This window comes from Girardinichthys multiradiatus, chromosome 12, assembly GCF_021462225.1.
Source record: "Girardinichthys multiradiatus isolate DD_20200921_A chromosome 12, DD_fGirMul_XY1, whole genome shotgun sequence".
NCBI lineage: Eukaryota > Metazoa > Chordata > Actinopteri > Cyprinodontiformes > Goodeidae > Girardinichthys > Girardinichthys multiradiatus.
The window spans coordinates 39,748,119-39,820,207 of NC_061805.1; the positions used below are offsets into that span (position 1 = coordinate 39,748,119).

Below are 72,089 nucleotides of genomic sequence, written 5' to 3' on the forward strand. Positions count from 1 at the left end.
AGTCTCCTGCACATTTCAACATACTGTTAATAAACTCCTTACCGTTAAAACTCTGTCTCCTGAATTGCTTTCTGCATGTGGGTCAAATCTGTTCAAAACATTATGACAGAATTATTGAATTGAATTGTTTCATATAAAGTGCCGAGTGAACATGTGAAAGAAGGTCAGATGAGACCAAAACTGAACCTTGTCAGCCTACATGCAAAATGCTAGGTGTGGTGAAATACTAGCTCTGCACATCACTCTGAACACCACGTTTCACCATCTCTATGGTGTAACATGGTAGCATTATGCACTAGGGATGGTTTCCCAAAAGCAGCAGGGAAGCTGGTCTAAAGTATTGGGAGAATGGATGAACAAAATACAGGACACTACTAAAAGAAAATCTGTTAGAGGCTGAAAAGCCTAGTCAACATGTAAACCTAAGTCCAATCAATAATCTTTAGATGGGCAGATACACGATTCCTGTACAAAGCAAATGATATACCAGAGAGATTCATTTCAAAACTTCTGAATAACGGCAAGAATAGCCTCAGCTGAAGCAAGAATTATTTTACCTAAATATAAAAAAAAAATGTAAAAAAGAATTTCAATCATAAACACAAAATAGAAAAAAACTAAGAAATTCATTTTGTGAACAGAAGGAATAAGATGCTGAATAAAGTTTCATCCATTTTGTATGCTGTTTGCATTGGTAATGCTGATTCCTTCGTCTTTCTTTTTACAAAATTAAGAAATGTAAGCCTTTCCCCTGTCTTATATTTCTAAATCAAAGGGGTGTTACAGTAGATCCAGACAGTTTCGGGAGTCAAATCATCCATAGTCAGCACAGCTGAACTTTATGTACTTATGAGTTTACCCAAGCATTTGCCACTTAACATGAAAGAATGATTGCATGCATAGTCTCTTCCAATCATGGGAGTGCTGGCAGAAATCAGATGGATTGCTCTACGAAAAGAATCACAGCTGTGCTACTACTATTTACAAAGAAATAACACAAGTCTTTTTTTAACACATCACTTTTTTATGTTTCTATGGAATGAAGAAAAACATTCCCAGCATCCATTATAAATAGGGAATGGGCTTTAGGAAGATGTGTAACTGATCATGAAGTGAGCAAATTCCAGGCTCTTAAAAAATTGGGTCATTTCCGGAGACCAAAATCCTACTGCTCACTAAAAACTGATCCAAACATTTTTCTCACACCAAGTTCTTAGTGTACCCTACGCATATAGCCATACATGGAAAATATTGGGACATTTTTAAAATGGTCTAGTTATTGACCACATATATTTAAAAAAAACAGCTGTGCAAAGTGAATGCAACATACTGAACCAAATGATTCCATTATGCAGAATTTAGAACTATTGTTACCATTGCAGGCCTGTCTGTGCAAGTGTGAGAAAACCATTGCACAGACTGAATTCACTACCAACAAATCTGTCTGTGCCAGCTGCCATGGTTGACTGAACGAGGACCAGGTCCAGATTCACTAATGGCATTGTTGGAATTATGAATCTGAGAATATTATTTAATATTTAATATTAATATTTTATCAAATAATATTTCGGTCTGTTAAGGGTTATCCTGTGAGTACCAGCCCAGTAAGGCGATGGTATTAGGACAAAATAGAAATGTGTGAGACGAGCTCTGACATTATTGAACAGCATAAACTCTGCACATATATGGAATTAATTCACACAATTTCTTAAAATATAAGAATTTATTAACAAAAATAAGTCAACTCAAAGTCAAACATATTTCAATCAACAAACTCTTTACTATGCTAAAACAATTCAACTAAACTACCAAGCAGAATGAAAGAATAAGGAAGACTAATAGACTATGTACAATATAAACAAGTTGATTAAAGATTATTAAAATCATGACCAAAAGAGTGAGGCAACATTACCATGCAATGTTTATGTTTGAGAACCAAGGATTATCTTGAAGGATCTGGAAATTAAGTTAAGTTAGTCTTGGAACTAACTTAGACAATAATTGGCATACCTTTAGACAACCATTCACAATGCAAGATCAGGTAAAATATTATTTTAATAAAATAATGTTTTAAATAATGATCTGCTGAATAAAACCAACCTTCTGGATGACCATTCCTCAGCGGTGTCTAATTAGCTGCCTTTATTTATTGAAATAATATTTGAAGAAATATTATTAAGGGAGTATTTTGGAAAAGAGCCAAATCGTTCTGGAGAAATGGGGCTTAATGATGTTTACTTAGTTATCGAATCTAGTAAATGATGTTTAGGGACTATTATTCACTAGCTTCAATAGCTTAGCACATCAACACATACCTTTAAAATACCAGGGTTAATAAAAGGGTTAAAATGCATAAGCGCGGACGGCGCGTTATGAGCAATCTTCTGTGTTTAAAATCACCCTTTAAATAAAGTTTGTCTTAACTTTAAAAACATACAAAGAACACAAACAGGGCACGTGTGCTGCAGATAGTCTGCTAGCACTAAGGTAGCCAAGTTTCACACAAACAAAACTTCATAAAATGAAAAACGTTTAGATCATTTCATCCTAACTGTTAATCTGCCCAAACCTAACCTCATGAACTGTGGTAAGGAATGTTGTCCAAAAGACGATGAAGTTTGAAGAAGGTATCCACAGTGAATAAAGGGTTAGCTCCGGAGCTGTAGCTGGGCGACCCGTCCTGTCTGCTGACCACACGGGTTAACACAATGAGGCGGTCTCTGCTGTCTTCCTTCCAGACTGGGAGACCACGTCTTTGCAGGGTTTCTCTCGAACACCGTTTGCTTCTACAGGGCTCGGAAGGAAAGTCAAGCAATGCTTGTACCTTAATTACCCCCGTTCATGAATGAAAATACCGGATACACAGACAGTATTTCATTCGTACTTATCTTTGCATATGATCGATGATCGTATGACACTCTTGGATCCAGTTTGAAGAGTTTATGTCTGTTTGCCAGCAAAAGACATTAGCGCACTTTGTCCCCTCCTATCCCGATGAACACCGATGTGGAAGAGGGTGGATGTAGCAACAGCTGTGCTTTTATTTGGGTAGTGGCGTCACAGGAAGTCCGCAGTTATCCCGTTTCCTGGCTGTGCCGGAAGAAGGTTAATGCACTTTATTTTGAAAAGTTCCAGAAGAGTTTGTACCGGAGTGTAATGTTGAAATCCATGGCTGTAGGTCCCAACAGCATCTTCTCACACAAAGACAAATAACCAGCTGTCGAGCTATCAGCTCCCCAGCCGTGACCTTCATCTGAAGAAATGTTCTCTAATGAGGCCCTTTGATCATCAAGCTTAGAAATGCATCAGTGTTTTACTTCTGCTCACTTGTCCCTTTTGTGCATGCATTTACATCTCCACAACTTCCTCTCTGATGATTGACAAAGTGACCCAGACAAAAGGAATGAAAACAAGCCGTTTAAACTTCAACGGAGATGAAGGGAGGGTGCAATATAGACGCGAAAAAGGCATACCTTCACAATTCAATATCTGGGTTCCTTCTCAGGTCTGCCTGGTTTTTAAAAATTACTATAATATAAGATTAGCCACTCAGTAAAACTCTAAAAGGACAGGTCTGACATTTTGCTAAATATGCTTGCTTGCTTGCCAAGAATTAGATAAGAAAACTGACACCCCTCGAATGTCACTATGTTACACAGGAAGCTGGTGCCAGCAGCCAGTTAGCTTAGCTTGGTGAGAGTGGAAACAAAGGAAACTGTTACTTTATACAAAATTTGCCATTTTTCATTACATATCTTGTTTATTCAATCTATGCAAAATCCAAAAAGTCACAAAAGACGTTAAAAGGATTTTTACATGCTTTACGCTGTATCTGACTTCCCCCTTTTTCTTTATTTTAGCAACACATTTTGTGCATGTTTTCCCCTTTTTCTCCAGATCCTCTATCAATATGGTAATTTTAGGGAGACTGATGTTTTATATTTTATTCGTCGCTGCATGTTCAAAGTGAAAAATATAAGGTATAGCAAACTCATTTATATGTCATAAATGACCTAGAAAAAAATTTAAGGTAATACAAAATATAAACTAAATCTAATATATTTTTATGCTGGGAAAAAAAGAAAAAAATTTTCATGTGCAATTCTTAAAAAAGCCATAGATTTATTAGGGTTATTCATAATAATCATGTTGTTTTTATTTTATTGAGCTAAACTGACATTATTCTTTTTTGCTCACTGACATTTGGATTAGATGATTATCCCTCCAGAAAAACACATCTTGAAAGTTGAACAAGTAAAACAGATCTGGTTGGGGTAACTGAAATAAAACTCAAAAGGTGAAAAACATATTTATATTTTACTTTTGTGTCAGACAGTTTCTCTGACCGGAACTACTTTATATGCTACTTTCTCAGTACGTATTTCAAACAGGGAGATCATTTGTGGTGTTTCTCACCTATCTGCATTTCCAATATAAATAATCACCCACTTATATGTACATAATTGCCCAAACTGCTATGATGTTTTGGAGTTTGGAGTTGCTTCAAGATGCTAAATTGTGCTTTGGCTCCTCTCAGACTAGTAAAGAATAAATATATATCATTTATTGTCCCACAGTGGCCACATTCTGGTGTACAAGCGAAGTGAAAGGCAAATGGAAGCATGGAGAGGCACACAAAGGTAAAAAATATAAAAACAAAAAAATAAGAATAAGAAACTGAACAGAAAGGGAAATTTTGCAGCATCGGTAAGAAATACTGCACAGTTATTAAAAATAACAGATTAAAAGAATGTGCAACTAAGTTGCGTGATTTTAAAAATCTACAATATCTGCATGCATGCTGGGGCATAAGATTTAAAAAAAAGTGTGCAAATATCAGCAGGGACTAGCTGTCAGATTCAAAGTCCAGGACCAACTATGCTGTATTTATACAAAATAAAGATACTATAATAGTTATCTATTGTAGATAAGAGAAAATAACCTTTAAACAGAGCTCACTTTTAAAATCCTGATGTATTCATTTAAAGTATCATCGAAACTACATGCAAAAATGTCCTTAAATGGTAAATGGCCTAAACTTGTATAGCGCTTTATCAAGTCCCCATAGAGCTTTACACTACAATCATGTATTCACCCATTCATGCACACATTCACACTGGTAAGCTACAATGTAGCCACATTGGGACGACTGGGACGGACAGAGCGGAGGTTCGAACCAACAACCCACCCGTTAAAGGACGAACTTGTTATTGATAGGAGGTAGATAAGTCTGTAAACATCAGGTAGAAGCTTTGTGACAGACAATAATACCCAGGCTCCAGAGACCTTCATAGTGTCCAGACAAAAAATTAATACAGCAATAATTTATCAGGTTAATTCAAGTTTTTTTTCTTTTGCTGCTTCTGCACATAAAATATGTCATCCTCCTACATTAAAATACTGGCAATAATACTGCATGGCTCTGTTTTTTCTAATGGCTTATAGGGCAACGGTAAAGTATAATGTTCTCAAATTTGACAAAAATGTAATGAGGACATTATGATCAGATATTATTAGCATGCACAAACAATCTAAAATTTGAGTATAAATTCCTAACATCTGAGTTAGTTTCGTCACACACACTGTTTTACTTCTCTTAAAGACTGACACATCATATTAATAAAACAACTGATAAAGACGTCTGGCACATTGGTTTTACCTTACATCTGATAAATGTTCTAAGCAAATGAATGAAAACAGCTTGGTAAATAAATCAGAGAAGGGATAATCTATTTGCTACAGTTTGGTAAAATAAAAAAATACATATCTATTATAGAAAATTGGTGTTCACATTTTAAACGTTTAATTAATTTTGCATTGTGATGGATCTGGGATGGGGCTGAGCCATGCCACTTGCTGTTGGCTTATTTTTGAATGTTTTTCTATACTGCTATAATAGTAAGTAGAACTATTAGCTCTTGCAACCTGCACTTGCTTTAACCTCAAGTTCTTTACCTTTTTTTGTCACAATGTTTTAATTTGGTTTACAGATGGGACAAAAATTGTACAAAAATGTATTTATAATCAGATTTTTAAACACGTGATCAATGCGTTTCATTAATCAAGATCTGGTGACCTTCTTAAGCAGATGGATTGTTAAAATCCTCAAGATCACATTTACAAACCAGCCTATTTTGGTACAGATTAGTCTAATCATTTGTGTCCAAAACAGTGAAGATCAGATGAATCAATACATAAAACCTGTGGACAAGGTTGGAGTTTAGGTATAACAATAATAAGCTTGACCCAAAGAAATATCTAGACAACTATTACAAGTCTGAAAAGCAAGAATGTGCATATTTTCTGGGTCTGAAACTGATCCAAGTGATTTATAATTAGGCTGCTGGAGATACCAAGTCCAACACTACAATAAAGTTAATATAAGCAATGCCAAGTCTGTTGTTGGCTGTATGTACAGACCACACGTCATCACTAAATCCCTCCCGCAAAGCAGAGTCACCTCTATAGAAGTCAGCTGATGTGGGCCTGTGACTACTGCGGTCCGCGAGTCAGGAGTGTAAAAGAGGTTGTGTCGCACTTAAGTCGCAAAAACAAAAGACTTCAGATTCGACTTAGACCTGTGTCCTAAAGACTTGAGACTTGACTTGCACTCCCAGTCTGACACTCCATTCATTCAGAAGTTTAATACTCCTTTACTTACTTACCTTTTCTCATTGATGTTGTTGGAATGTATTCCTTTAAATTTGCACATCTTGACTATTTAAAAGTGAGAACATAAAATAATTTCCCAATATTATAAAAAAATCTCCACCTCATACTGAGCAGAAGAAACCCCTCTATATCCATTTTAATTTGATAAGTAATAAATGGATAGACAATGTGAAGACATTTGTAAACGTAGGCAATACAAAGACAAAAAGCACTTTCTTTTATACATTTATAAATTCAACATTGACAGATTTTAATCTCTTTCTGTCATTTTTCCTAGAACATAAATGCCTATTTATATTCCTAACTGAGTAAATACATTGCATAAAATTTGAAAATAATATAAATCAGCCTTTAGCAGATTAGTGACTGGCAAATTTTATGTAAATTATTAAAAGATAAAAGTTAATAAGTATTGAAAGATTGAAATATATCATACAGTACAGACCAAAGGTTTGGAGACACCTTCTCATTCAAAGAGTTGTCTTTATTTTCATGACTATGAATATTGTAGCTTCACACTGAAGGCATCAAAACTATGAATTAACACATGTAGAATTATATACTGAACAAAAAAGTGTGAAACAACTGAAAATATGTCTTATATTCTAGGTTCTTCAAAGTAGCCACCTTTTGCTTTGATTAGTGCTCCGAACACTCTTGGCATTCTGTTGATGAGTTTCAAGAGGTAGTCACCTGAAATGGTTTTCCAACAGTCTTGAAGGAGTTCCCAGAGATACTTTTTTACTTGTTGGCCCTTTTGCCTTCACTCTGCGGTCCAGCTCACCCAGCAAAATGCTGTGGTAGCCATGCTGGTTCAGTAGGCCTTCAATTTTGAATAAATCCCCAACAGTGTCACCAGCAAAGCACCCCCACACCATCACACCTCCTCCTCCATGCTTCACGGTGAGAACCAGGCATGTAGAGTCCATCCGTTCACCTCTTCTGCGCCGCACAAAGACACGGTGGTTGGAAGCAAAGATCTCAAACTTGGACTCATCAGACCAAAGCACAGATTTCCACTGGTATAATGTCCATTCCTTGTGTTCTTTAGCCCAAACAAGTCTCTTCTGCTTGTTGCCTGTCCTCAGCAGTGGTTTCCTAGCAGCTATTTTACCATGAAGGCCTGATTCACACAGTCTCCTCTTAACAGTTGTTCTAGGGATGTGTCTGCTGCTAGAACTCTGTGTGGCATTGACCTGTTCTCTAATCTGAGCTGCTGTTAACCTGCGATTTCTGAGGCTGGTGACTCGGATGAACTTATCATCCGCAGCAGAGGTGACTCTTGGTCTTCCTTTTCTGGGGCAGTCCTCATGTGAGCCAGTTTCTTTGTAGCGCTTGATGGTTTTTGCGACGGCACTTGGGCACACTTTCAAAGTTTCCCCAATTGTTCGGACTCACTGACCTTCATTTCTTAAAGTAATGATGGCCACTCTTTTTTCTTTACTTAGCACATAATACAAATTCTAACAGTCTATTCAGTAGGACTATCAGCTGTGTACTGTATCCACCTCCTGCACAACACAACTGATGGTCCCAACCCCATTTATAAGGCTTGAAATCCCACTTATTAAACTTGACAGGGCACACCTGTGCAGTGAAAACCATTTCAGGTGACTACCTCTTGAATCTCATCAACAGAATGCCAAGAGTGTGCGGAGCAGTAATCAAAGCAAAAGGTGGCTACTTTGAATAACCTAGAATATAAGACATATTTTCAGTTGTTTCACACTTTTTTATTCAGTATATAATTCCACATGTGTTAATTCATAGTTTTGATGCCTTCAGTGTGAAGCTACAATATTCATAGACATGAAAATGAAGGCAATTCTTTGAATGAGAAGGTGTGTCCAAACCTTTGGTCTGTACTGTATGTCCATGTGGTACTTTAGGCCTGAGGACAACCAGGACAGGTTTAGATTTAGGGTTAGCAGTGCACTAGAAGTCATGGATTAGATGTGAAAATGTTTATATCAGTAGTTAGAGACTTGGGACTTCACTATTAATTGCAACAAAAGACTTGAGACTTGACTTGTCAACATCTCTGGTTTAAGCAAATTACACAAATCAGTTCAGATGACTTGGAGAATCACTGAGTCTTTTACCGTAAAGGATTAAAACAGATTATTGGGGAAAAGCCAGAATTGTTAGATGAAAGTGTGTAGGCCATCCACTTAATATTCATTAAACATTTTGAAATTATGTTGTACCTCAGCTGTTTCTTGTTTAACTGATTGCCAGCTGTGGAAATAAATAAGTGTTACGTTCTGAGTAGTGTAACTCCTGTATGGTTGGTGTGTGACCTCTTATGTAAGTGTCAGAGTTCCTCCTCTGGGGATCTATAAACTACTTAAACATTTCCGGTAGTGGAATATGAAAGTGTGGGGAGGCGTCGTTTGTGGGGTTTTGATATTTGGTAATTGGGATTTATGTTTCAAACAGTAGTGTACAGGAGTAAATTTAATCAGTTCTCTTAGGGTGTAAATGGGCTACTTTTTTTCAATCAAGACCCATTAAAAGCTAGACATGATCCACATGCCTTCATTTGCATTTTCTGGGTTAGCAAAACACCAAGTTGAACATTAAAATCTGTCACAGCTTTAGTCATACAGAGGCTGCTTCGCCGGATGGCTTCTCTTCAATGACAGGTTTTGTGAGGTGTTGTTAAGGTCTTCTTGTAAGGAAAAATTTTCACTTGCCTTTTCACTGGCGTGCTCAAGATGGGGGGCTTTCACTTAGTGTTTGACGCAACTTTTTAGATAATCTTGCCAGAAAGCTGTCACAGATTCAGATTTAAAATTGAAACTAAACGGTGTTTTAAGGAAATCTTTTCTTGTACATCCTTCACTTCAGTTGAAGACCACCCCATGGTCGCCATGACTGTTTGAACATCTCAAGGCAATCCGGAGTCTATCATGCTCTTAGTCCTCGCCAAAAATTGTACCCCTGCTCCTTTACCAGCCATCCTGCCACAGTGTTACAATACGTGTCCCATCTGCACTGTCAGGATAGCGCAGCACACAGGAAAACTTGCCATCCGGCATGATAACCTACTTGGCACAGCATCTTGTGAGCAACATTAGAAGGAATCGTGGAGACAGAATCCACAATCTGTGTGTTATCATCTGGTCATTGTTAGCTGACGTTGTATTTCATAACTCGTGCTGCAACTTTTGCAAAATGTTATTAATAGCTCTATCAGCCACTGCTCATGCGTATTCCTCACCAATTCCCCACGCCTTATCTTTATACACAACACTATGTTTACTTTTTGACATTATAACCAAAGCAGTATTAACATGTTTATTGACCTTGACGGTCAATGACCACTAGACATAACACCCAGGGAACACATATCAATTGTTTGCACATCACACACCAAACCCACACACCATAAATCAAACACTTAATCACAACCATTTATATTACAAGCCTGATAAGGTCATCAGCTCAGGTAAAATGTATTATGATAGGAAATTTACCAAACACTTGGAGTAATAAAGCCTAAAATTATTCAACTATGCACTTAAACATATGGGTCCTGGAAAAAGGGAAAGTATATCTCATGAAAATTCACTATGATTTTTGGATTTACTTAGTTTAATTTAGTTCTTACTTTGTCTTTTTTTTAATGAAATAATGATTGTGTGATCTGTTGTGTGATTTTTATGCTTGAGGTAAATTTTTAAAGAATATGAACCTTGATCAGAGCAGATAATTTCTATGTTAAAACCATAGGGTTGACAGAGAGTGTCCTACCATGACTCTATGGTCAATGAAAACAACCCAGACAACACAACACGTATTACTTATTTTATAGTGTAACAGAACGGTGAATTCTATCGTTATCATCCCAATCAGAGTTCAAATATGGCTTATAATCTTTATGAGCAAGACAGCTTCAGAGGAACAAAAACATATCAAATTAATTTATTTCAGTACATTACACTGCTGAAGCACAATTAGCTTAATAGATCTGACATTCAGAGGTTAACCTTAATTCTTTTCTTAACCTTATCTTTAGCTAGCTTGCTTTCCTCCACATAAACACAAAGCTACATTGTCACCAATGTTTTAAACAGAGAGGTTTTGTCAGGATGTGACATTTTGGATTTTGTGTTTTGTTTTGTTTACTGATTATCATATTTCTCCAGCCCATCTGGTTAGGTTGTGTTTACTTATTGTTTACATTTTGTTTGTTTACATCCTAGTCCTTGTGTTCTCTGCTTCCTTTCCTGTCAGTTCAGTCTGTGTGGTGTTAGGTTTAATTACTCTGTAATCTGGTTTGCTTTATGGGTTCCTTGTTCGTTCTTAGGTTTGATGTTTCTTATGTTCCCTTCAGTTTCTCAGTTTCCTTCAGTTCATGTTTATCCCTGATTCTTATGCTTTATTTTTATCTTTGTTTATAGTTTTGTTTTAGGTCTGCTCGGTGTCTTGTTAATTACTTGTATTAGGTTCACCTGTTCCCTCTGCCTTCCTGCCTCCTTGCCTCACCTGTCCTTAGTTCCTTTGATTACCTGCCTTTGTTTTCTCTCTGCATATTAGTTGGTTTGTTTCATTATGTTTTTGTGGGTTCCTTGCGTTACAACTCGACCCTTTATCCTCGTCCCTGCCTTGAGTCTCCATGTTCCTGCAGTGTCTGTAATGTAAGTGTTTGGATCTCGACCCTGTTCAGTACCTGCAGTGTTTTTGTTACGTTTTGACTTTTTTTTATTAAAGCTGAGAGACTGCTTTTTGAAATGCTGCTTCCAAGCTCTTGTCTGTGCTTCGGTCCACTCCAAAACCCCACCGTGACAGGTTTTTCAATTCTTTAGCGAATGTGATGCTGTCATTCAGCATTTAACTTTTTATCAGTACAGAGAAGCTTTTCTTATTGGCCAAACACAATTGGTAGTCACATCTCTTGTTAATTGGCTGAAAGAAAAACTGATCTTGAATCAGTGCAAATAATTCACCAACTCATTGTCCTCTGCCCACTGCCATGCTCATTCAATTCAAAGATACTTTATTGATCCCTGAGGGGAAATTAGAATTCCAGTACAACCCATCCAAACATACGTCATGACACAAGACAAGGGGGGGACGGGTCACCAAGGCTTTGCTGCCCACTCACAGGCGCTGCCCTTGCTAGATGAGAAAAGAGGCCACATTAGGAAAGTAGAGGGAAAAAATCATATTTCACACTTTATCCTTAGCAGGATACAGTTTGAGATTGCAAAAAACCTCAGCACAAAGAAGCAACAAGTTTACAAAACAACATCATGCCGGGAACGGTGAAGGTGGTGTGAGGGGTGCATATGTTTATCTTGAGCTTGTGTGTGTGTGCGAGTGAGTGTCATGCCCCAAGTGAGCTTTGGTTAATCAACTCAAGATTTTGATTGATTGCAGGTAAGCACTTCCCAAAAAACATCAAATGCCAGATATGTTTGTTCATAAATCCCAGTTGGAAAGAACTTTTATCAGATTTTAAATGGTCAAGTATTCTGACCTTAGATTACTCATTTGTTTCTCCATCACATAACTCCCTATTAAATGAAAAGTCTTGATGGTAGAGACCGGCTATGACAGACTTTGCATTTGAACTGCAACGTAAAAAGCGTCTTTCAGCCTCCCAGCAACCACCCAATGTGCAGTTTAGAGGTGCATGTGCTTCCCTCTAGATGGTACCCAATTGCATACTGATCTCTATGTGTAAATGCCCTGATCGTAAATATATATGACACCACCATGGTCCATTTCTTCAAATTCTAGTTAACACTGGTGCACATAGGCCAGGGGTCTCATTTATAAACATGGCCTGCGCACAAAACGGGGCCTGAAACTGGCATAGATCACTTTCCAAAGGTTGTGATGTACAGGTCCTTCTTAAAATATTAGCATATTGTGATAAAGTTCATTATTTTCCATTATGTCATGATGAAAATTTAACATTCATATATTTTAGATTCATTGCACACTAACTGAAATATTTCAGGTCTTTTATTGTCTTAATACGGATGATTTTGGCATACAGCTTATGAAAACCCAAAATTCCTATCTCACAAAATTAGCATATCATTAAAAGGGTCTCTAAACGAGCTATGAACCTAATAATCTGAATCAACGAGTTAACTCTAAACACCTGCAAAAGATTCCTGAGGCCTTTAAAACTCCCAGCCTGGTTCATCACTCAAAACCCCAATCATGGGTAAGACTGCCGACCTGACTGCTGTCCAGAAGGCCACTATTGACACCCTCAAGCAAGAGGGTAAGACACAGAAAGAAATTTCTGAATGAATAGGCTGTTCCCAGAGTGCTGTATCAAGGCACCTCAGTGGGAAGTCTGTGGGAAGGAAAAAGTGTGGCAGAAAACGCTGCACAACGAGAAGAGGTGACCGGACCCTGAGGAAGATTGTGGAGAAGGGCCGATTCCAGACCTTGGGGGACCTGCGGAAGCAGTGGACTGAGTCTGGAGTAGAAACATCCAGAGCCACCGTGCACAGGCGTGTGCAGGAAATGGGCTACAGGTGCCGCATTCCCCAGGTCAAGCCACTTTTGAACCAGAAACAGCGGCAGAAGCGCCTGACCTGGGCTACAGAGAAGCAGCACTGGACTGTTGCTCAGTGGTCCAAAGTACTTTTTTCGGATGAAAACAAATTCTGCATGTCATTCGGAAATCAAGGTGCCAGAGTCTGGAGGAAGACTGGGGAGAAGGAAATGCCAAAATGCCAGAAGTCCAGTGTCAAGTACCCACAGTCAGTGATGGTCTGGGGTGCTGTGTCAGCTGCTGGTGTTGGTCCACTGTGTTTTACCAAGGGCAGGGTCAATGCAGCTAGCTATCAGGAGATTTTGGAGCACTTCATGCTTCCATCTGCTGAAAAGCTTTATGGAGATGAAGATTTCATTTTTCAGCACGACCTGGCACCTGCTCACAGTGCCAAAACCACTGGTAAATGGTTTACTGACCATGGTATCACTGTGCTCAATTGGCCTGCCAACTCTCCTGACCTGAACCCCATAGAGAATCTGTGGGATATTGTGAAGAGAACATTGAGAGACTCAAGACCCAACACTCTGGATGAGCTAAAGGCCGCTATCGAAGCATCCTGGGCCTCCATAAGACCTCAGCAGTGCCACAGGCTGATTGCCTCCATGCCACGCCGCATTGAAGCAGTCATTTCTGCCAAAGGATTGCCGACCAAGTATTGAGTGCATAACTGTACATGATTATTTGAAGGTTGACGTTTTTTGTATAAAAAAACACTTTTCTTTTATTGGTTGGATGAAATATGCTAATTTTGTGAGATAGGAATTTTAGGTTTTCATGAGCTGTATGCCAAAATCATCCATATTAAGACAATAAAAGACCTGAAATATTTCAGTTAGTGTGCAATGAATCTAAAATATATGAATGTTAAATTGTCATCATGACATTATGGAAAATAATGAACTTTATCACAATATGCTAATATTTTGAGAAGGACCTTTATAAAAAACAAACTTGACGGTATAGTGTGCGCAATGTTTTATAAATAAGACCAAATATCATTTCAGTCAGCTGGCAGTACCACTGCCATGCTCCCCTATGCCACAATTAGAACCCAGAAATATTGCCACCATGATAATTATCCAGCCAAATGCTTGTCCATGCTTAAAACCGTAGGGGAGTTTGCACGGTCCATTACAAGTAATGGGGAGGGCACTTGCATATTTAATGCACCCTAGAAGACCTCCTCAAAACGTTTTGCATGGACCAGCCACATTGTATTAGACTGACCATCATTATTAGTAATGCTGGTCAGTCAAACAGAAGCATATTGTGAGGCATAAAAAAACAAGTTCTTTTTTCGTATTTGTTGAAAAATTTATAGAATAAATATGCTTTTACCATCATCATTCACCAAAATGTAATTTCTGGGGAGGATCTCAAGATCCCCCTATTCGTTAATTCACACCAAGTGGGGTCCTGAAGCAAACTTGTGTGACCACTGGTGCAATGTAAAGGATAAGTCGAAGCTTTTTGAAAGAAAACAAATATTTATAAGTGCTGCAGATATAAAACTCAACTTGGGAGTAGGCACTGAAGCTTTACAGCTGAAGACCTAGAGGTGCTCAGCCCATAGAAGGAACTGCGTAGTATCAGAACAGCTCAGTAGAAGAGCACAGTGTTAGTAATCTTAAGAGAATCGCATGTAAGGCATTTGCTGGATTGTTCTTCTTCAGCGCACTGGATTGTGCAACAGCAAGATAGCAATCTATTATTTTCTTTACAGCTGTGAGTCAAACAGAGGGCACTTATTTCCCTTTTTTTGCGGTTGGGTAACAAATGCCTTGTGGTCTGAAGTGCTGACCACAAACTGCATCTGCAACATTAATTTGGAGAATCCGAGATAAACAATTAAACCAACAAATAGGCAATTCACTTTTTTGATTAATAAATGCATAATGTTTTCTCCCAAGTGGCCTTTAAATAATTTCAAAGAGTTTTGGAAAGTGAGCAGAACATGGAGTGTAACTGTGATCTCTCAGCAGGACGATCTCTGTTCCTGTTTTGGCTGTGCAGGTTTGTGAGTCTGTTTTTCTGGAGCATGTGTGCACTTTCAGTGTAAACCTTCTCTTCCTGCATTTAAAGTAGATGCATCGTGTTTTATGCTGGCTTTAAAGTGACTGCAGAGTATTAATGTGCGAGAGAATGACTGTTTCTTTGCGACATACCGGCAGACTGACCAGGGTGTGCCATTCTTTAGACTGATGACAGCTTAGATAGGCTCCACTCTGTCTTCCCTGGAGCAGGATAAAGTAAAAATAAAAACCATGGGTCATTTTTTAAATTACCATTATAGTTGCAGAAAGTTCGCAAGATTTAGCAACTTTGAAGCTTGTTTTTCAGTCTTAAGAAAGAAAACTGACATATTTTTCAACAATGAATAAAGAGGGCGGGAGATTTTCAATCTTTTTGGTTTCTGAAGCCCCATAAAGAGTGTAAACACATTATATGACCAAGGGATTGCATTTACGACGAAGCGTTCACTCTCAGACTTTCACTCTTTTTTATTCCCATATGTAAATAAGTTGAGACATCGCTAAATATTTGACTTTTCTATTTTGATATTTTTGTAGAAATATTTTGAACACTATTTTTGTTTACCACATGGCTGACATAGTGAGGCGACAGACCAACATATTGTGTCATTACAAAAACATTCACCACAACATTCATCCTTCATTTATTTTCTTTACACTTTTGATTCTATGGGTTACAGGGATTCATCACACTATCAAATATGCAGCTGTTTTTATGAAAAAACAGCTGCTTTTCGTCATTTATGTAAAAATAAGTTTTTTGTGACATCGTTATGAAACCAGTAGTGGAAAATATTAAACTTTTGATATAGTTATGTCTATAAAACCTGATTTTACCAAACCTTAAGTTATTATAATGTTTCCATATATTTCTGAAGTATTTAATGTTAGGTTGTGACATTTTGGACTTTGTTTGTGGCTTTGTGTTTTGTTTTGCTAGATGTTTCTTGTTTGAGGGTTTGTATTCATGTTTATTGCGTTCTGCGTTCTGACAGTTCTGGTTTCCTTTTGCCTCCCAGTGTGTTCTCCTCTCGTCATTAATTTTCCCCTTTTAGTTGTTAATTACTCAGTTTTGTCCCCTTTACATACATTGTCCCTCTTAGCTCTGTTTCCTCTAATTTATCTTTATTCTCCAGTCCCTCCTTTTATAGGTTAGCTTTGGTTACTGTTTATTCTAGTCCTCATTTCCTTTGCTTCATTCTCAGTTTGTTCTATCAGTGTTTACTTTTGTAGTCAGGGTTTCTTTATGGTCTCCTTTTGCTTAGGCCTTAGATTCTTGTTATTCTTCTGTTCCTTCCAGTTCCTCTGTTTCCTTTACCTCTTGGTTATTCTAGATTTCTTATGTTTTGGTTATTTTATCTTGGTCTATTGTTCTGCTTAGGTCTATGTTTCTCTTTATTGGTTAATCAGTTCCACCTGTCCCTTCAGCCTCCCTGTCTCCTTGCCACACCTGTTCTGTGTCTTTTTGATTAACGGTCCTTTGTTCTCCTCTCACGTCTCCCTGTATATTAGTTGGTCTGTGCTATTTGGTTCCTCTGTTTGTTCACACTCTGTTCTGCCTGTTCATTCACGCTTGCAACCCTCGTCCTTGCCATGTTCCTGCAGTGTCAGTAAGTTGTTTGAATTCAGACTCTGGTCAGTACCTGCAGTGTGTTTTTGTTACGGTTTTGATATTTTGAATAAAGCTGAAGACTAATTGAAATGCTGCGCCCGAGCTCTTGTCTGTGCTTCGGTCCACCCCAAAACCCCACTGTGACATTTAAGTAGTCTTTTAAGACAACTGCCATATTTTTAAACAATAAATTAAGATGCTTTATAAAAGGAAGTGTATGAACTATTTTCAAGTTGTATTTTTTGCTTTTTCAGCAGACAGATGAAACAGGATTTTGACATACATCTTTTTTTAGACCAACTTTTTTTTCCTGTTTCGGGTCGTTTAGGGTTAACTAAATTATTTCTAAACGTCAGAATACTGAGAGAACGTTTTAGATAATCTTTTGGTTATTTCTTGTAAATTGCCTTGTAAACAATATGACTTATATGTATCATTCCACACGCGTCTAAAAATAGTTTGTTGGTATTTCACACAAATCCTTTTGATCAAAGGTAAACAGAAGCGTACAAAGCCACAATAGCCCCTTCTGGATTTCCCATTGATATTGTTCAAAGACATAATAATCTTAGAGTATGCAAACTTCAGATTTTGAGGACAGTAGTAAAAATAAATCTCTCACAATATTCTAGCACAGAGGAAAAATAATAACTTTTAGTATATAAAAGTATATATACTACCTGTATATTATTATTATAAAAATATATATACTTGCTGATCTGAAATAAGTAAAGTTTACTCTGATTTAATGTTGGAGAGTGCATAGTGTCAACTGTATATTAATCTAAGTTTCTGTGTGTGATTGCTGCACATATGCACAGCTCTCTCAGGGCTCTGATCCCTGTAATGCTTACACTCACGCCCATGCACACAGCTAGGCTCCTCCTCTCCGTCTTCAGCCAGGGTGTGATCACCACCAATACAATCTTATGGAACCTGAACAGAGTGAAAGAGAGAGAGAGACCAAAGAAAGAGGGGGCAGCCACTCTGGTGGTTCTTGGAAAGGCGTCAGTGTTTGTTTGATCTCCACACAGTTGCTTTGTGGCTAGAACGAGATTCTGCGAAAAACTACTCCCAGTGGACAGATTTAAATAGGCAAAACTAAGCATTTTGTACTCCAGAACTGTTTTTCTTTACACTTATACATTTTTCCAGAATTCACGAACTTTCTGCAACTTTTTTAGTTCTGTGGACAGTTTGGATTCATCACTTGGAAGAGCATGTCACTTGTTTTGGAAAGATGGAGAGCCATCATTCCCATTTGAGGGCTGCCAGAGCAGGACTCCGAAGATGCGACATATGAGCATTCTGTCCAAAGAAGATAAACTATTTGCAGTGGAAAACTTTACCAACTCTCAGTTTGGAGAGGGTTTACATGTGTGCTGACCAAATCTTTTGATGATTTTTGAAAACGTTCAACCTGCGGTGACTGAGTTGAGCCAATGAAAGATGGATTTTGAAAATAAAACATCCTACCATGAACCACCGGGAAGCTGGTTCTTTGTCATGGCAGTCAACATCATCCTGGTCACAGTGGTGGGAAACCTGCTGGTTATTATCGCTGTGGCACGCACTGCACAATTACAGACTTCAACAAACATCTTTATTATGTCCTTAGCATGTGCAGACCTTATCATGGGGGTCCTTGTGGTCCCGTTTGGGGCCAGTTATGTTCTGACAGGTGACTGGCTGCTTGGTAAAACCTTCTGTGACCTCTGGACTTCAATTGACATTCTGTGTGTGACGGCGAGCATTGAAACGCTTTGTGTCATCGCAGTTGATCGGTATGTAGCCATCACAAGGCCACTGCGATACACAGTTCTACTCTGTAAATTTCGTGCCAGAGTAATAGTTTGTTTAGTCTGGGTTGTGTCTACTTTAATTTCATTTGTACCAATTATGATGACAGATTGGTGGGTAAAAAACGAAACGGAGGCGAAAAGTTGTTATAACAATACTGAATGCTGTGACTTTGTGGTTAACAAAGAATATGCTATTTCATCCTCGTTAGTCTCTTTTTATATCCCGCTGGTGATAATGATAGCTGTGTACGCACAAGTCTTTGTAATTGCAGCACGGCAGGTCAAGCTCATTAAGAAAAATCGACCGCGTTTGCAGAACGAATGTCTTGCACAGATTCAAACTGGCTCCAACTTGAACAATCTCCTGCCGCAAACATGCGTGGCCTCCAACAGCTGCAACAACGGGGCGAGGAAAAAAAGTGCCAAGAGGAGGCCTTCACGACTGCTGATTGTTGAGCTCAAAGCTATCAAGACTTTGGGCATCATCATGGGGACCTTTACCATATGCTGGCTGCCATTCTTTGTTGCCAACATTATCAAAGCTTTTGACAAAGGCATCCTTGGAGAGCGCCAGTTTCTGTATTTGAACTGGCTGGGCTACATCAACTCTGGTCTCAATCCCATCATCTACTGCAGGAGTCCAGAGTTTCGAACTGCTTTCAAAAACCTAATGGGTTGCCCGTGGCTGTCCACGGTGTGGCTAAACTCTTTTTATAAGGAACTGCGGACTCGCTGCTCCTGCTTTCTGTGGCAAACTGAGTCAGGCACTGTGGGGTCTTTCCAAAAGTCTCGAGATGGTAAGACTGAGGGCAGTGGCAGCCTAGGCAGCAGAAGTGAGGAGATGTCCATTGGTCTTTCGCAGTCCAATGGCAGCACACAGTTCACCAACTGCTTGGAACCAGGATCCCAATTGTAAGTTTGTCTTTTCTTATGTTTACTTGTTTGTCATTCTTTTATTCATTCCATTCATACAGGTATCAGTCATTAGGATCCTCTAGGTTAGTTTATTAGTTAGTTTAATGTGCAACATTGTGCCTTTTAGACTTTTCCAATCGCCAGTGATTGAAATCTGTCAATTTTCCCTTGATCAGCTCGAATCACTGAACAGCAAGTTAAATACTGAAAACTTTGCATTTTTTATATTAAATAAACGCATCAAACCTTAGATCTCAGATCATTTCCAGTCTTTTAATACATCAACAAGAGCATGCATGCTGATGCACTTGAACTGAATTGAATTAATTAGCTTTTTTGTATAAGTGGGGATACATGTGATCCCTCACTTTTGGATTCAAATGTACGCACCTGTAAAACATGCAGCATAGTTTTGCTTTGTCACGTGGTATAATGCTTAGAAAAAATCAAACTCAGTCAAAATCAGAATCGGCAGGTCAGACCTCATAGAAAGATGGAAATTGATATCTGAGAGGAAGATCCTCATTAGTGCATCTCTTATTTCTATATCTAGCAGCACACCCCGACTACACTACAGCAGTAAAAAAAAATGGCACTGCATAAACAACCTTACTACAAAGTGGTAACAAGTGTTTTACTTTCTCTTGTTTTATTGTAAAAAACAAAAAAGTCAAATAAAGCATATTTTAAGAAAAATAAAGTGTTGCATTTTAAAGTGAGGCAATTAATATTTTTTTGCATCAACATAAACACTGAATGGCAGTGAGGTTATTCAAAATGCTTTATCAATATTTTTATACAGGAAAATGAAAATTGGAATATGTACATCACACAGTCAATGTCACTGGGAATCAGTAATATATTAAAGTTTTGGTTATATTGATTCAGAGACAGTAAAGATCTGCTTCTGGCATGTGATTCAGTTCCATACAGGGATGCTGGATCTATTTTTAAAATAAAAATCTACATAAAGATTTTACATCAGTTAGTGATCTGAAAATGTTCAACTTGAATAAACCTCTTTCTTACAAAAAGTCATGGTAAAATGTATTTAGTTTGATCATTTTAAAACATCACAATTAAATGTTTTATATATAACATATATCATATGTTTCCAGATTATAAAAATACTTTTTTGTTTTGCTCAGAAACTGATTTTACGCCTTGGTTCCATACTTATAGAACATAAAACATTCTTACAACGTTTTAATTTGATAGAAAAAATAAAAGGTAGCATACAAATATTTCTATATTTGAACATCCTCGATTTAATTGGTGTTGTCTACAGTCAAAGAGTGAAATATACTGAGCAACACATCAAAATAAATCCCTTTTCAAGAAGATCAAAGTCCATATTTGGATTTTTACTACTAAATCAACAAAACTCCTACCTTTGTTTAATTTGTGCATCACTTATTTCACTTACAGATGTAAAGATTGGGGTTAATGGAAAAGTATGAAGTTTTAGATGTTATATTGTTATTTTCAACCTAAGTTACTGGTGCCTGTGATAAATGTAAAAGTACATTTATTACTGTCTTAACAGCAGATCATTAAAACACTCTCGTACAAAGTTTATCCATGAACTCAGCTGTTAAAGGCTGATTCGGCCGATCACATGGTGCACAGGGGCTGACATTCAAATATTGTTGTGGCTTTCAGCCTGCCGGTGGGCCTCAGCGTGCCCTGCCCAACACTCTCTGCAGTAGATAAATCTTTATCACTAATGCACAAGACTTCCCCCTCATAACTGGACAGCCTGTTTACCAGACCGACAACCAATGAGATCATCCCTGTTTGGCTGAGGTAGCTCCGTATTTGATTCATGGCTGACCTAATGCGCAAGCTGTCAGCAGGTCTACTGTATCAATATAACAGTAATCATGTGTCATGGTATCTGTAAATAAATAAAAAAATAGTAAGGATGTAATAAATTACATAACTCGTAAAAATCGGAAAAATTTAAATTACACATTTGAAATTTTGTATTTATGTTTTTAGTTTGAAAAAACTAATTTTTGTAATCAAGGTTAAAACGTTTGCAAAGATACAAAATTCTGATTAGGTTATCTAAACATAATCAATCCTAAACCTTTTAATTAAAGATTTTTTAAATTCTATTTTATCCAACCAATGCCAACTCCTACTTAACAAGACCTCCTTTAGGTAATTTAGCTGAACAGGCAGGGCATGTGCCATAAAATCATCATTAAACATTTGCTTAACACACATGTCATTTACTGCCCTTCATGACAACCCCTCAGCCACAATTTAAAGACATTCACAGACACATTATATAAAGGACATTTAGGACCTTATAAAAGTCTTCCATAAAAGGAGCTTGGTGTGTTCTGTAGTAAATCAGCCCAAGGGAAGGCTCTGCAGACTCACCCTACTTTCCGAGCAGGATTACAAACGTAAGCAGGAGCAGTCGATCAAATATGAGGCTGGCGGGTGAATATCAACATGTGGGCTTTAATAAAGGCAATGATAACCTTTTCCAAATACACACTGATCTTCTAAAAAAAATATGCCTTGGAGAGGTAATACTGCCATTCCGAGCATTTTTCAAAGGAGCAGTCCACCTCAACAGTCCAACCCAGTCTACATCCAAAACAAAAGCACTTCTGGGCAGCATAGTTTCTGCAAAACTGTGACAACTTCAATAAAGATTAAAGCATGAGGTGGTGTATTACAGTGCAGATTGGAGACGGAGATACAACCTCCGAGATGACAAGCTACAGGGCAGGAATGGATGCTCTGCATTACAAAGTGGAGACATTTTCAATAGTTACTTTGTTTTCATAGAAGCACATGCTGGCACATCAGCACTGCCGTCATCAACATTAGAGCAAACCTTTGACTTGTGTCACGCACTCTACATGTTATATGACAACACAATTATCTATAGATTTGCTCTATAACTGTTCTCTGCAGCATTGTGCTGTGCATTGCTGGTTGTAAAACCTTTATAATAAGTACCACCTTAGTAAATATTAAGGGTTCTAAGTACAACTGTGGTGACAGGGTAAAAAAGTAATGCACTAGGGCACCTGAAGTTTCCTGTGTTTTTGCAATATGACAAAAATGTCTACTGACACTACATGTTCATTTGAAGGATGTGCTATAATTCTGTATTCAACTTTGATGCAAGATTTAGATTTAAATTTTCAGTTGGAAAATAAAAGGGAACAGCCATTAACATCTCATTTGCCAGAAACTTGGAGATGTGATGTCTTACCAACTATGATTTTAAAATCTAATATGGCTGCTATGCATTTAAAACAGAGTGATAGCTGATGAAATAAAATGTTTATTGCACATCTGACAGATACATAACAGCCACTGTTAATGAACATGTTTCTTTTATTGTGTGAATGTATAAAATTACAGGAACTAGACTGCTTTTAGCTGGTATTGCTTAGAGCAGTTGGCTTTTCACCAAGAGTTGCAGTTAGCATACCCCACTGGTTAGCTGACTTGAAGTTAAAATATACTTCTAATTTTTTATATAATGTCCAGATACACATTCTGACTACAGAGGTAGACAGGAGCCAGTAGAAATGGTAAATGGACTGAACTTATATAGTGCTTTTCCAGTCATACAGACCGCTCAAAGCGATTTACACTAGAGCCACATTCACCCAATCGCACTCACTAACGCTCACAAATTCATACACTGATACGCAGATCGGTAGGCAACTTGAGGTTAAGTGCCTTGCCTAGGGGCACATCGACGTATGGCAGGATTAAGCGGGAATCGAACCCACAACCTTCTGATTATTGCAAGACAACTGATCTTCCTACTGAGCCACAGTCACCATTTGGTTTGCTTGTCAACTTCAGTTTTTTCTTGGAGTTCTGCAAATATTCTCCACTGCAGCTTTCGTTTCAGTGGTTATGTTTAAAGTAAAGATTCTTTTTTGCGTGAACTCATGTTTTATCCATGGTTGAGAGAGCTTAAGATAACAGTAGGCAGAACATAAAATTTCATAGTAAAGCAACCAAGGTAGGTTGTGCAGTTAAACCAGAGGCTGAGAGTAGAGCAGGAATGACGGTTCCTGTCTAGATGTCAGATAAACTGGTTGAGAGACTAGTCAGAGCTGTTATCTTTGACAGAGAGACAGTGCTGCACTATCAAATGAATGTAGAGGAGCCATCCTAGAGCATAAAACAATTTATCCACTGCATACTTTACAGAAAAATGTTGTGAGAGATCGCACCTCTGATTTATTAAAGCTGAGGTTATATGGAAGTAGCTGAAAAACATTTTTAAAGACTGTATCAGTCTTAAAAGATAAAACGCAAGCATTTAGCAATGGTACGCAACCAAAGAAGAGATTTTTAATCTCAGTGAGGTTTTTTTCTGGTTAAATGTAGGCCAAATAAAAAAAAAAACACACAGTCAAAGTCATAAGGCAGACTGGAGAACCTAAAGAGTTACATGTGGCTTCAGAGCCCCTGGTGAAGATGTAACTTCAAATAAGTGTGATGGGTTAGTAAAATCAAAGCGCTGCTAGGAGCTGATTAATTTTAGTTGCAAGCCTGACAAAATAAACAAAAAAAGTAATATAAGCCACGTTGAAATTTATTAGCAGAGTTTGAAAACATTTAAGGTTGTTTTTGCACAAAGTGGCTAAAAAAGAAGCTAGACTTGTCAGAAATACTGAGAGATGAATGAAAATTACGTAAGAACAAAACAGACCGACTGCCTGTTATGAGGTCCACTACTCTGATCTTATAAATGTTTTCAGACATACAAGTTGACTGCTTATGAGAAGGAAGTTGGACATCCAGAAGTATAATAAGTCTGTGTTGCTGAAACAAATTATGTCATAAAGTCAGCTAAATTGGTAGAAATAATCAAGGTTTGAATTCATTGATGCTGTTTCCTCTCAAAGTGTTTCTTTTATTAATGAACACTTTATCATAGGATGTGGCAAGACTGATGGATGCACATTATGTTGCACAATGCTTATTGTAAGTCTTGTTTTGTAAGTAAACTGAAGATGCTGATGTGTGGCAGCTTCCAGCACCATGTGATATGAAACATAAGATAAGAGGGCATCTGCATTGAGCATTTAAAATCAGGCATGCTTTGAAGCTACGTTCCGTTTCGAATGTGTTATAGTAGGGGCCGTGCAGTCTCCTGAGCTATGAACTCTGTAATTTTCAAGCTTTTCTCTTCAGCGTGCTAATTGTGCTTCCTATCCAACTTCAGGAGGCACCTTGTCTGCTGAGCATTTAGTTAGCTTAGAGTGAGGTCAGACCCAAGAGAGCATGAAACAAGAAGCAGGATGAAGAAAAATATGGAGCTGTTGACCTATTGGAAGCCACGGTTCTGCCTTTGATGCATGGCGGATATACAGGGGTTGGACAATGAAACTGAAACACCTGTCATTTTAGTGTGGGAGGTTTCATGGCTAAATTGGACCAGCCTGGTAGCCAGTCTTCATTGATTGCACATTGCACCAGTAAGAGCAGAGTGTGAAGGTTCACTTAGCAGGGTAAGAGCACAGTTTTGCTCAAAAAATTGAAATGCACACAACATTATGGGTGACATACCAGAGTTCAAAAGAGGAAAAATTGTTGGTCCTTGTCTTGCTGGGGCATCTGTGACGAAGTCTTTGTGATGTATCAAGAGCCACGGTATCCAGGGTAATGTCAGCATACCACCAAGAAGGACGAACCACATCTAACAGGATTAACTGTGGACGCAAGAGGAAGCTGTCTGAAAGGCATTTTCGGGTGCTAAACCCGGATTGTATCCAAAAAACATAAAACTACAGCTGCCCAAATCACGCCAGAATTAAATGTGTACCTCAAATCTCCTGTTTCCACCAGAACTGTCCGTCGGGAGCTCCACAGGGTCAATATACACGGCCGGGCTGCTATAGCCAAACCTTTGGTCACTTATGCCAATGCCAAACGTCAGTTTCAATCGTGCAAGGAGCGCAAATCTTGGACTTAGGACAATGTGAAACATGTATTGTTCTATGATGAGTCCACCTTTACTGTTTTCCCCACATCCGGGAGAGTTACGGTGTGGAGAAGCCCCAAAGAAGTGTACCACCCAGACTGTTGCATGCCCAGAGTGAAGCATGGGCATGGATCAGTGAGGGTTTGGGCTGCCATATCATGGCATTCCCATGGCCCAATACTTGTGCTAGATGGGTGCGTCACTGCCAAGGACCACCGAACCATTCTTGAGGACCATGTGCATCCAATGGTTCAAACATTGTATCCTGAAGGCGGTGGCGTGTATCAGGATGACAATGCACCAATACACACAGCAAAACTGGTGAAAGATTGGTTTGATGAACATGAAAGTGAAGTTGAACATCTCCCATGGCCTGCACAGTCACCAGATTTAAATATTATTGAGCCACTTTGGGGTGTTTTGGAGGAGCGAGTCAGGAAACGTTTTCCTCCACCAGTATCACATAGTAACCTGGCCACTATCGTGCAAGAAGAATGGCTTAAAATCCCTCTGACCACTGTGCAGAACTTGTATATGTCATTCCCAAGACGCTGTATTGGCCGCAAAAGGTAGGCCCTACACCATACTAATAAATTATTGTGGTCTAAAACCAGGTGTTTCAGTTTCATTGTCCAACCCCTGTATGCACCAATCACATGGCTTCGGAGACTTTTAAGAGAAGCATACAAGAGTTTGGCAAATCCCCAAGAATGAAAAGACTTTGGGGTGTTTAAATGTGGTAAACTGTAAGGTGTCACAGCTTTGCATAACCATTACAACAGCAGCTAGAGTGAATGCCACATATTGAACAGTTAGTCAGTCATTTTCTACCGCTTCTTCTATAGTGGGTTGCAGGGATGCCGGTGCCTATCTTCAGCAATCCATTACAGGGCAACATGTGGAACAGTTTCAGGAAAAATATATAATCTTTTCCATATAATTGTGTATATTAATTTCTTTGTTGGCGTTTTGTGTGAGGTGGAGAAGATCAGTACAAATGTTCTCCTTGAGGTAGTATTATGGACAACTAATGAACAGACACTCCACCAGTTTAAACCTGCCAGTCAAGAAGGTTATACTGGGGCTGATGCGTTGGAAGCTGTCAATGTAGTGGTGGTAATGGGCCAAACCGAGCGGATTATATTAACTGTATGTATTATTTTTGGTTCTTTTATTGTAGTGATGGTTTTTTGCATTTGGTGCTATGCATGAACATGTTGGAGGTGTGATGAGCAAGATTTTATGGGAATAATGAGGTAGTTACAGTTAAAGATAGTGGCTTTTACAGCACATTTGCTTACCTGTGAAACTTCTCATCATCGATACAAAGTCGTCTGAATGGTCTGGATGTTGATATCCTGCCCAAGAACTCTGTCGTGGCCGGTGCATGAAAGTTAGGACATACCTGCTCAGTCTAGTGTTGTTTCCAGACTTGCTGCACTGTCTTTTGGCAGGAAGTGTTTGGAACAGATGACTTTACCCTCTTTCAGATCATAGTTTCACAATAAACCCGCAACCATGAGGCCCCTGTTATTGATCATCTGGTCCTTTCACATCACATAAGTCGATCCACATAGATCACAGGTGTGGTTTCAGAGCATGCAGCTGGGATAACAGAAGCCAATTGTGTTGCTTCTAACTTACTGTGCTCAGTTTACAAATAGTACGTTGTTACCTTTATTCATATTCCCATGTAAGCTGTACAAAAAAAAGTTACAAATATACTCTTTGGGTCATTTTGACCCAACAGTCATATTGCATTAAAACCACAATCACAGAGTCAATTGCACACCACAAAGATGTGAAAATGCTTTAGTTCTGTCTAAGATTTATCAGAACTGCACAAAAACATGACAAGACATGTGGTCTTCTCCAGCAGAATGTAATGCCTGAACACTGCCAGGATTTGGCAGCCAGGGGGTGGCACTATAGATGAGGGTGTCTAGAAATGCAGCAATATATCGAATCTCATGATTGAAATGTAACAATATTGCCACCTGGTCAGTATGTGTGCAGTTTCCCATCCTACAGGGGGGCAAAAAGAGCGGTAAAGCAGTGTGGGAAAGTACAGGTTCTCGTGATCAAAATGTAACAATATTGATAGTCTTTGAGGCTGCTCAGCGTCCATAAAGGTGCTGCAGATGATAGCACCCGAGTCCTCTGCAGCATATGACAAACAGCATGATGGCAGAACAAAATGTCATGAAGATGACCCTAGGACCCACCAGGTGTGCCATTTCCCATGTCCATGACATTGCCTCAACATTCTACTTGTTTATCACGCCAGCAATAGATAAAGTAATCCTGGAGATGACAAATCTAGGGTTTTAGAAATATGGAGACAGCTGGAAAAGGATGGATAAGACTGATCTGCATGCTGCCTACATAGGGCTGCTACTCTTAGCTGGTGTGTACAGGTCCTGAGGTGAGGCTTCAGCTAGTCTATGGGATGGAGAGATTGAAAGAGCAATTTTTTTGCTACAATGCCTCTCAACCTTTTTCACACTTACTCAAGACTGCTTCGATTTGTAAACCATGAGTCAAGACCTAGAAGACGTGTGACAGACAAATTAGCAGCCTTAAGAGAGGTCTGGGACAAATGGGTGAAGCAGCAAAAAACAAATTACTTGTTGGGATAAATAAAAATGTTTTAAAAACTACTTGTTGCACATTTCTGCTACTTAGTCCATAGAAATACTATACAAATATTGCTCACCCCATACAAAAAATAATACAATTAACAATGTCATAGAAACGAGTGGTATCTCCTGAATAAATGCAGTCTTTCTTTCAAGTGATAAGGGAAATTTCAGCCATTCACTCAATTTGTGGTGAACATCAAGTTGTTCCTTCAAGCAAAATAAAATGGTGTTTAAAATTCAATTAAGCTACTTTATATTAGGGGTTTAGTGACGCCGGGTCATTATGACCCGGAGGGCACAGTGTGTATACAGAATACGAGGACCGCAGTAGGGTTAAATATTGAACAACATAAAGGTTTTCAGCATTGTTTCATGCAGTTTTGATAAAGTGTTTGTGATACCTTTAAATGAATGACAAAATCAGAGAAAGCTGATTTTTCAAGGAGTCAAAGAGGTCAGGTTCTGTGAAAACAATACAAAAAAAAAAACTAATCTAAATCCAAAACGGCTGCAGTTCTGATGAAGTCACATTGTACACTGTTTCTCGTACGTTCCTTTCTCATACACATTTGGTCTTCTGTGAGGCCTAGAGTTTGAGTTAGTTTATATCTTCCTGTAAGGGCATGCACATGGTAGAGCTGATAGCATCAGACTGCGTGTTGTTGGGAAGCAGGAGGGCAGCAAACACAGAAGAAAGAATATGAGGGAATGTTCTGTAATTAACCAGAAAAATAAATAACAGGTAGGAGGGGCAATGCTGTTTTTTTAATAAGAAAACTAGAAGTAGTATCAGATGTATTTATCTGATACAAACTGAAAAACTGTACAGGGCTTGTCTTGGACAGGCTGACAAGACAAACATACTGAAACTAGGAATCTGACCAGTTTCAACATATTTTATTTATAGAGGCCTCTGTACATAGTTTTATAGAACTGTAATACATACATACAAGTAGTAGTAGTAAGTACATAATAGAATGTGATGAACACATATGTATACACATACTGTTGAGATACTAGTAGACATTATTTGCTCTGTATTTAAAAGATTACTCAGACATCTAACATAATACAGCGTTCATTTTTATCTCACCTACATATGTTTTTTTTTTTTTTTTTGGAACATTTCTTAGTCAGCTATGATAAAATCATGTTGACAAACCCTTGTTGTAGACATTCACAAAAATAAACATTTACAAAAGTACAGAAAACATCTGGCCCAGGGGTGTGTTGGTCCAAACACACCCTGTAAGACTTTCAAGATGAATACAGAACTGGCTTTGCTATTTCTCTTGAAAAAAACAATCTCTTGAAACCCAAAGGCATTTTATGGCCCCAAAAGCACAAATAATCACAAGCATAAAAAAACTTTTTAAACTTAAATTAAAAATTTTTACAACATAAATTTGTGTTTCATTTTGTTTTTACCTCTCCTGGAAATTCTTTTTTTTTCTTTTTTTTTTTATTTATGAAAGAACTATAGTTTAAATAAAGTAATATTGCATTATTGTTGTTTATTTGTAAAACTGTATTCCAGAGAAAAATGTGGAACCTTCAGAATAATGGCAAGTTTGAAGTGAGATAACAGCATATTTTATAATTTTTACTTTTTGTCCTTTTTGCAGTATGACAAACTTATTTCCTCATCACATACATTAAAAAACAAGAAAAAGAAAGAAAGAAAAAAAAACAGAAACTCAATAATGTAATTGCACAAAAGTGCAAAATTGCACAAAGTGATTATGTTACTCAACAAACGCAGGCATCGCTGCATATGGCAATGGTCTCCCAACAGTGGGCAAAACAAAAGTCTTTAATGTGGAGACTTAACAAACCGATTCTGTGTTTATGGGTTTAAAAGCACTCTGTGAAAGTCAAGTCTCCCCTTAATTCACTATAGTAAGAAATGAACGCTTGTGAGAAAACACAAAACTCTGGTAGCGTTCAGGTAGACGTTGAAATTTCTGTTCCATTTGTTCCTCTACCACACATGGGCATCAGAACTCCCATTACTCTCAACAGTTGTGTCACCAGAATCCCTTACATTGGCGAGCCTTACAGTCCATCTTTTACTTGTGAAGGTTTTATCTATCCCATAGAAATTTAGCTGTAAAAACGTAATTTTGAGAAGACCATCTTTTATGAGACTCAAACTCAATAAGTGCATTGTTTGGCTCAGGCACTGAGAATAAAGAGTTGCTGCTGATGCTAATAATCACAGGTAAGCATGCAGGAGAAGCATTTTGGGAGAGATGTTGCTGATATTACCATTAAAGCAATTAATGGACATCAACAGATGTTTTGTACTCAGATCAGTCACATAAAATGAAATAAAAAACAACACATGATCTTACCTGAGAAGCTTTTTGGTTTCCCATAACCTACATCGCCTTGATGGTCTGGCTGCTGGCTTACATGTGCAATGACCAATAAAGATGATGATTTACCAGTTGGGCAATTTGTTGTTGTCTGACCAGTGTTGTGTCCTCATCCCAAAGTCTTTGTTTTTTCTGCACGTCTTCATCCTTTTGCGGAAGCATCTATTTTATAATCCTGGTGTGAAAAAGTGTTTCCAACAAAGAGGGTGTTTTTGGTGAATGAGGGGAAATTCACCTATTTATATCCACAAATCTCCCCAACGTTTGCTACACTGAGAATCTCTGGAAAATGTAAGCGTGCACCTTCCATCCTTGAAGCAGTCATGCATCCTTTTGATATATTCCCGTTAGAAAGGTATTTTTTGTCATTCAAGCTTTCAACCAATCACAGTTGCAGTCTGCTGTTCAAATGACCAATTATCACTGCATTTATGGTGGTGCACTTTGCAATTTTACAGATCAATGCCTCTTATTGTGTCAAAAAAGTACAAAAAAAACTGTGAAAAAATTAATTAGGAATAATTTATGTTTGCACAGTCAAGATTCGTAGGTTCTGTGGCATTAAAATATGATGAATGTTGCTTGTTAATATCACATATTACATTCCTCTGTTCATTAAACATGTTTTGTATGTTACTGTGTGTAGAAAACAACATGGTAACATGTGTGTCTCTTTGCAGCTGCACATTACAGGAAAGGGAAGGCTGAACATTTACATGTTAATCTACTGAAGCAAACTGTTACTGTGACTCCAGCAAGCGTCTGAGACCAATCAGCCTTGAAGACAAGTTAAAGTACATCAGCAGCTGAATGACGTTTTCCCAAAGGAGATGAATGGACTGACTGAAAGCCGCAGATTTGGACTGGAAAGGACTGCTATGACATTTTTTTTTTTAAACAGGACATTGGCTGCTCTACCGTGCTGCTCAAAAGACATTTGTTGACACCAAAAGTACTTCCTGCTGCCATCCACATGTTGACATATTGTTTACATAGAGTGTTAATGAATAAGACAAATGCACAATCTAAATGCATTGTTAATCCTTTAAACACAGTGTACAATATGAGCCCTGTGGGCACAGAAATGTCAGCTTCAATTAATTATTTACAGTGCATTAAGTGATAAGTTATGTATTTATGATACACTGAATCTGTAGCAAAATGACAAGTTCTGCTGAGGCTGGTGTCACTGTAGAGACATTTTCATCACACAAACCTTTCAGTGTAATATTATTCAAACCAATGAGCTGTGCAGTGAAATAACCAACTCTGTCTAAACTTGTTTTTATTCTGAGCATTGGCTCTTTGTTCGCACAATTTTGCCTTGATTTCTCTGTTTAGTTGTTATTGTCTTTATTTTATTATAATGTGAAAACCGTCTGCTAAGAAATCTTAAATATGATTCTGGTTAGTACATGTTTTTGTGCAAGCAAGGGTACAGTATTATAAACTACAGGTAAATATATACATCAAGTAATTCTGCTATATGCTCTGTTGCTAATATAAGCTCAGTAATACATTCCAAATAAAAAATACAAATTGATTTGCTAAAGGGAACTTTGCTTACACATTCTCTATCATTACACTGTAGTACACAATATTAATTTCGGACAATTGTATTTTAAAAAAGGTTCTTATTTTCTAAAAGGAGTTTGCAAGGAATTAGACCGAGAAAGACAAAGCAGATATATGTAAAATAAAATGCTTTAAAGATTTCAGAGAAAATAATCAGGAAGCTATGAGGGAAATGTTCTGACCAAAGGTACAATTGAAGTTAAAGAAAAAGAGCAATTGTTTCTTTTTGTAAACAGTCACATGGCCTGTTCATATTAAAAGCCATTAGATAATGGATACCACCTCAGTTTGGTAGGAACATGGCTCAGTGTGAAATGTGTCCTGTATTCAAGTGCATGCAAATATAAGTAGCAACACCCCTGACTGTTCATTGAGTTGTAGCTGTTTGTGCACAATCTGATTCCTGGCAGATTCCCTTCGGCCTTTTAAATATTTTAATATGATGAACTAATCATTCGGAATGGAAAACATTTTCCTTTTTCCTAAATTAGCTGCAAAGTAGTCTTGTGCCTCAGCTGCAGGCGAAATAATAATGAGGCTTGTTATGGTTGACCTCATGAATAAATGCAGCTATAACTTGTGTTAAAAAAATAAAAAGGTTTGTAGGGTAACAGATCACATGTCATTTAAATCCTGGTGTAAAAAGTAAACCAGAAACCTTGAAGATATTAAATTATTTTTTTAAACACAGTTTTGCTTAGATATTTATTAAGAATTTCTTAAAACATAAACAATGGGCAAATACATTATTTTGTACTGCAGTGAATGTTGCTCTGACAACAATTATAGCTGACCACTTCTAAATCTAGTTGAATTAATGTTTATTAAATTAGTTTTTTTGATTTGTTTATGGTGATTTAACTTATTTTTGTCGTTTGGTCGTTTTTCATACTCCTTAGGATTTTTAAGTATTGGTGATTTATTCACTTCTTGCCATAATGCAAATAGCTCTTCATACAATGAATCTAGGAAAATAAAATAAAGTTTGGCTACTTTTTGTTTTTATGCACAAGTTTTTAATTGTTTGATTAAGTCAAAATTATTAAAAGTATTGACCTGTGATTAACTGGCAAACTGTCCAGTATGAACCCTCCTGTTGCCCAATGACCGCTGGAGATAGGCACCAGCCCCCCCTGACCCTGCAAGGACAAGCGGGTATAGACGGCACATGGATGGATAATAAGAATACATTATGTTTTACCATAATTTCAAAAACAAAACAAATATTTAAAAATCTTAATTTCTATTTGACTTACATTTTAAAAGTAAAACAACCTAGCCTAGCAATTTTGCTATTATTTGCAATTTGAGCTATGTGTAATAGTCTTATTGTGTTAACAGAAATTGTTTCAATTACATCAAATCACCAATGATTACTGTGAAATAACATTATTATTGTTATTATTATCACTATTATTAGTAGTAGTAGTAGTAGTAAGAAGTTGTTTGAAAAATTTAAATTAGGCTCTTATTTGTAGATTTGAATTCCTGTAATAGTGGGTACTAAACGTCCAGGTTGTTCCACTATAAAACTGAAAGTGTGGTTTATTTTAGTTAAGCTTCTTTTTGTCTTAAGGGTTTTAAAATGACAAAAATATTTTAAACTAACAACATATTTCTTGTTACATCTTTGTTGCAGCAGAAAGAAAAAGGAGAGAATGGCAACTCAGGACAAAATAAAGATGATTTTGTGTACAATGATATAGTGTCAGTATTCCTGTCTGTGTGCCTTAATCCCCATTCAGATCTATCTCAGGAGGCCCTGAGGGGTCCCAGTCTGCACACTGGGAACCACTGTTCCACAGCATTGGGCGCTGTAACATTACTGTTGACATGACCACAAGACCCCAAACAACTTCTCTATTTTTCCGTGTTTTTTCTAGTAATCCTCCGCCCGCCAAACTCACTACTGTCTTCTTGTCTTGTGCTGGGTGATGACGGCTGTCCACTGTTATGAGAGGAATTCAGATAATTTGGAAACTTTGAAAAATAAACTAAGAGCAGAGTGCAGGACTTAAAAAAACAAACAGTTCCACCAGATGTTCTGTCTGACTGCAGAATTATCAGAAGCCACAACAAGTCGGAAGTGGAAACAATTATCCCGTCTGAAGTTAAGCTCTTATCAGCTGATTTCTGTTACGATGTTTTCCACGGGCACAATTAGATCCAAATCAATTATAAACATTTGCTTAGGGAAAAAAGGGAAAGACAGTGGTCTGATTAGCTGTAAATACAAATAGTTTTTTGATCATGTGATTAAATTCATGAGAAAAAAAAAAACAGTGCTGTGAACATGTAACAAATTTGTACATTTGAATATCATTACAAGACAGAGATATCTTTTGATTACACACTTCATTACATGGCTTATACTGTCAGGATCTGGGTTGTGTTTGTGTTTTGTGCTTGCCACATATGTTCAGTGTTTTCAGACGGTGCTGGAGTTCTCAGGTGTGCTGGGTGACAGGTGCGACTTATTCTACTGATTACTTTGAGGAGTACTTAAGCAGGAGGCTGCCAGCACTTTGAGGCCAGAGTGTTTTGCCCACAGTGGTAACAAGCTCAAGCCAAACACTAAGTCTATGCTTTGTTCTTCGACATTGTGTAACTTTGTTTATGCTCCTTTGCAGGCTAAGTAAACCTGAATCCTGGATTTATGTCACTGAATACTGACTACGTGTCCGGAGGTTTTTCTGGATGATCAAGGCTATCTACGTTCTGAGGATTTCATTTCCTATCTCCTGTCTTCATTTGTATTCGCATCTAGCTGGTAGTTTCCTGCTACCTTCGCCTCCTGGACCAAGCCGTAAGCATACCCTGTCCACCCTCCAACGTCAGCATGTGCACACCGAACTTATTCCTGTTTGCTCCGAGCTCACACTGAACAGAACAGCACCTAAAGAACCTTCTACAAACCTGGATCCTGAATGCCTCTTCCCCTGGTGACCTGACCAAACCTATTTAGTAAGCTGTTCTCTTGATTTGCATTAATTCCTTGTTCTTAGTTCGACATCATTCAGTTCCCTATTTTCACCAGTTCTCTGCCCTTCTTCCCATACAGTTGGAGAATCATCTGTTACGTTCCTGATTATCTTTGTCACAATAAACATCCTTTTACATATTGTGTTCTCTGTATGTGGGTCAGATCTATTGCAAACAAAATGACAGAAATGAGATATACAAACCTAAAAGAAGAAGTTGGGAAGTGATTTAATGCAATAAATTATTGAACATCTATAATTTTAAGGGATTTGTTCATATTTATTGGTTCTCTAGCAGTTTTCTTTTGTGTTTTTTATTTTTTTATTTATTTTTTTAAACTGACAACTGATTAAATCCCATCTACTGAATTGACAAAGTATAAGCTTTAAATTGGCCACAAAATGTGCAAAAGTATTCCCACCTTTTGAACCTTTTCACATTTTGTCACAGAAGACTGACATGAAATGAAAATTATACATGGTCTTCAAACTTTTTCTGCATATAAAAATCTTCCAGGATATTCTTGCATTTCTTTCCTTTCACATTCCCATCAACTGTTTCCTGTCCCTGCTGGTTAAAAAGCATCCCCACAGCATGAGGCTTCCCCCAACATTTTTCACAGTGGGCATTCTGTGTTTAGGGTGCTAGTTTTTAACCACACTGGGCATTTTTTCATGTAGGCCAGAACGTGCAGTTTTAGTCTCTGTTGATCAGGGTACTTTGTTTGACTTGTTTATATTAGGGGATATCAGAGTTAAGGGATCCAATTGATATCGCAGTATTCAGATAGTTATAATAAAAACTTTTTGAAACCCATATATAATTTTACTTCCACCTTACAGTTCAGCGCATCTTTGTGTTGATCTATTGCCATGGCTTTTAGCCAAAATATGTTAAAGTTTGTGTGTTGTAATAAGATAAAACATTAAAGTTTAAAAGGGTATTAAAAAGGGTATACCGTACACACTATCTCTGTCAAATGTTTTTTACAACCAGTTCAATATGTAAACTTAATATTTCTATGTAAGGCACAGTTCTTTTAAAAAGGTTGAGAAAATATAGAAAAATAAAGCAAAGGATTGTTTTACAAAATACCACTAATTAGGCTGCAAATGAATTCATGTGAAGTGTATTCCCAACTGAATATATATTGTGTGTGAACTGATCCTTTTGACTTGATTACATGTTAATGAAAATAAGGACTGCTCTAATTCATGCATTACATATCCATCATTATTTACGTCAGTGTAAATAAAGGATACGATTTCTCACTCCATGGCTCTGCATACTAAATTTTAAATAGGACTCAATTTTTAAACGGTTAAAGTAAATAGTTTATGTGTGTCTCCTGGCAGTATGGCCCTCTGCTACTTGATTAAAGTTTTTTTTTTTTTTGGACTCACTTTGCTTCTGACTCTTGATTGTTGCGTGCATATCCAACACTTTAGATATGCAGTAATCTTTTTAACACAACTTTTCTGCCTCCTCGCAAGCCAGCGGGGCCGCAGCCAGGTGTTACAGCTAACTTCTTCTAATGAGACACACAAATATTTCCAGAACTTGTTTCGTGAAGGGAAAAAACAACAACCATTTGACACCAGTGTTCGACCTTAGAGCTCCTCGGTTTGGATCGTGAAAAAGCCAGTAGACTTCCACGTTATTAGACAAAGGATTGTAGATTAAATCGAGTGGCTGAGGCATGTGCCACAGGGTTTATTTTTAAACCCTTGCCATGACATCATCTTTCCTATAATACCCCCATGATTTGACAGTAGATTAAAGTGATCTCAGTTCAACAAAGGTTTTTTTTTTCAAAACACAAAATTAACAAATTTTTTTTCTTGTTGTTTTACTTAGTTAGACCCTAAAATATTATGAACCCAGGGGAAATGTACTTATTGCTTCTGAAAATTTTAATTTTAACCTGTGTATCCACAAGCGTACATACTGTAGAAAGGTGTTGGTGTGAATTGCCCACACTATTAAATGCTGGAGCATTTAGAAAGGCTTTCCAACCCCAGTTAGAATGCCTACTATTGTCTAAAAGCTCTTTCTCTAACATTGTTGAAGTCAAGTGATGAAAACAGGTGAAGCATATCTCTTTGATGACATCTCTTTCATAAGCTAATTGAAAAAGTAATTGCCTGGTTTGGCCATCTACTGCCCTCTAGTGCAGTGTTTTCTGATTTTCAGCTCTCCAGTGAAGTGAAAAGCCTGGTTTAGTTATATTTCTGCTTCCTATGCTACAAGATGTTGATTCTGGTTTAGATTTTTTGCTCCTTCTTCATACTTCAAAATTATTATTATTTTTTTACTTCTCTGTCAGGAAAAATGTCTTCTAGTTACCTAAAACAGAAATGTTGGTATGACTTGAAGAGCTTTACAAACAGGCTGAACAGGTAATAGTTTTTTTCATTCAAAATTTATTTTTAATGGTAGGAAAATCTGGTTTGCTCTTGTTACGCGAATCTATAACACAACTTTTGCCAAAGTGTAATGTATTTGCTACAATATTAAGTAAATTTAAAGTGTAGATTTTTACTGTATTTCAAAATAAAGGGATTGCTTATAATTTTTTTGGAGTGAGGTGCTTTAAAAAAGTAAAAGTCGAGTTATTTCCAAAGGCTAATCTGAGAGAAACTAAAAAGAAAGTGGACTTCTAGCATCAGAACTAGTCCAGACTCAAAAACATCATAGCAGTTTATGCAAGCACTGTTTTATGAACCCTTTAAACTGTCATCATAATTGCACTGGGTGGTTCTTTACAGAAAAATCAGCCCTGACGTCTGTGGTCATGAAATCCTTTGAGCGGCTGGTGCTGAAGCACCTGAAAGACATCACAGGCCCCCTGCTGGACCCCCTGCAATTTGCTTATTGAGCAAACAGGTCGGCAGATGATGCTGTTAACTTAGGTCTACACTTCATCCTGCAACACCTCGACCACCCAGGGATGTACACCAGGATCCTGTTTGTAGACTTCAGCTCGGCCTTCAACACCAGAAGCTCACACAGCTCAACGTCCCAGCCTCCACCTGTCAGTGGATCAACAACTTCCTGACAGACGGACAGCAGCAGGTGAGACTGGGGAGCATCTTCTCCCGATCCAGATCAATAAGTACTGGTGCCCCCCAGGGGTGTGTTCTATCCCCACTCCTTTTTTCCCTGTACACAAATGACTGCACCTCATCGGACTCGTCCGTGAAACTCCTTAAGTTTGCAGACGACACCACTGTCATTGGACTGATCCAGGATGGTGATGAGTCTGCATACAGACAGCAGGTGGATCGGCTGGTACACTGGTGCAGTCAGAACTACCTTGAACTGAACCCACTCAAGACTGTGGAAATGGTGGTGGACTTTCGGAGAACACCACCCCCATACACCCCCCTCACCATCCTCAACAACACTGTATCGGCCGTGGACCACTTCAGGTTCTTAGGAACCACCATCTCTGAGGACCTGAGATGGTCTTCACACATAGACTCTGTTCAAAAGAAGGCCCAGCAGAGACTGTACTTCCTGAGGCAACTCAAGAAGTTCAACCTTCCACAGGAGCTGCTGGTCTGTCCTGTCTTCATCCATCTCAGTGTGGTTTGGCTCATCCACAAAACAGGACAGGTCCAGACTGCAACGAATAATCAGGACTGCAGAGAGAATAATCAGAGCTGACCTTCCCTCCATCCAGGACTTATACAGGTCTAGGGTAAAGAAAAGAGCTGCCAAAATCTCTGCAGACCCCACACACCCTGCACATAAACTGTTTAGAGTTTTACCTTCAGGCCGCCGCTACAGAGCACTGTTCACTAAAACCAGCCGCCACAGAGACAGTTTCTTCCCCCAGGCTGTTTCTCTGATGAACATTCAATAGAGTACAGAACAACAGCATACAGATGTTGCAAATGCACCTTTTTTATTAGATATGTGTATATTGTACATTGTAAATTGTAAATTTGTATATTCTGTAATGCAGAATATTGCATTGTACATTGTATATTGTAAATTTGTATATTCTGTAATGCAAAAACAGAACAAAAGAGCAAAGTGTACCGGAGTCAAATTCCTTGTTTGTATGTACGAACTTGGCAATAAAGCTGATTCTGATTCTGATATCAATTACTCTGACTGCAAATGCTTTGCATGTTACTTTATCGCTAAATGTTTCACACGGAGCAGTTATTGGTGGTGCACTGCGTCCTACCTTCCTTATAGAGTAAATATTTGTTGGCTTCCCAGAGAAACATGACTTTGGTTTCGAGGTTCATAAAGTAGTGTTTACATTAACTGTTATGTTTTGAGGATTAGGGTTGTTTTAAGATGGTAGAAGTCAGCTTTGGTTTTAGGTGCTCCCTCCTTCCAATAACAAATAAAACCAAAGTCATTGTATTCGATAGATCAGACTTTTGGGTAGCCTTCTTAATTCTTTCACTTGGTACAATTGCTCTTTGGTCAGGAATCGTGGCACGCTGTCTGACAGCTCCTTTACATCTATAAAGTAAAGCTTTCCTTCACCTATGACGTCTTGCAAAGGTTAAGCCTCATCTTTCTCATAAAGACTTTGATTTTGATATTTTAATGCTAGTTTTCAAGCTGCTCAATGTTCTCGCCACATCTTATTTACACTGAGCTCACTAACCTGTTAGATCTGGGGTTGAAAAATAAAAGCAGAGGTGATCGTGCCTTATCTCTAACGAAATTATGCAACAGGTTGCCGATCCACACAAATACTGCTAAAAGTGTAGCGGCTTGAGATGCTTGAGAAGACCCATTTCTACTTTCTACCTCTTTTGAAATGTTTTATCTATTTGGATTAACATCACCCTTTTGTTGCTTTTATTGCTTTTATTATATTAGAACCCCACAGCAGAAATCCTCAACTATTTCTTCAAAAGTTAACTTAATTTCTGAAGGAGGGGCAGTGCATGAATAATAATAATTTGCAAAAAATATATCAACCAGATGGTGGTTTATTATACAATGAAAAATGTATAAGATGCTTCCGTATGACTTTTGCCCTACTGTTTTTAAATTAGACAGCAGCATCAACAGCTAAAGAATCCCCACACAGACAAACCTTGATGAGGCCATGAAAGTTATTTTTCAAGTTGTCGGTTTATTAAAATAAAAATAAAAAAACACAAAACACTTCAGTTGCTCGCGTCCTTACCACAACGCCTAAATGATTACTTTTATTTCCAACAGTGGTGCTTATTTGATGAAAGCTCACTGGGATGGCAAATGTGAACCCCCCAGACCCACAAATTTGCCAGTCACAAACTCAACCATCACTGTTGCCTGGGTGACACTCTCCAAATACGTGCTGCAGCTTAGCAACAGCACCCAAACAAAAGTCTGGCAGTTTGCAGGCTGATGGTCTGGCTGGGTTCAAGATGAAGCAACCTAACAGAGGAGATGATGAAAAGGGAGGAAGAGGACGCTCAACCAAAATGGGAGACCCAGGACATGATCTGTCCATGTTTACAGGCCACCTCTGCAGAGCTGAGTCCTGAAACAAGGCAGAGTGAGCCTGTGGGCAGGACATTTGTTTGGCAGGGAGAGGTGAGTGGCATGCTGTTTCTTTGGAAAGCTTTATTAACACTTTAGTTTAACATGACAAAGAAACCAAAGGTTTTCTCACTGAAGAACATTTTTAAAAATGTTATTTTGTGCTTGTTTTGCCTTATAATACACAACCAAAGCACAAAAATAATAATGTTTTGGTGTATAAATGTGTACAGTAACACACTTGATACAGAAATTGCGAAACAATGGTAGTCTTTTCTCTTCCTAGAAGCTACACCTGGCCTGACTGTGTCTACCTGATTGAATAGTCAACACCAGCCTGTCCACATTAATTTATTCCAATTTTACAATTAAGACAGGTTTCACTCATGTAGACCTAAACACGTGAAGGGATCACAGCCTGAAAACTGATTTTAGTAAAAAAAGGACAGTCACTTTCAGCCCATTCAGAATCCCAGGAAGACAGGGTACATGTCTCATGGTACCAGCATCTTATAGTACCAGCAGATGATTTGTACCCTAAAGCACTGCACTAGTTTTGAGCCATAATAACATAATGTGAACAAAAGCAGAAAGTCAGATTTATTCAGCTGGGACCCCAGCCATGGCTTACAACATTAAAGACCAGTAATAACTTTTATGGAACTTTCAAAATAAATCGCATTAACCTACTTCTAGCACAACCAGGAACAGGAACGGGAAGGGAGTAACAGCAGACCTTCTGTGATGTCACTGTTTGAATAAAAACCCTGCCTTGCAACAAACTGACCTCTTCCACGCAGGTCCCCGGCGGAACTGGAAGAAGAGACACCGTGCTAATGTCTCTTTGCTGGCAAACAGACATAACATATGCCTCATATATCTCTTCAACCTGGATCCAAGAGTGTCATACGATCACGCGATCATATGCACTAAGTTAAGTAGGAATAAATTGCTGTTTGTGTATCCGGTATTCATTCATTCATTCATGAACAGCATAATTAAGGTACAAGCGTGCCTTGTTTTTTCTCTCTGAGGTCTACAGAAGCAAACTGTGCTCCAGAGAGTTCCCAGCAGAGACCCTGTCTCTACGACGCCGAGTAGAGCGGTTTTTCCCGGTCTGAAGGAAGGACAAAGGTACCACTTTGAGTCAGCTGAAGATCATTTACCCAGAAAGGTTGTTAGTTTCCAATCTAGGAAATAATATTTCCCTAAATATAGTTTAACTGAACTTGATAACTGAGTAAACACCATTAGGATACATTTATCCAAAAGGTTTGGTTCTTATTCAAAATAATATTCCCTTAAATATAATTTTAATGAATAAAGGCAGCTAATTAAACACCGTTGAGAATTGGTCATCCAGAAAGTAGATTTTTTTCAGCAAATCATTCTTTAAAATGTTATTTTATTAAAATAATGTTTTATCTGATCTTGCATTGTGAATGGTTGTTTCATGGTATGCCAATTATTGCCAAAGTTAGTTCCAAGATAACGTAACTTAATTTCCAGATTCTTCAAGATAATCCTTGGTTTTCAAACATAACAATTGCATAGTAATATTGCATCATTCTTTCTGTCTTTGATTCACTTGTTTATATTGTACATAGCCCATTAGTCTTCCTTATTCTTTAATTCTGCTTGGTAGTTTAGTTGGGTTGTTTTAGCATAGTAAAGAGTTTGTTAAGTGAAATATGTTTGAGTTTGAGTTGACTTATTTTTGTTAATAAATTCTTGTATTTTAAGAAATTGTGTGAATTAATTCTGTGTGTGCAGAGTTTTGCTGTTCAATAATGCCAGAGCTCGGCTCATCCCTTTCAATTTTGTTCTAATACCACCGCCTTATTGGACTGGTACTCACAGAACAACCCATAACAGACCAAAATATTATTTAATAAAATATTAAAGTGTAAATATTAAATATTAAATAATATATTCATAATCACAACATTCCATTGGATTTTTAAGAGCAATATGCTGTTTTGTAGGATTTTTAGAAAATGCAACCACTGAATGTCTGTCAATTATATGCTTAAACTTGGTTGAATGTAACTGCAGTGTCAGTCCTAAAATAATCATCAACAACGGCCAAATTAGCACAACATCTCTATAAGAAGCGTATATAAACCTTCAGCCAACACTGCACATTTAAACAGCAGAATCTTTTGACGGTACCTCAAAAAAACACATAGATTAGGTCTCAATGTTTCTATTATTTTATGTCACAGTCCAGAACAATATGTATTTGCCACATAATGAAATTATAAATTATTTAGTACAGGATCACCTATTAAGAGTTAGTACAGATAACATTTTACTAGTTTTGAAATGTTGTTCTTAAGAGGAAATAAATAAAATGAATGCAACATAAATAATGGAGTTTAGACGAAAATTCAATTTGGAAGACTCGCCTCTACTTACGGCTCCGTCTAACTACTCCACTATGTTCTCCGCTCTAGCCAATCAGCTTCTGGTCCGCATTCCTCTTCAGCCAATCATCCCTCAAGGCTTCGCTTTAAAAGACCTTTATATGCAGAATCTCCTGCTCTTCAGCTGAGCTTCGACCCTCCTCCACCCCATCTCCACCATGAGGCTTCAAGCTCCTTCCGACTCCTTTATCTCCTCAGGCCTCTGCTCCACCACCAGAATCAGGATCCCGGGGGGAAGACTTCTCTAATTCTCACCCTAAGATGTTCATTCAAGCTTATGTCATTATCAGCATCCATGTCTTCTACCGGGGACTTGGCACCAAAACACAACAAACATCAGCTAATAAACTTCTCTAATTGCCATCCCTCTGTTTCTCTCATTTGTGAGTCTTTCAGGTTGAAAGGTAGTAAACAATTTTACTCTAAAGAAGAAATACACATGTGTTGCAGCTCATCATATTTTCAAGATGAATCAAGGATGATTTATAATGATATTCAAAGAATGGGCCCACAAATGATAAAAAAAATGATTCACTGTCAACAGCTTTCTAATTTATTAGAATTTCAAACAAACAAGTTGGATAATGGACAAAACCTTCTAACTGTTAATCAATAGATGGCAGCTGTTCATTACTATCAAGTGTTTGCTTGCAGATGAGTCATAAATTTCTGAGAAAAGCAGTTATAGAAAATCAACTTGATGCTTGACATGCTGAGGATTTTATAGAGAATCGAAGGCCGAAAGAGAAAACCTGATGTATAAAAAAGGGCGTGAAAGCTCTTCAGATATTACTAAAAAAGGCTTTTAAAAAATGTTATATGTAAAACCTTGTCATTTAAACTAAAATAATTGAAATGCTTAGGATGTAATAAATTTAAATTCTTCATACGTTTTTTTTTTCTGATTCGAATAATGCTAAATCTGTTTACGTTATGGTTCCAGCAACTGAAAACTATATCAAGTTCAGAAATGTTGTTTTTACCCAGAGGTTAAAAGGTAAAAAGACTTTAACGCCTTTCACCACATTGTAATAACATGCTGCGGGATCTTGATTTGCTTTGGGCATCTAATAAAATACTGTGTCTTGATCCTCCCTGCAGACTTACTCAGTGTTATCTTCCAGACAGCAGGGATCCAACGGAAACCCACAAGAATTGTTACTGGGATGGTAATCAGAGGGTTATCTGTTTGGAGAAGCTTGTGGAGGACATGTAGAGCTTCAGGATGAAGTATTGTTCTTCCGGTCTCCGCCCACGGTCAAACTGAAGCAGACCTCTCTCAGTATTGTGCTGTGATTGCACAGGTTGTTGAGGTAAGTGATGACCTTTGCATTTAGCCTTGTAAAAGAGGCAATACTATTATTTTTATCTGACAGGTGGTTGCTCACTCTGGCTTAAATCATCACTTTTGTCTTGGCTGTGTTTTTACTGGAGGCAGAAACTTTTAATTTTCCTCCTGGTTCCTTTGAGAATTCTCTGTTATGCAGACTTAGAGCAAGATGCTTAGCAACCCACCACTGTACTATTTTCAGCAGTGCAGTGCAAGAAAAATAGGAAAAGACTGCATTATAAAGTCATACACTTATTAACAGAATTATCAATTCTGTCCACTCATATCTTTCCAGGTGCATCTCAACAAATTTTAATATCATTGAAAAGTTATTTTTTTTTTTTCTGTAATTCAATTCAAAATGTGAAACTAATCTTTAGATTCCTTGCACATACTTAGAGATGATGATTATGGTTTTCAGCTAAAGAAAGCTCAGGAAGTAATTTTTCAGAAACTGGCAATATTCCGCACAGTAAAAAAGCATTTTAATACAGAAATTGTATGTCATTGCCATGTAATGGTCTACACAATCATAAGGATGACTGTTGAGTTGACAGATGTCCAGTAAATAGTGAAAACCTCCACAAGGAGGGTAGGAGACAACAGGTCATTGCTTATGAAGTTGGCTGTTTACAAGTCAAGTCAAGTTTATTTATATAGCGCTTTTCAGCAACAAGGCACTCAAAGCCCTGTTACAGAGAGTTCTTGTAGCTGAACATATACATGGAAAGTTAAGTGGAGGGAGAAAGTGTAGTGAAAAATAATAAGCTTTGAGAGGATTATGAACAAAACATTTTGGGGGGGGTTTCATAAGGTGTGGACTGTAGCTGGAATCAGGGCTTTAAGAGTCATCATAACCAGAGGTATCCAGAACATGGGCTAAAACTGTTGTATTTCTTGTGTTAAGCCACTCACAAACCAGAGTGAATGTCAGAAGTGTCTTACCTGGGCTAAAAAGAAAAAAAGACTGGACTGTTGCTCAGCCATCCAAAGTCATTTTTTCAGATAAAGGTAAATGTTATGTTTAATATGTAAATCAAGGTCCCAGAGTCTAGAGGAAAAGTGGAGATCAGGGACAAGATGTGTGGGTTGGGGGGTGAATACTTGTAGTGATACAAATACTTATTTCAATGCCTAAATAGCAGCCAGCTGCTGTCATAACCTGTATGTGTTTGGGGTTTTGAGTTTGAGTTTTGTTTACTTTCTCTGCACTACCATGTTTTTCATTTACTTTATTTCAGTTCATTCAGTTCATTTATTAGATTTATTCTGGTGTTTGTTACTTCCCTGTGTTGGGACCACAGCCATGGATTGCAACAGGAAAACTCCGGTACAGACTTTTCTGGAACTTTAAAAATAAATTGGAGTTAACTGACTTCCAGCACAGCGTCAGAAAGGGAAGGGGGGTAACAGCGGACTTCCCATGATGCCACTGCCCGTATAAAACCCCCACCTTCCCAATGATCCGATCTCTTTCACCCGGACTCCATGGGAGGCTGGCCGGAGAGGCAGCGCGCTAATGTCTCTTTGCTGGCAAACAGACATAAACACTTCAAACTGGATCCAAGGGTGTCATACGATCATCGATCATATGCACTGAGTTAAGTATGGATGAATTACTGTTTGTGTACCCGGTATTCAGAATCAGAATCAGAATCAGAAAAGCTTTATTGCCAAGTACGTTTTTGGACATACAAGGAATTTGTTTTGGCGTAGTCGGTGCAATACAATACAAATTAAACAGTATAAACATATCTACAATATAATATAAATATATGTGCACAGTTTTAAGTGAGTGAGAGTAAATGTAGAGCAGTATAAGATACAAGAGCAATACAACAGTGCAGGTGATCATTGTGCAAGTAAAGCAGGAATCCATGCTGAACGTTAATGTAACGCATAGAGTTACAAGTTACGGGTGTCCTGTCAGCAAAAACACGGGGGGTGTGGGGGAAAGGGAGAGTGTCAGGGTGGTTTCCGGGCTTTGTTAACCAGGCTGGTGGCAGATGGGAAAAAACTGTTCTTGTGGCGTGAGGTTTTGGTCCGGATGGACCGCAGCCTCCTGCCAGAGGGGAGAGTTTCAAAGAGTCTGTGACCGGGGTGGAAGGGATCAGCCAGAATCTTCCCTGCCCGCTTCAGGGTCCTGGAGGTGTACAGTTCCTGGAGCGACAGTAGACTGCAGCCAATCACCTTCTCAGCAGACCGAATGACACGCTGCAGCCTGCCCTTATCCTTGGCTGTAGCAGCGGCGTGCCAGATGGTGATGGAGGAGGTGAGGATGGACTCAATTGTGGCTGTGTAGAAGTGCACCATCATAGTCTTTGGCAGGTTGAATTTCTTCAGCTGCCGCAGGAAGAACATCCTCTGCTGGGCTTTCTTGATGAGGGAGCTGATGTTTGGCTCCCACTTGAGATCCTGGGAGATGATGGTTCCCAGGAAGCGGAAAGATTCCACAGTGTCAATTGTGGAGTCACAGAGGGTCCATCACCCTCTGTGACTCCACAGAGGGTGATGGAGTCACAGAGGGGCAGGTGGGGCTGGGTTCTGCCTGAAGTCCACAACCATCTCCACTGTCTTTAGAGCATTGAGCTCAAGGTTGTTCTGGCTGCACCAGTCCAACAGATGGTCCACCTCCCATCTGTACGCGGACTCGTCACCATCAGAGATGAGTCCGATCAGGGTGGTGTCGTCCGCAAACTTCAGAAGCTTGACAGACTGGTGACTGGAGGTGCAGCTGTTGGTGTACAGGGAGAAGAGCAGAGGAGAGAGAACACAGCCTTGGGGAGAACCGGTGCTGATGGTCAGGGAGTCAGAGACGTGCTTCCCCAGCCTCACGCGCTGCTTCCTGTCAGACAGGAAGTCAGTGATCCACCTGCAGGTGGAGTCGGGCACACTCAGCTGGGAGAGCTTCTCCTGTAGCAGAACTGGGACGATGGTGTTGAAGGCAGAGCTGAAATCCACAAACAGGATCCTGGCATAGGTTCCTGTGGAGTCCAGGTGCCGGAGGATGAAGTGAAGAGCTAGGTTGACTGCATCATCTACAGACCTGTTGGCTCTGTAGGCAAACTGCAGGGGGTCCAGGAGGGGGTCGGTGATGTCTTTTAGGTGTGAGAGCACAAGGCGCTCAAAGGACTTCATCACCACAGAGGTCAGGGCGACGGGTCTGAAGTCATTAAGCCCTGTGGTCCTTGGCTTCTTGGGAACAGGGACGATGGTGGAGGACTTGAAGCAGGCTGGCACATGACATGTCTCCAGTGAGGTGTTAAAAATGTCTGTGAAGACTGGAGACAGCTGATCAGCGCAGTGCTTCAGGCTGGCTGGTGAGACAGAATCCGGACCAGCGGCTTTCCGGGGGTTCTGTCTCCTGAAGAGTTTGTTGACGTCCCTCTCCTGGATGGAAAGAGCCGTCCTCGGCGTGGGTAGGGGGCTGGTGGGGGAGAACTTCAGGGTGGGGGTTGGAGGTGCCAAGGCCCCTCTTGAGGTTGGGGAGGTGGGGGTGGTGGATTGTGGCTGCAGCTGTTGGGGGGCGTCGTGGGGGATGGTTGCAGGACTGTCCCTTTGTCTTTCAAAGCAGCAGTAGAACTCGTTCAGGTCGTTGGCGAGGCGTCGGTCGTAGATGGAGTGGGGGGCTTTCGGCTTGTAGTTGGTGATTTGCTTGAGCCCTTTCCAGACAGACGCAGAGTCGTTGGCTGAGAACTGGTTTTGGAGCTTCTCAGAGTACAGTCGTTTGGCCTCTTTCACTGCCTTGCCAAACTTGTACTTAGCCTCTCTGTATATGTCTTTGTCCCCACTCCTGAAGGCCTCTTCCTTATCCAGTCTTAACCTTCTGAGTTTAGCTGTGAACCAGGGTTTGTCGTTGTTGTAACTCACCCTGGTGCATGATGGTACACAGCTGTCCTCACAGAAGCTGATGTAGGAAGTCACAGCCTCTGTCTACTCGTCCAGACTGTTGGTAGTAGTCCTGAACACATCCCAGTCTGTACAGCCTAAACACGCCTGGAGATTCTCCACAGCCTCACTGCTCCACTTCCTTGTCGTCCTCACAACAGGTTTGCAGAGCTTTAGTTTCTGCCTGTATGCAGGAATCAGGTGGACCATGATGTGGTTGGATTGGCCCAGTGCAGCACGTGGGAGGGCGTGATAAGTGTCTCTGATGGTGGTGTAACAGTGATCCAGAATGTTGTCCTCTCTGGTCGGACATTTAATAAACTGTCTATATTTGGGGAGTTCGTGGGTGAGATTACGTTTGTTAAAGTCGCCAACGACGATTACTAAGGAGTCCGGGTTGGTCCGCTCCACACTCAGTATCTGGTCGGCAAGCTGAATCACTGTCACGTCGTTGCACCAACCACTGTTGAGGTAAAAACAGATTCCTCCACCTTTCGCTTTGCCGGAGAGTTCCGTGTCTCTGTCCGCTCTGTAGAGCTGGAATCCTGCCAGCTGCAGCGCAGAGTCCGGTATTAATCCACACAGCCACGTCTCCGTGAAGCACAAAACTGCCGACAACTACAGTTGTAGTTCCTCCATTTTGTTGGGAAGTGAGCGCACGTTAGAGAGAAATATTCCAGGTAACGGTGTTCGTAGTCCACGCTGGCGAAGACGTACCAGCACCCCAGCCCGTTTCCCTCTCTTCCGGCGTTTCACCGCGTGAACAAAGGTGAGCGCACCTTTGACCAGAATGTCCAAAAATTCCAGAGCAGTAGGCAAAAGTGGGAAATAACTCCTCTGGTGTAGTAGCCCTGATGTTCATGAGTTCTTCTCTGGTGAGAGAGCTCCGGGTACCATCACAGAAGACTGTTTTAAAGCAAAAAACAAAACAAAACAATGCGCAACAACACGCCGAGGCGACCATCTGCGGCGCCATCTTAAAAAGGGGAAATTAAGGTATAAGCATTGCTTTACTTTCTCTCTGAGGCCTGCAGAAGCAAACTGTGTTCCAGAGAATTCCCTGCTACGAAGCCGAGTGGAATTGTTTTCCCAGTCTCTAAGGAGGACAACCGAGACCGCATCACCGTGGTTACAGTAACTGTGCAGTTGGTTGCCGGACAGAACGAGCCGTCTTTCATCCACAGCTATGGAGGTTAGCCGAAGCAAACCATTTGTTCACAGTGGATGTTTCTTCAAACCTCGTCTTCAGACGTTTCCTCACCATGGTTCATGAGGTTAGGTTTTGGGCAGAGAGAGATAGAAGTGATTTAGAATGAAATAATTTAAACGTTTTTCATTTTATGAAGTTTGGTTTTGTGTTGAACTCAGCTATCTTGGTGCTAGCAGGCTGTCTGCAGCACACATGCCCAGTTTTGTGTTCTGTGTTTGTGTGTTTTTAAAGTTAAGACAAACTTTATTTAAAGGGGTGATTTTAAACACAGAAGATTGATCATAACGTGTCGTCTGTGCTCATGCATTTTTACCCATTTATTGACGGTATTTTAAAGGTGTGTGTTTGATTCTGGTGCTAAGCTATCAGCTTCTTTTGTTAGCTTTAACTGCTAACAGCTAAGAACACATGCTTGCATATGTTGTGATTATTAATCTGAAAATATTATTTAATATTTAATATTAATATTTTTATATTTTATCAAATAATATTTTGGTCTGTTAAGGATTGTCCTGTGAATACCAGCCCAGTAAGACGATGGTATTAGGACAAAATAGAAAGGTGTGAGACGAGCTCTGACATTATTGAACAGCATAAACTCTGCACACAGATGGAATGAATTCACACAATTTCTTAAAATACAAGAATTTATTAACAAAAATAAGTCAACTCAAAGTCAAACATATTTCAATCAACAAACTCTTTACTATGCTAAAACAATCCAACTAAACTACCAAGCAGAATTAAAGAATAACGAAGACTAATGGGCTATGTACAATATAAACAAGTGAATCAAAGACAGAAAGAATGATTCAATATTACCATGCAATTGTTATGTTTGAAAACCAAGGATTATTTTGAAGAATCTGGAAATGAAGTTAAGTTAGTCTTGGAACTAACTTAGGCAATAATCAGCAAATGTTTAGACAACCATTCACAATGCAAGATCAGATAAAATATAATTTTAATAAAATAATGTTTTAAATAATGATCTGCTGAATAAAACCAACCTTCTTGATGACCATTTCTCAACGTTGTCTAATTAGCTGCCTTTATTTATTGAAATAATATTTGAAGAAACATTATTAAAGGAGTATTTTGGAATCGAGCCAAATCTTTCTGGGGAAATGGCGCTTAATGGTGTTTACTTAGTTATCAAATCTAGTAAATGATGTTTAGGGACTATTATTTACTGGATTGAAGACTAAACCTTTCTGGGTAAATATTATTTAGCACCAGAATCAAACACACACCTTTAAAAATACCGTTAATAAAAGGGTTATAATGCATAAGCGCGGACGGCACGCTATGAGCAATCTTCTGTGTTTAAAATCACCCTTCAAGTAAAGTTTGACTTAACTTAAAAACACACAAACACAGAACACAAACAGGGCACATGTGCTGCAGATAGCCTGCTAGCACTAAGATAGCCGAGTTTCACACAAACCAAACCAAACTTCATAGAATGAAAACGTTCAGATCATTTCATCCTAACTGTTATTCTGCCCAAACCTAACCTCTGACCATGATGAGGATGGTTGAGGGGGGTTGAAGGTGCGTTCGCTCTGTGAACAAAAGGGTTAGCTCCGGAACTGTAGCTGGGCGGCCCGTCCTGTCCGCTGACCACACGGGTTAACACAATGATGCGGCCTCTGGTGTCTTCCTTCCAGACTGGGAGACCACGTCTTTGCAGGGGTTTCTCTCGAACACCGTTTGGTTCTGCAGGGCTCGGAGAGAAAGTCAGCAATGCTTATACCTTAATTTCCCCTCTTTATGAATGAAATCACCGGGTACACAAACAGTGCTTCACTCATACTTAACTTGTGCATATGATCTTATGACACTCTTGGATCCAGTTTGAAGAATTTATGTCTTTTTGCCAGCAAAGAGACATCAGCGCGCTTTGTCCCCCTCCTATCCCAATGAACACTGGTGTGGAAGAGGTCGGCTTGTTGGAGAGGGGGTGCTCTTATTCAGACAGAGGCATGATGGGAAGTCTGCTGCTACCCCCCTTTCCTCAGTTGCTGGAAGTCAGTTAAATGCAATTTATTTCGAAAGTTCCAGAAAAGTCCATACAGGAGTTTAATGTTGAAATCCATGGCTGGGTCCCAACAGCATACTTAGGCCCATTTCTCCAGAAAGATTTGGTTATTTTCCAAAATACTTCCTTAAATATTTTACCATTTCCTTAATAATATTTCCTTAAATATTATTTCAATAAATAAAGACAGCTAATGAGACACCGTTGAGAATTAGTCATCCAGAAGGTTGGTTATATTCAGCAGATCATTCTTTAAAACATTATTTTATTAAAATAATATTTTATCTGATCTTGCAATGTTGCAACCACTCCAAGACTAACTTAACTTCACTTCCAGATTCTTCAAGATAATCCTTGGTTCTCAAACATAAACATTGCATGGTAATGTTGCATCAATCTTTTGGTCATGATTTCCAATCATCTTTAATCAACTTGTTTATATTGTACATAGCCCATTAGTCTTTCTTATTCTTTAATTCTGCTTGGTAGTTTAGTTGGATTGTTTTAGCATAGTAAAGAGTTTGTTGATTGAAATATGTTTGACTTTGAGTTGACTTATTTTTGTTAATAAATTCTTGTATTTTAAGAAATTGTGCGAATTCATTCCATGTGTGTACAGAGTTTTGCTGTTCAAAATGTCAGAGCTCGTCTCACACCTGTTGGACCAATTGTTTGCTGAATATTGGACTATCTGCACGTTGTTGGACGTCACTGTGCCTCTCCAATGGCATCGGCCATTTTGTATCCAGGACAGTCCGCTCCTACATATCCCGTGGAGCATTGCGACTGATATGACGGGGCGTCCCAAGTCTGACGTCACAAGACGCTATATAGGAAGGCCTCCGTTTTGAACACCCGCTTTTCAGCTGGAGACCGGGTTCGGTTACCAACATCTGAAGCATCACCTGGAGAAGAGTCTCGAGTGGATCTCATTTATTCTCTCTCGTTGGCCAACGAACAATTCATAACTGAGGTTTCTGGACTAAGAAGGCCAGAAATTTCACTTTGCCGATCGAAGACGTGAGTTTAACACGTAACTAAAAACACGGAGATTCGAGGAGACGAACCGCCACCGTGTTTTATCCTAAGTCGACTTTGATGGTCAGATCATATTTTTCCCTTTCGCCAAGGAGACCAGAGGACGAAGATTGACCGCTTTTCCTGAAGTTAATTGTGGACGCACACTAACTTCCAACTTTCCCCTTCCTCTCTCAGCCCTGCTCAGAAGAAAGCCGACAACAAGTAATACCCATCCTTTATTTTTATTTATTTCTTAGAAGCCTGGGCAGGGTAGGAGTTTTTAGTGCGATGAGATTCGCTATTTAATCTAATGTGTTCTGAATGATATGTGCATGTAACCTTGTTATTGAAACTTTGATGTGCCGTGTTATGTCTGGAAGCCGCTGCGATCCCAGCTTTGTGTGTTTTGCGGGGTCATTGAGCACCTGAGAGTAAGCGCAGGTACGCTGTGAGACTGGACTGCTAAAATAACCACATGGTGAAATTCCCCATTTTCTTTGTTTTCAACCTCACTGCTTGCTAGCTTGCCGCCAAAAGTTTTATAACTCTTTGTCTGCTCAGGAGTTGGGGGAGGTTTTATGACTGAGTATAACTGAGTTACAGTGGAGCTGCGCCCCCAACCTCCACTCACCACCACATCCCTTTGTCATATTATCATTTTTGCCATAACTGCTGGTTTGATCCAATATGCATCCACTGCTGTTTTGCTTTATTTCTGTTTAGTTAGATATTTTACCCTTTTTTGTTTAGAACTTTGCATGTTTGAGTAGGTGAAGATTATTAAATCCGAAGAACGGATTGTATCAGGCTGTGATTTAATAAATATTCACATAGATAAAGAGGAGGCGTTTCTGGGTTTATTTGTGTAAGAGTGATTCGTCAGTCAAGATAAGGTTAAAAGTTCCACACATTTCGGCAGAAACGGTCGATTAAACAGTGACATCTCCGGTAATAGTTATTAATTATTACTGAGTATTTAATGGTTGTAATTATCAAAGGCGTTGAGCCACAATTACAACACCAGAAGACATCTCTGGTCTCGATTCATAAATGAGGATTTTGGTTAAGAAATTAATTTTGTCAAATTATGATTTTTAATTATAATTATTGATAAGGATTATTCAATCAATAATCATAATTCCTAACACACCTTTCTATTTTGTCCTAATACCATCGCCTTACTGGGCTGGTATTCACAGGATAACCCTTAACAGACTGAAATATTATTTGATAAAATATTAAAATATTAATATTAAATAATATTCTCAGATTCATAGTCACAACACCTGGATTCCTATGTTAAATTATTTAGTTTGTAGTTTCTTGTAGATCTGTTTTCTCCCTATTTATGTTCTTTTGGTAGTGTCATTGATTATTTGTTTATGTTCACTTAGATGTTTTCTGTTGCCTCCATACTCATCTGTGGTAATTAGCCACCTTCCCGCATTTGGTTTCAGTCTCTTCCTTCCACCAACTGCTCCTGATTCCCTTCTGATTAGCTCCCCATGTTTATTGGTTCATTCTTCAATCTACCTCAGTATTTATAACCTCTGGTTTTATTTATTCTCCGCTTGATCCAACTGCTGACTTCCTCATTCAATGTCTCTGAGTTCCTGCCTGTATACCTGTCTAAGCTCTGTCCTGTAAGTTTACCAGTTCCAGTCATTAAAAGCATTAATCTACTCACCATGTGGCTCCCATTCTCCTGCTTGCACGTCAGTCCTACTTCACATCCTGACAGCTGCATTGTGTAAGACAAATCTGACTAAATGTATAGGCTCTTACTCTGATGCAGGCTCTGAGCCATATATGATCAAACTATCTGTATGATGAGAACAAGACAGACTGACCAACAGGGATAAGGATTTCCTGAGGCAGAGACAGAAGTACGGCTCCATCTTCAGGGGAGTCTGAAGTCTGACCCACGAATTCCTCCCCAACCTTCTTGTAACCAATTTTGTAATTTTGTTTTACATTATCCCTTGTGTAAAAGATGTACGTACTGAATGATTCACCCTTTCTCCAGAATATTGTGTGTGCCTTAGACTATACAGTGTGTTGAATGGAGAGAGAGCCCCTGTGCAACCAGATCCTGAGTCTGCAATAAACTCTGAATGGATAGAAGCAGTTTTGTGGTCTGTACTAACATGCCCAGAGATTTTTTAAACTCAACCGTTTGGTGACTTCGATGTGATATGAGACAAGATTCGATGTGTGTCCAGACGTGATACAAGAGGGGATTTTTGATCCGAAATCGTGTGGCAAGAAATATTTTTTCTAGGCTGACATTGTTGATTTGAAATCCTTTCTTTATGGTACAGTATTTTTCAAAGGTTTCAGAGAAACCGCACTTGGGTTTTCATTATTTGTAAGCCCAATATAATCAAAATTACAAGAGATAAACACGCCATATACTGAATGTGTCACTTTATCTGAAATTAATCTATACAATACATGATTTTTACCTTTTGAAGTGAACTACTGATATCAGTTAACTTTTTTAATATTTGTATGTATTGCATCTGCATATGTGACCCTGTGTTTCCGGAACCGTTATATGAAGATGTAATGTTTTCTCTTGCTTTTTGAATGACCTAGTGAACACTCTCCAACTCAGAACTGCCTGACATTTGTATCTCTTCCTAATCCCGATATCAGCCGCAGAATCACACTGAGGACATCACAGTGCTCTGGAGCATGATGGTTCTTTACATAAAACCTACATCCTTCTTGCTTTCACCTGGTGAGACTCTAGTCCTCTGTGTTTGTGTGTGTGTGTGTGTGTGTTCTTGTACTTGTTGCTGAGTGAGAACCATTTTTTGTATTTTTATCGCAAAGTGAGGACATTTTGACAAAGTGAGGACTTTTTCCTGGTCCTCACTTTTCCAAATTCCATTCTTGGGACAGGGGTTAGGTTTAGGACTAGGGTATGAATTGAGTTATGGTTAGGGTGAGTTTTAGGGTTAGGGTTAGGCACTAAAAATTAAGGAAAATGAATGGACGTCAATGCAAGTAACTGAAAAGTCTTCATAAAGACAGTAAAACACTGATGTGTGTGTGTTTGTGTGTGTGTGTGTGTGTGTGTGTGTGTGTGTTCCTGTCTTGGCATCACAGTGAGAACCAATTTCCCGATTTCACCATCAAATTGAGGACCGTTTGTACCAAAGTGAGGACATTTTGCTGGTCCTCACAACCTATTTTGCTAACAGTTAGGTTTAGGACTAAGGTGTGAATTGAGTTTAGGTTAAGGTTAGGCATGCACTGGTAATAGTTAGGTTTAGGGTTATTGTCAGGGTTAGGGCATAGAAAGGGTTGAAAATGACTGAAAATCAATGGAAGTCAATGGGAGTCAACACATGGTCCTCACTACATATAGCAAAAGAAGAGTGTGTGTGTGTGTGTGTGTTAGAGGCTGACAATTTTTCAGGAAATCATGGGAATCCCGCGGGACCGGAGACAGCATCAGTAAAGATCACGTGATTGGGACGGTAATAATGCTATCACTGATATCCTTGCGGCCTCAACCTCACCCAGTCCGGATGTCGTGAGAAAGAACAGATGAAGAGCAGGAAATTAAGATTAACACAAGTTTAATTTGGAAGATAATAAGTCCAATGATTTCCAATGCAAGATGAATGCATACAGAATAACACAAAGAAAGAAAATTACGTAAGGTCTTACGGAAAGATCGTAGGTTTCAGCAAAGCATGGCTGTCTCTACCCAGATGTCTGACTCATCCCAGTTGCCAGAACATCTTTATACCATCTACTTCAAAGCTTACTAACTGTGCCTCCCCCTTATGCAGTCTGGCGCTGTAAATCAGACAAGCTCCCTTGTGGTATCTATACCATGCCCAAAAGTTGACATTTATTTGCTATTTCCATACAACCAGCATTTACTGCTTGCAGTTGTTGAGAACTTCCTAACCTCTGTTTCACCCTTGTTCCATCCTGACTCCTGCTGTGATCTGTGATTCCTCTCCTTAAGGCTCACTCATGTTAAATCTCAGTTTAATGTTCCCACATGCAAACTAAACACATATATGTAACTAAATGATTTTAATTCTCAACACTATTAATTCATAGAGCTGACAGGAAAGTCGCAAATATTACTGAACTTCAGGAGAGTTGAATGTAGCGGTGTTAACATGCAGTATGCTACTTGTAAAACGTATTTAGTCGTAATCAAGTACACCAGTGTAAAGAGACACTTGTAAGGCAAATTCTGGATTGAATCAGCCCTGCATCTCTTCATTCGTCAAACCAAAAGTACCATCATGTGTCAAGTCTCATCTGACCAACAAAATTGCTCGCATGTGCACTAAAGATTTAAGAGCTTTTGCCACAGTAGAGGGGAAAAGTACGGAGCCCGAGAGGGGACATGGGGGAATTGTTTTTTTTTTTTGGGTCTCCACACAATACTTTTGCGTTCGGCATTTTGGAACAGCAGCACAGATGACAAACTGCTCACAAAACAAACAACGCTCATGTGGCATTGGTATGGATTATTTGTCATATATAGGTTAACACGCAGTAAACAATGTGATTAAATGTTTAGGATAAGAAAAACCGTTCAAATCACGATAAAAACACTAATGGCGTACAAAAAAAAAGTACACATCATGCAGCAGTAATAAGCAAACAAAGTGTCACAGATGTGGTTTCGTGCAATATTATTGTCCAGAGTTCAGTAGTTTGACAGCTTGTGGATAAAAACTGTATTTTAGTCTGATTGAAGATCATTTTATTTTAGGCAGATTTCAAAATAAAACTCAATAAATCTCAAAAACGGGTGTAGTGTTTGTTCCATTTTTGCAGTTATCTGGTTTGGAAACTATCCCACAAAGTATTGTGAGATAACGCAAAAGTATTGCGTGGGAAAGCAAAAGAGAAAAAATTCCCCCATGTCCCCTCGCGGACTCCGTAGAAAGGCTTCATCAAGGGAAGATATTAAATAAATATGTTAGAAAAAAAGTGAATGTACCATTAAATGTACAATTGATTTAATACATCATTAAATATTAAGTGTACCACTAATTACGTTATGTTGTCTTTAAAATTATACTTAATTATTCAGTGGCACATTTAATTGCATAATAGTCCATTTCATGATATAATGGTACATTTATTGTTTCTAATGATGTATTAAATAAATAAATGGTACCTTTAATTTAATGGCACATTTAATGTTACATTTCTTTCATGTTACATTTACTTCACTTATGGGACATTAACAACATTTATTTATTTTATGATGATTTTATTGTATTAAATTTGTCCTGTTTGACCCTCCATTCTTGATGCCTGTATAGGAGGTCATGTCAGAATTTGAATCAGGTGTTCTGGAGCAGACACACATCTAAAACCTGCAGGAAAAGGGTCCCTGAGGACCATGGCTGTGAACCATTGAGGTACAGTTTCTAAATTATGAAGGTAATGCCTTTTTGTCCTTTTGTTCACCAAGTACAGTTCTCTTACTAGGAGCATTTTTCTTTTGTTTCAGCAACTTGAAACATAAAAGTAATGTCATTGTTCAAAGAAAACAATCACTTAATAAATGAGTAAAATACAACTATGTATGTTGGTAGCACTGTTGCCTTGCAGCAAGAAGGTCCTGGGTTCGATTCCCGGCCGGAGGTCTTTCTGCATGGAGTTTGAATGTTCTCCCCGTGCATGCGTGGGTTCTCAACGGGTACTCCGGCTTCCTCCCACAGTCCAAACACATGCCTGTTAGGTTAATTGGTCACTCTAAATTGCCCTTCGGTGTATGAATGATTGTGTGCATGGTTGTTTGTGTGTTGCCCTGTGATGGACTGGCGACCTGTCCAGGGTGTACCCCGCCTCTTGCCCATAGACTGCTGGAGATAGGCACCAGCTTCCCCGCGACCCACTATGGAATAAGCGGTAGAAAATGACTGACTGACCGACATTTTGTTTATTCAGCTCAGATAGCCATGGTCTGTTTCCTTGTTTGATATTTTATTATTTCTTCATTATTATCCTTTTTACTTTAGCTGGCCTTTACTACAACTAAAAACAGGGACCTAACTGGTCCTTCAAACAAAGAAATTGCCAAAAGACTAAATGAAGAAAACAAAAATGGGAGTGTCACAGGAGTGGGAGTCGTTCTAAATGGGAGCGGGATGGGAGTGGGAGTCAATTTACCAGGAATGGGATGGGACAGGATTTTTTTCGTTATGCTGGCCTGGGATTGGGATGGGACAAGACATTTTTCTGTGGGAGCGGGATGGGACAGGAGAGAAAATCCCCTCCCGTGTCACCCTCTAGTGTGTGTGTGTGTCTTGAAGCAGAAATCCAAGCTGTCAAGCTGAAAGAGCAGTGAGCCTAGTTTGGCTATCTATGCGGTCAGAGAGTGTGATGAGCACAGGGCTCAGTAACTCAGGTCAACGAGCTGAGGAGACAGACATGTAAATGCTTGAATATGACATTTACAGCTTTATGAGATGATGACTCATGTTACATTCAAGATCTACATGATTTCACTTTTACTGTGAGATGGTGTTAAATTGTTACGACCCAACTCAGCCAGGGGTAGTGGGAAGAGCAACGAAGAAAACGGAGCAAAATGCTACCAAACCCTTTCTTAACAAAACACTCTTTTTGCCAGCATGATTTATTTCACATGGTTTAAATTGAGCAGATATTAAATCAAGCATTTTTTCTAAATGTCAGACAAACAGGGAGATGTTCAGAGCATAGTGCAAAGGTATTCATTGCCTTTTTTGAAAGCAATCAAAGCTTTTTTTTTAAAGATTTTGTTTGCACCACGCACCGCACCAAGCATTTTGTTATGTCGCAACCACAAACAGCAGTGTATTTTACTGTGATTTTATTGGATAGACCACCACAAAGTAGCGAATAATTGTAGATTGGAAGGAAATTCTAACATTTTTTACAAATAAAATATGTTGCACTTTTGTTCAGCCCCATTTAATCTATTACTCTTACATAAAATCCAATGCAAACATTTCCTTTCAGAATTAGTAAACTCAGTCCATCTTTGTATAATTTAATCGCTGAATAAATCCAGCTGTTCTCTGAAGCCCTAAGAGGTTCGTTACGAAATATTAGTGAACAATCAGCATTATGAAGACAAAGTAACACAGCAGACAGGTCAAGGATGAGGCCTTGGAGATATTTAAAACAGGGTTAGGTTATAAAGCAAAGCACTGTATGTCATCAGAAGGCCGAGACATTTATGGATTTTATTACAGGCTCTATGGATAAGAGGCAAGAAGAAAGGCGTTGAAAGAAAGTCATAAGGGGGTCCATTTATAGTTTTCCACAACACTTGCAGGAGACAGAGCAAATGTAGAAGTAGGTGCTCTGTTCAGGCGAGGCAAGCATTTAACTTATAGGCCTACATGCAAAGTGGTTTGTGTGGCAGAAATGTATCACTGAACATTACCCTGAACACACCATCCCTGTGGTAAAACATTGAATAAAGCTGGCAGAGACATGCCCCGTAGGACCTGCAGCTGTAATTGTAGCAGAAGGTGCTTTTACAAAGTATTGACTCAGCAGGGCTGAATAAAAATGCACTCTACATTTCTCATGTTCAAAAAATATACAATGAAACTGAAGGCTTCAATGTGACAAAATTGGAAAAAAAAGTTTGATTTGAAAAAATCTTGGCTAGGCGCTGGTTATTGAGCATAGCTATAGGTAGCTGAGATCTTATAACTGATTTTTTCCTGAGAGAAACACCACAGTTTTAAATTCTAAAAGGGACACAATTCAATGCACAAGCCTCTTCAAGAACAAACTCACATGCTGCAATATTATTAAGTGGTAGTCCTGTTTTTAATTTTCTTGTAGTAGTGAGTATCCCTTGCAGCACACTTTATGCATATCAATGAAGGTCTGTTTGAACAGACCTTTACAAGTTTGAGCTTTATGCATGTTTCTGAAATACATCCAGCTCATTATATGATGATATAGCCATAATCCTCAACCTAAATCAAATCAATTCAAATCATTTTTCAGATGATAGTCTTTACAAAGACAGGAGAGAAACCCAGCAATACTCTTGTGACCTTAATTAGTAATAATTAAATTATTATTCTGATTGCAAAATAGGATTGCATGATTGCATAAGATTTGATTACTTCTTGTTGTTTTCAACCAAACGTTTTCATGATTTTTCCATTTTTTCTCTGTCCAGCAGCTGACGTATGTACATGCTGCCCACTGACTGCCTCATCCTGAACACAATCAGAGACCGTAACCTGGACTATACAGTCAGATCAATTCCTCTGGCTGGGTGCACCTCCTGCTGACCCTGTGGCTTTTGATCAAGACTCTAAAATCTTTCTCACTGGAGATTTGTTAGCCATAGTGAAGCCCACAAACATTAAACCTGTTCATTTTCTGGTTCAATCTGTTTACTGTTGTAGGTTCAGCTATTGCTGTGTAAATGCTGCCATGCTGCTAAAGCGGCAGAAATGTCTACAGCATAATATTTAAGATAATTAACTTTTTACAGCAGAAGGTAATGAGTAGGGATGTATTTATGTTTCATGGATATAAATGCAGTTTAAACAAGAGAGATCGGGTATAATGAACATTTTGACGTACAGTTGTGGGGGGATTCTTTCATAAAACAAAATGTTCTAATATCTATTTCTATCTTTACTGTACTTTACATAAAGACATGACTGAAATCCATGCTTATGTAATCAAACTCCGTCACAGCTACAGACAGCTTATTTAATGCATTCAGAAGTTTTACTCTGTGGTTTAAAGGAAACACGTTGTGAAGATTGCAAAGATTTTTATTCAAATTAAAGACTGTTTAACATGCAGTTATAAAATATTATTTATCAGCATATTTTTTCAATCTTTTTGTGAAACAATTATTAACTTTAATTCATACCAAATACTCTTGAAGTTTCCAAAAATGTAATGGCAGTTTTAGGGATTAGCCTATCTTTTTTTACAAAAACCAAAAAAACAGATATCTTTCCCATCCCATCTTTGAGAGCCACATTCCCCCTCATTCTTACACTGATACATAAATCTAGAAAAGTAGTTTGTTGTAAGCCAACACAATCTCAGCAATGACCTGAGAGAAGCAATGTTGCCATCCAGTACGAGAAGGGTTCTGAGGCAATTTTCAAATGTATTGCAGTTCATTATTCTGCTGTGAGAATGATTTATTCAAAAATGGAGAACACCAAAGATATTTGCAGATTCACACCAAGGTCAGAGCATGCAATGGGCAAAAACACTGTAAATATGAATGTATATTTAAATACAAAAGAGCAACAAAACAAATATTGCCTGTCGTTCCCTCCGTCGACCGTTCCTGATGCTTCGGAAGCCTCGAGGCTCGGGCAGAGGTCAGCTTTCCAGTACGATAAGCCTTAACATATAGCCAGAACCTATCTCAAAGCATATTCATGCTTTAGAAAGGACAAGCCTTTTTGTGGAAAATCCATACGATTTGCTTGAGCATTACAAGTCTTGACAATTATTACAGCCTCAAAGCTGGAAGAGACATACTCACAAAGCGCTAGCAGCTGTAATGAACCCAATAGTTTAATAAGTGTTGACTTGTGGGACCTTAACACTCATGCAGGGCATACGTTGCAGGTTTTGCTTAGATTAACAGCAGAATACAATGTGTTTTATTGTTGTACTTTTTTGGTCATCACATAAAACCCTACTAAAACACGTTGTAATATGTGGTTTCACAGCATTAATGTGGGTAAATATCCAATATCTAATAAACTGTTTTTTCAGTCTGAAAGCAGAGGCTGGGGACTCGGGGTTGGACTCTTTAATCACCCAGGCTGAAGTCACCGAGGTGGTTAAAAAGCTCCACGGTGGCAGGGCTTCGGGGGTGGATGAGATCTGCCCTGAGTACCTCAAGTATCTGGATGTTGTGGGGCTGTCATGGTTGACGCGCCTCTTCAACATTGCGTGGCGGTCGGGGACAGTGCCTCTGGACTGGCAGACTGGGGTGGTGGTCCCCTTTCATAAGAAGGGTGACCGGAGGGTGTTTTCCAACTATAGGGGGATCACACTCCTCAGCCTCCCTGGTAAGGGCTACACCAGGGTATTGGAGAGGAGAGGAGAGTCCGGCTGGTGGTCGAACCTTGGCTTCAGGAGGAGCAGTGGGGTTTTCGTCCCGGCAATGGACCAGCTCTACACCCTCTGCAGGGTACTTGAGGGTTCATGGGAGTTTGCCCAACCGGTCCACGTGTGTTTTGTGGACCTGGAGAAGGCATTCGACTGTGTCCCTCGTTGTGCCCTGTGTTGCTTAATAAAGAGAAAATATAATAAAATATGTGGTTGTAAAGCCTCATTTGTGGAAAAATCTATGGGGTATGAATACTAAAATGTGTATTCAAAGCTCTTAGAGGTTTGCACGTGTCACCACAAAAACACTCACACGTCAAACCAACCTCTTCTCCTCCAGCAGGCCCAAACATTAGCTCATGTTCCACCTCCGTATAAATTGACAGCTCTTAGTTCCTATAAATTCACTCAAAAACCTAGTTTCATATCATATAAACACATTTAGTTTAACCAGCAACTAATATTAATGTATGGTGCTAGGATGCAAATGCCCCAATTGCACTCAGCATTGTTTACACTACCACACTGCATCAATCTGAAGCAGCATAAAACACAAAGGAATTTATCTACCCTATGCTTGTCAAAGTCCGGTACTGATGGGTAGCACTACATTTAATCTCAGTAAAGGACAGAACAAACCATAACAGAACGAGAGTACATCAAACTGTGCAGTATTCACCAAAGGTAGAACTGACAATGACATTTGAATAATATGCCAAAAACTAGTTTTTATTTACTTTCATAGTTGAAAGTTCAAGTCAAGCTGTATGAACAAGAAAGCAAGGGTTGATACCAAATTGAAGAGGATTACTAGGCATCGCGTGTTGAAGCAGTGTGGCTAGTTTCATTAGGATTGTCAAAGGACAGACACACAGATTTCTTAAAAACACAAACTTTTGAAAAAGTAGAGTGAGGGACTTTGAGATTGGTCACAAGTTGTAGTGTATGAAATGTTCAGTATTGACCAGTGCAGAGCGAAGTGAGAGGGTGGGGATTTCTTCATTGCATTTAACACAATACAATTTTCTGTGAGAGCATTCAGAACGACTGTAGATGACTCCAATATCTCCTGTAATACTGACTACATGGTAAACAAACCACAGTTTGTGTGAATGAGGTATAACCTGATAAAGCGGGTAGGTGGTCTGCAATGCGGGAGCCCTGCAGGAGCTTGCTCTTGTTATTTCTGTATAATCTGTACACCTACAATTCCAGCCCAGCTCAGAGCCCTGTCACCCTGCAGAAATGCTCTGATGACTCTGCAGTTCTGAGATATGTCAGTTGTGGACAGGAGTAAAACAGGATTCAAATTATTTAAATCCCCTCAGTCACCGTGACAAATGTACCTCTTGGCTCAATGACGTCTTCCTCCGTAATTAATGTTTTTGTTTTAATGTAGCGTGCAAGCAGTCCTCCTGAAAGTAAAGAAAAAAAGGAGAGGAATTAGAAATGTAGGAGAAGCTAAACTTAGCCATTTCTGTTTAAGCAGGATGAGAAATGTTGCCGCAGGTAGCTGGTAAACATAATTAACAGCAGCAGCCAGGTACCATCAAAATGCAAATTGGATAATGTAGTGTCAGCAGTCATATTTTACCTTACATTTACCTTAATACAGGATATTGTACGGAATTGTTCATCTAAGCCTCTTTTTTAGCCTAACATGATGAATAATTTTATGACTTAGTCTTATTTGGTGTTCAGTTTTGTTTCTTGTGACACATATTTTTTATTTTCTTATGGTGTATTTCAGCAAGGTGTCTACAGTTAGGGTACAATTTAAGTAGATCAATTTTAAAGTATAGGGTTTAGTTTTCTTGATGCATATAGGATTTCTAGGTTTACATGTGTGCTCTGTAGGATTATGTGGCTGGAGTGGTTTTCTCCATAATTTTTTTCTTTGGCTGATTCTCCACTATCAAACTATTGCATATCTTGCTTTTACTTCAATGGTGTAGGATCACATGACGTCAAAGGAACATAACCCACCTGCATCACCTTATAAATGCAAGGCAGCATTAACAATTTTTTCACCCGATAGGATGGGTTACCAAAAATTATGTTGGACATGTTAAAAAAATAATCCAAATGAGCCTTGTAGCACTCACACAGCATGTGGGGGTCAGCAGCTTAAGTGATTTTATCTTTCTGTTTTCTCTTTAACACTTTTCAAACACTTTTTAGGATATTTTGTATCACTGCTGGGCAGATGATATTTAGTTATATATTTTTAATAAAAAGCAGCTAAAAACTGCTTTTTATATACATGCTTTTGGTTAGTTATTTACTTTTTAGTTGTTTTCAGTGTTTCTGTCCTGCTATGCAGCACTGTAGTATTTATTCTGATATGTGCTATTTAAATAAAAATGTACTTACTTTTAAGTAATTTTCCTTATTTTGATTTCATAATTGTAAGTAGTAGTAAAGTGTATTTATATACTACCTTCCACAGATAACCAGCACAAAGTGCTTTATAAAGAGATAGTATAAACCTTAAAACATGATCAAATTAAACAGGACAAAGAGCAAAGTATAAGATGCAAATATTTAAAAGCAAACAAATAATTGCCTAACACAAATCAGAGGGGAATCTGTGTTTTTTTTTCTAGCAGACTTTAAGTTACATTTAAATAATTTTTGAACAAGGTAAAGTTCAAATGACCTAGTTGATTCAGACAGAGGCTGTTTTACTCATGGCTTTTTTAAAGTCAACATTTTGCATCGCTCAAGGGTAAATGTAATAAAACCTATAAATAGCAGAAGCTGCACACTTAGTTTCCATAGGAAATCCAGGTAAACAACACTGGTCTAACATGTGAATTTATTCTGAATGAGTCAATAATCATATTTCAAAAAAACTGTTGAATTTATTTTTTAAAACCGTTCCCTCACTGAAAAAAAAAATTGTCTACTTTTTCTGTTTCTGTCAACATGGGATGGAGCAGTTTATAGCTTTAATCATTTTAATGAATGCATTACCTCACAAGAAAAAAAATATTGAAAGAAAAATGATCAACTGTGAATTTTCTTTAAGTCAACTCTGGTAAAACACTTTTTCTGGACGTTACAGTTTTTAGAACTGTTTGAAAGAATTTGATTCTATTTGGATCTGTTTTATAGTTTTTTTTAAATATTTTCTGTCACAAAACAAATTATTTCAAAAATCTGTTTGAATTACATGACAAGCATGACTGTTCATCTGGAAGCATCAGTGAGTAGTGTTCGTCTGAGAATAATTCTCTGATTCTCCAATAGAAAATCACATAATTTAGGAAAACACATCGCTTTTATCTAACTAACTTTCCATCCTTTGCAGTCCCGCTTTCCTTTGAGAGATGTGTCATTATTGTCGCTCTTTAGTTCTGTGAAACAGGTTGGAACACAGTATTTAATGGCGGCAGAGTGCTCAGTCTTTTCATTTCAGTGACCCAAAGTGATGAACCACGATGATCAGCATACACCACCATAAACAGTCTGGGGCATTAAAGCCTATTCAGACCCCTTTGATTTAAAACTTAGCATGCCTGCAGGCCATGAGTGTAGGCTGCCGTCTTTTTGTTTTAAAAATCACAGATTTCAGGTTTTACAGACGTTGTTCACATTAATGTCTGTGTGCATAAATGGTTAGCTGCCAAATGTAATAATAAAGAGTACTGCATGATAAAAGACAACCATAACACCCATACAAACCATAAGTAACCAGGAGCTTCTGGATTTTGCAAAGATAAGGTGTGACTGCAGACATTGCCAGACCAATTTTATGTGATCCAAGATAAATTCAAATAAACAAATGAATGAATAAATGAATAGAGGAAATGTATTTGTCCTTTTTATGCATCACATAAAAAAATCCACTAATAATTGTCAGTTTGTAATAAAACCAATTATTAGTTTTTATAGGTAATGAGTGGAGAACAGGAGGGTTTCTTAAAAAAAGAACTAACAGGCCTGTGAGAGCCGGGATTTTTATTGGTTCTGAGATGATCAAATACTTATGTCATGCAATAGAATGCAAATTAATTACTTAAAAATCACACAATGTGATTTTTTGGAATTTTGTTTTTTAATTCTGTCACTCACAGTTATGGAGTACCTATGATAACATCTAAAGACTTCTACATGCTTAGCAAGTGGGAAAACCTGCAAAATCAGCGTGTACTTGTTATCCCCACTCTATGTGTTTACATAAGCCTAGCTTTTGCTGGAGTCAGTAACATCAGATTAATTTGGTCACATCATGGCAGGGAGGGGGTTGGTGTTGTAGTCATGCAGATGTATACCACGTCAACATCCAGAGAAAGTTATTTCTCACATATTTGCCACTGAACGTTACTTCTGATTGGTTTATTAAGTTTTGTGTGCATCTTATTTGGCTTTAGTTAGTAGTGCACTAGTTATCAATTAGATGTTAGGTGATAATGTTAATTACGTTACTGATCATATTGTAGCAGTGGATTATTGCTCTGGGTTTAAAGGGCTTGCAAGGGTCTGAACTTTATTTATATTCAAATTCTGCACCTAAGTACAATTTTAAACCTGGCAATGCAGCTGGCTTTTTCAGTTGGACACCAAGGACAATTGAATATTTTTTTATCTTTCCTTTTTTATGAAAATGCTGAACCCTCTGGTGGACTAATTTGAGGGTGATGGAGCTCACATGCAGGGGAACATATCATCTAAGGGATGGTTAAGCTCTTGAACTTTTCACAGTACATTGAACAATTTGGCGTTTTAACTAGCTAAAACTACCAGTATGAGTTGAGACACCAGTCATAAGCCGCATGTTTTTTTTACAGTTTTTTACACTCTGTTTTGAAAGAATTATTAAAATACGTAGAAACTATTATTAAAATCTGTAATAAAGTTACACTGGTGAAGTGGATAACGGCAATGCTTTTAGCAAGTTATTAGAAATGTTTTCGCAGATTTGCTTTAAAAGACACTAGATTGTCCAAAAAGCATTGTCATTGAGGATTGCAGTGCAGTTTTAGTTGTCAAGAGGTTTAAAGATGTCCATATCTTTGGACTTTTATGCGAAAATGAACCAGCTTTACTAAATGGAGAGGTTTCAGAGCATTTTCCATTGTATTAAATGGGTGAGATGTCACTTAGCATGTCAGGCTTAAGCTTCTAATCTCAATTAAAACCAAAGTGACCATGGGATAGCCTTCCTGGGTTGCCAGGTCTGCTATGAATGTGCTCCACATTACAACCACAAAGCTCAATGTATGATATTTTAGTTTTATGTGATAGACCACAGCATAGTACTGCATAAGAGTGAAATATAAAGAAGGAATTACATGCTTTTTTGCAAACACAAGTCTGAAAAGTTTTGTGTGCATATGTATTTTTCACTCTGAGCCAATACTTTGTTGTACCGCCTTAAACGTCTGTCTCTATCAGCTTTGCATGTCAAAACAGACATTTTTGGCCATTCTGCAAAGCATGTCAAGCTCAGTAAGATTAAATGTAAAGCATCTGTGAGCAGCAAATTTTAATTCTTGCCACATATGCTGAGTTGTATTTAGGTCGAGACCATTTAAACACATGAATGAAGCCTTTCCATTGTAGCTTTGGCCGTTTGTTGTGGGATGTAGACCTGCTGGAAGGGAAACCTCAGCCGCAGTCTCAAGTCTTTTGTAGCCTTTAAATGTTTTCCGTGTAGACAGGTGCTCTTTAAATGTATGGCTCTTTGGAGACTTACAACATAACAAAAAGTAAAAAGGTTATTGGCGTGTGAATACTTTCACAAGGCAAAGAATTGAATGATTATAACATTTAGCTGTCTACAGAGTGGATGTACTCAGGAAGGTGAAGAAGGCAACTAAGGGCAAGACATTTGATGGAAAAGCTCTTAAAACAACTAAAATAACTTAAAAGTCAAAATAGCATTGCAGAAAAGAACAGAAGAGTTTGCTGAGTATCAAGGTCTTGTTTTCAAAACTCTTGTAAAGTGAAAATATCAATCAGATGAGATTTTCAGCTCTAAGTTAACAAAACAGGTTAACAAGTTCATTTGTTTTCTCTCAGTGCATTAAAACTCTTTGAGAAAAGCTTTAAAGTGACCCTTTAAATTCCTAACAATTCTGCATTCAAAAGGTTTAAAAGTTAATGTATGACAGATTTACCATATTTACAATCTTAACTGCAAAGCCACTGCTTCAGGTTGGACCTTATAATGTTTGTTTTGGACCTATTAGACAGATGGCAACTATCCTGAGGGGGGGATTAAAAGATTCTCATAAACCAAATTCAAGCATATTAGACAAAGTACATGAAGATTTACAACTTACATTATCCATGGCAGTCCACGGAATATGAGTTTTTTGACAATAATGTAAAACTGTTTGCAGGTAGCAGAATTACACCACATTGAGTCATCGCTTCACCATCCTCTTTATAGCCAGAAGTTTTGTTTTGGCAACTCTGGTGTTTTTCCTTAGAGACAAGTGATCTACAGGTCCTTCTAAAAAAATTAGCATATTGTGATAAAGTTCATTATTTTCCATAATGTCATGATGAAAATTTAACATTCATATATTTTAGATTTATTGCACACTAACTGAAATATTTCAGGTCTTTTATTGTCTTAATACGGATGATTTTGGCATACAGCTCATGAAAACCCAAAATTCCTATCTCTCAAAATTAGCATATCATTAAAAGGGTCTCTAAACGAGCTATGAACCTAATCATCTGAATCAACGAGTTAACTCTAAACACCTGCAAAAGATTCCTGAGGCCTTTAAAACTCCCAGCCTGGTTCATCACTCAAAACCCCAATCATGGGTAAGACTGCCGACCTGACTGCTGTCCAGAAGGCCACTATTGACACCCTCAAGCAAGAGGGTAAGACACAGAAAGAAATTTCTGAACGAATAGGCTGTTCCCAGAGTGCTGTATCAAGGCACCTCAGTGGGAAGTCTGTGGGAAGGAAAAAGTGTGGCAGAAAACGCTGCACAACGAGAAGAGGTGACCGGACCCTGAGGAAGATTGTGGAGAAGGGCCGATTCCAGACCTTGGGGGACCTGCGGAAGCAGTGGACTGAGTCTGGAGTAGAAACATCCAGAGCCAACGTGCACAGGCGTGTGCAGGAAATGGGCTACAGGTGCCGCATTCCCCAGACCTGGGCTACAGAGAAGCAGCACTGGACTGTTGCTCAGTGGTCCAAAGTACTTTTTTTGGATGAAAGCAAATTCTGCATGTCATTCGGAAATCAAGGTGCCAGAGTCTGGAGGAAGACTGGGGAGAACGAAATGCCAAAATGCCAGAAGTCCAGTGTCAAGTACCCACAGTCAGTGATGGTCTGGGGTGCCGTGTCAGCTGCAGGTGTTGGTCCACTGTGTTTTATCAAGGGCAGGGTCAATGCAGCTAGCTATCAGGAGATTTTGGAGCACTTCATGCTTCCATCTGCTGAAAAGCTTTATGGAGATGAATATTTCATTTTTCAGCACGACCTGGCACCTGCTCACAGTGCCAAAACCACTGGTAAATGGTTTACTGACCATGGTATCACTGTGCTCAATTGGCCTGCCAACTCTCCTGACCTGAACCCCATAGAGAATCTGTGGGATATTGTGAAGAGAACATTGAGAGACTCAAGACCCAACACTCTGGATGAGCTAAAGGCCGCTATCGAAGCATCCTGGGCCTCCATAAGACCTCAGCAGTGCCACAGGCTGATTGCCTCCATGCCACGCCGCATTGAAGCAGTCATTTCTGCAAAATGATTCCCGACCAAGTATTGAGTGCATAACTGTACATGATTATTTGAAGGTTGACGTTTTTTGTATTAAAAACACTTTTCTTTTATTGGTCGGATGAAATATGCTAATTTTGTGAGATAGGAATTTTGGGTTTTCATGAGCTGTATGCCAAAATCATACGTATTAAGACAATAAAGGACCGGAAATATTTCAGTTAGTGTGCAATGAATCTGAAATATATGAATATTACATTTTCATCATTACATTATAGAAAATAATGAACTTTATCACAATATGCTAATTTCTTGAGAAGGACCTGTATAAATGTACAACGCTGGAGAGGCTAAAACATGCTGGGGCTTATTTAATGGTGCTGGATGCTGTCATTGAGCTCAACCAGTCAAGTGTTTGCAGCTGAAATCTAGAAAATTAACATAGATTGCAGAGGTCTGAAGCTTGTTTTGTAATTTCCCTGTCAAATAAAAGAAACATGAAACACAGAGGGATCCCAGCGTGAATTCTTGTGAAAAACAAAAACAAAAGCACTTATTATTTTACCTGACAAATGTCACAACTGACTGTGATCACACTAGAAATGTGTTTTATGATATTCTGCCTAAACTGAAGTGACTCTTGTTATAAAAAAAATAAAAATTCTGCAACCCTGATGTTTTCCTTGAATGTCTAAATATCTTAAGCAGTTTTTTTCAAATCTGAGTCCTGTGTTTGAATCCTGGCCTGTGGTCTTCATGTATAGAGTTTACATGTTTTCCTAATGCATGTCTGGGTTCTCGGAGGGTACACTGGCTTCCTCCCCCAGTCCAAAAACATGGTTGTTTGTCTTGCCCAGGTATGTGTCTTTGGTTATGAAAATATCCTGTTTATATCGGGCAATGTTTTGTTAAAAGCATTCAACATTTTTTTTTATAATTACTTCTTTTATCAAGCTTTAAAGGGGTTAACACAGAAGTCTGCTCAGTTAGTAGGTTTATAATTCCCAGCATTTTCAGTCTGTTGATTTGCCTAATGTATGAGGTTCTTAGTGTGAAAAATATTCTTAATGTTTTGGAATTGATTGTGAATGATATATGACTACAGTTTTAAATACCAGATTAGGTTGTGACTGGATTTTTTGTTGATGCTATTCAAGAAGTTCTCAGAGGCCTTTGTTATTTCAGAAGAGGTTTAATTTTTCTTAGTGGGTTTTGACATGTTTGTTTGATGTTTGTTTATTGGCAGACAGCCGACAAGTGAAGACACTGAATGTGCTTGGCAAGCTGAAAGAGCCACATAAAAGCTTTCTATCACTAAAATTCAATCTCTGGATATTATAATAGATCTTTTTTATGGTTGCTAGTACATATGCAGCAAGTAGAGGTGTAACAATACAACCAGCTCACGAGACAAGTGGATACACGATGATGGGTTTATGAGAACAGGTGATATTTTTACGATATTTTAGGAACAATTGAAACTTTTTTTGCTATTGTTGTCGTGTTTCTTTTCACATTTCACTAACAGTATGTTAGGAATCTGTAATCAGTGTGGAATAATTCAATCCAGGTCTTGTGTCTTGTAATTTTTATGTTTGTCTTTTCTACGATAATTCTAATGCTGGAAATGCATTAAAAAGGTTATTTTTGTATCTTCACAATAGAGTAAAGGTTTCAAAAATTCAGTGGATAATCATGCAGTTCACATTTGACCAGTCTAATAATCTTAAATTTAGTTCTGTGTGTCATTTTCAA

At 38.6% G+C, this 72,089-nt stretch overlaps 1 protein-coding gene and 1 long non-coding RNA gene across 2 annotated transcripts; both read left to right on the forward strand.

Annotated features, from left to right (window-relative positions):
- The first annotated feature begins 17,838 nt into the window (after nt 1–17,838).
- adrb3a (adrenoceptor beta 3a) lies at nt 17,839–33,836 on the forward strand. The gene is made up of 2 exons (XM_047380557.1): nt 17,839–19,557; nt 31,241–33,836. Exons 1-2 carry the CDS (start codon nt 18,293–18,295, stop codon nt 31,266–31,268), a joined length of 1,293 nt encoding a protein of 430 aa, XP_047236513.1. The 5' UTR covers nt 17,839–18,292; the 3' UTR covers nt 31,269–33,836.
- Nucleotides 33,837–44,098: 10,262 nt separating this feature from the next.
- Nucleotides 44,099–57,887, forward strand: LOC124878353. The gene is made up of 3 exons (XR_007040725.1): nt 44,099–44,358; nt 55,193–55,277; nt 57,847–57,887. It is a non-coding gene; the product is annotated as an uncharacterized LOC124878353 (long non-coding RNA).
- The last annotated feature ends 14,202 nt before the right edge of the window (nt 57,888–72,089 follow it).

Excerpts from the sequence above, each read along its gene's own strand:
- adrb3a (XM_047380557.1), top strand. The coding sequence starts at position 18,293 with ATGGATTTTGAAAATAAAACATCCTACCATGAACCACCGGGAAGCTGG. Across the intron at positions 19,558-31,240 it reads TTGGAACCAGGATCCCAATT|CTGCACATTACAGGAAAGGG; the intron begins GTAAGTTTGTCT and ends GTCTCTTTGCAG.